The sequence below is a fragment of the Cornus florida genome, unplaced genomic scaffold (genome assembly GCF_030987335.1).
Source record: "Cornus florida cultivar Cherokee Brave unplaced genomic scaffold, ASM3098733v1 CherokeeBrave_3.0.0_Hap2_Chr11, whole genome shotgun sequence".
In the NCBI taxonomy this organism is placed as follows: domain Eukaryota; kingdom Viridiplantae; phylum Streptophyta; class Magnoliopsida; order Cornales; family Cornaceae; genus Cornus; species Cornus florida.
Window position 1 is genome coordinate 131,266,252 of NW_026775581.1, and position 60,948 is coordinate 131,327,199.

General features: G+C 33.8%; 4 protein-coding genes and 1 long non-coding RNA gene across 7 annotated transcripts in view; 3 read left to right on the forward strand and 2 right to left on the reverse strand.

Annotated features, from left to right (window-relative positions):
- Positions 1-336, reverse strand: part of LOC132285193 (protein PTST, chloroplastic) — a 12,376-nt gene extending 12,040 nt beyond the window's left edge. The window contains exon 1 of one of the 3 annotated variants that reach the window (XM_059787362.1): positions 207-336. Coding sequence is in view for 2 of the 3 variants with exons in the window: in XM_059787361.1 (XP_059643344.1) it covers positions 64-138 (75 nt within the window). In the remaining variant the exon portion in view is untranslated. Of the gene's footprint in view, positions 1-63; positions 172-206 lie in introns of those variants that run through there. The other 2 variants (XM_059787363.1, XM_059787361.1) reach the window with 2 other exon arrangements.
- A 12,742-nt stretch (positions 337-13,078) lies between these two features.
- LOC132284228 (protein C2-DOMAIN ABA-RELATED 4-like) lies at positions 13,079-17,625 on the forward strand. The gene is made up of 3 exons (XM_059786310.1): positions 13,079-13,461; positions 16,909-17,004; positions 17,217-17,625. The coding sequence occupies exons 1-3, from the start codon at positions 13,351-13,353 to the stop codon at positions 17,505-17,507; spliced, it is 498 nt and encodes a 165-aa protein (XP_059642293.1). The 5' UTR covers positions 13,079-13,350; the 3' UTR covers positions 17,508-17,625.
- Positions 17,626-24,140: 6,515 nt separating this feature from the next.
- On the forward strand, positions 24,141-28,362 carry LOC132283048 (protein C2-DOMAIN ABA-RELATED 1-like). Its single transcript, XM_059784928.1, has 3 exons — positions 24,141-24,454; positions 27,498-27,593; positions 27,809-28,362. The coding sequence occupies exons 1-3, from the start codon at positions 24,344-24,346 to the stop codon at positions 28,097-28,099; spliced, it is 498 nt and encodes a 165-aa protein (XP_059640911.1). The 5' UTR covers positions 24,141-24,343; the 3' UTR covers positions 28,100-28,362.
- A 2,135-nt stretch (positions 28,363-30,497) lies between these two features.
- Positions 30,498-32,611, reverse strand: LOC132283049 (uncharacterized). The gene is made up of 3 exons (XR_009471929.1): positions 32,469-32,611; positions 31,306-31,346; positions 30,498-30,933 (listed from the first exon to the last, which is right to left on the reverse strand). It is a non-coding gene; the product is annotated as an uncharacterized LOC132283049 (long non-coding RNA).
- Positions 32,612-45,360: 12,749 nt separating this feature from the next.
- LOC132284193 (protein C2-DOMAIN ABA-RELATED 4-like) lies at positions 45,361-48,843 on the forward strand. Its single transcript, XM_059786274.1, has 3 exons — positions 45,361-46,689; positions 48,036-48,131; positions 48,346-48,843. The coding sequence occupies exons 1-3, from the start codon at positions 46,579-46,581 to the stop codon at positions 48,634-48,636; spliced, it is 498 nt and encodes a 165-aa protein (XP_059642257.1). The 5' UTR covers positions 45,361-46,578; the 3' UTR covers positions 48,637-48,843.
- Positions 48,844-60,948: the final 12,105 nt, after the last annotated feature.

Sequence of the window (60,948 nt, forward strand, 5' to 3'; positions counted from 1 at the left end):
ATAGAGGTCACCTGAAATTTGAATAAGAATATAGAGCAAAAAATATGAATGTGACGAAACTACCCCCAAAATCATGTTTTCAGACAGGTTTTCGGAATCTAAGTTTGGGGGGATCATTATCATCGTCATTGTCGTCATCAACAACAACAGCGATGCTTGGAGATAATAGATTAAAGGGATTTAGTGAGAGAACGTAGAGAACTTACTAGGTGTCCCGAACTGCTGCAGAATTCATGTTGCCGTGTGTGTTTTTTTTGTGTGTGGACAGGGAGGGTTCTTCAGTGGAGACAAGCAGCAAGGGGACACGTGTTAGGATGAAATATTCCCACGTGGACCCTCCGGTATGGGAAGTGGAAATCCTGAAGAAGGCATGTGATAAACATTGGATAAAAAAAAAATTGGGGTAAAATCCCCATTTTACCCATCTTCTATTAAATTGGTCCAAGAAACCCCATTAAAATTAAAACACCACTTAAACTATAAAATGTTATCCAGCTCTGTACTGTTAACCGACCCGCCGATTTGATTATGAAATAATAAAATTGACATTACTATTTAATATTAAATTAAAAATTAATACTATTTATTATTATAAAATTACAAAAATACCCGTGATCTTCTCCCCTACACACCCCCCCCCTCTCTCTCTCTTCTCAAATCAGACTCATCACCACCAATAATCAGACCCATCACCACCAATAACTTGGTAGCATCGATTCCACCACCACCCAACACCCAAACCAAATCCAATACCACCAACAACCAGTTACAGTACGGATTTCACCACTACCCAAACTAAAATCAAACCCATCACGGCCCCCAACAACCACGTATTCCACCACCACCCAACACCCAAACCAAACCCAATACCACCAACAACCAGTTACAGGATGGATTTCACCGCTACCCAAACCAAAATCAGACCCATCACAGCCACCAACAACCACGTATTCCACCACCACCCAACACCCAAACCAAACCCAACACCACCAACAACCACTTACAACACGAATTCAACCAATACCCAAACCAAATCAAGACCCATTACCGCCACCAACAACCAAACTAGCTGCAGCACGGCACCGAATCGCTCGTATTACGATCGCTTGCTCAAACGATGAATCGCATTTTTTATCTCCTACTATGGCTTCTGGAATTTTCAATCGTAACAATTCGGGTTCCAAAGGGTTCGAATTTGGCTCTGATGACATTCTCTGCTCATACGAATATTACGCCAATCAGGGGAGTTTTAATGGTAGTCACTCCGATCTTGGGCTTGGAACCAATTCCCCCAAGGTATTTATAGGCTCTTGTTTGATATATATTGCTGAATTCGAGTGTCCTCATGTGGTGGATATATTGGGGTTTTGATGAACTGTAAATATTGTTTGAGGTTTAACAGTTTTTTATTTTTTTCCTTTTTAATTGAATGAGGTCATTATAAGTGATGTTGAGGTGATGCAGTTAATTCGTTATTGACTCCGGTGGGATCAAAATTGAGTTGTTGTGAACACATAGATATACAACTTTAGGTTCTCTCTTTCTAGTGTTGTCCTAAATGGGCCTGGTGAGAGTTTTTTAGAGAGAGAGAGAGAGAGGATGTTGGGGAAGAAGACACAGGGTACTTTTATAATTTCACAATAATAATTAGGGAGTATTAAATTTTAATTTATCATTAAATCAAAAAGACAATTTTGTTATTTCACATGGATGGAGTTAACATTTTATAATTGAGGTGTTTAATTTTAGTGCAATTTCTTGCACCAATTCAATAGTAAAAAGGGATTTTGTGATTTTATCTCAAAAAAAATTAAAAAAAAAAAAAAAATAAATAAATAAATAAATAAATAAACACACCAGTCTCTCTAAGGTATTGTCATCGGGTCAGACAGACAATAACCCCTACAGCCCAGTCCAATAAGTGAAGAACCTTTGTTTATGGTTGAAAGCCCACTATAGATATGGGCTTTTAGTCAGGGCAGTCAATAACCCCTCAAGCCCAGTCCAATAGACTCGAGAAGAACATTTATTTACCATTGACAAACCCACTCTAGATCTGGGCTTTGAGCCTTAGGGCCCATTTGACATGCGTTTTGTTTTTGGCTAAAACAGAAACAATATTTTTGTTATAGAGTGTTTTGGAAAAAATTCGGAAACACGTTTGGGAATTATGATTTGCTGTAGAAATGTCGGAAACAAAAACATGTAAAACATATTTGGTCACACCAATATATATATATATATATATATATATATATATATATATTTGCAATAAACTATTTACATGTTTGGTTGGGAAATAGAAATGCAGAGAACATAAAGATCTGTTTGAATCTGGTGATTATTCTGTATAAGAAGAGAGAGAGAGTGCATGAGTTGAGATGTGTTGCTGGTTTTGGGAATAGTAGCGGTGAGTGAGAATTTTTTATTTTTTATTTTCCTGAACTAAACAACGCCTCCTCTCACCAGATTCAGAAACCTACGTACAAAAAAATCTTGAAAAGCGTATGCGTAGTTGCTTTGTCAAGGAAACAACATCGTGAGGGTGTTATGAGCTTTCAAAATTGGCTGTAAATGGCCATTTTTTATGTTGACGTTGCAAGTCTTTTCGACCCAGTTGCAGAGAGAGAGAGAGAGGGCAAGTTCAGGTCTGAGAACGAGAATAGAGAAGGAGGCATTATTTATAGGTAATAATAGGTTTTGATTCTTGCAGACAGATCGATAAACGGAAATAAATGGGTTTTGAATTTTTGATTCTTGTAGATTTTGTAGTTTGCAGTTGCAGAGACAGAGAAAAGGCAAACTCAGAGTAGAGAATGAGAATAGAGATAGAGGTGATTGGGAAGGCTTGGATCAGTGGTGGTGAAAATCCGCTTCGATAGGTGTTGTATTTGATAAAATCTAGCAAATTGAGGGCCCAACTTGGATCGGTGCCGATGGAATTTTTGTAAATCGCCCTTGAATCACATAAAGAGTATCGGGAGAGAAGAGAGAAAATTTGTCTAAAAATGATCTAAAATGTTTATATACCTAAAACAAATTGGGCCGTCAGTTTCCTCCGCTATGGTGAAAATTTGCCCAAACAGTGCTGAAACAAGGATAAAACACCATTTTGGTGTTTCAAGTTTTGGACTTTTTTATTGAAATGTTTTCCAACTGTGCAAAACAAAACATAACTAACCAAACATGTTTTGGACTTCATTTGGGCTACTGTAGTGGGTCTGAAATAAAAATAACAAAAACAACGAAAATGCCAAACAGCCCCTTAGTCACTTCCTTTTTTTATTTTTATTTTGTCAAAACGACTGTGCATATGTAAGCTATTATAATATGTTTGCGTGATCTTGCCTTCTATTCTTTGGGAACAATTTATGCATTTTAATGGGCAATGGTTTCAGGGTGAGCTGGGTAGGCCAGTGACTCACTTCATCCTTCCCCTCCCCTCCTTGCCATGTAAAAATGAAATAAAGGTTGAAGGTGCTATATATATATATATATTTTGAAAATAAAAAGTAATATTGAAATTTAATAACAAAAGAATATGATGTATAAAAAATAAAAAAATAAAAAATGTCAAACCAAATATATATGTATATTTTTTTCACAAAGCAAACAACAACAAACATAGCACCCAAATCAAGAGAAGTGTTATAGTCTTGTATAAAATTCTCCGTTGGAGTGATTTATAGTAGGATTTGCTGGTTGTATAATAGCACTTATATCTTGGACCTTTTATTTAAAATAAATAAATAGCACTAGATTACAAATACACAATATTTGGCAGTGGCTTGTACCAAGATAGGTAACAGAGAATTTTAAAACTCTACCATCCTATATACTTTTTATTTATTTATTTTTTACCCAACCATTTGAGAACTTACACTGTACTTTTAAAATTCAAATGGCTAAAGGAAGAGATAAAGCATAGAGTAAAATGTGAGGAAAAATATCCAAATGAAAGTGACTGTTGAGAATAGGGAATGAGAAATAAGGTGTCACAAGTAGGGAAATGGGAAAGATTGTTGATTTGACTGAAGAAATTTACTACCGAGAACAAGGATTGAGAATACAATGGCTGAAAGTGAAACTAAGGTTTGGAAAGTGAAATAAAAAAATTGGAGTCGTGATTGCTAGAATTGCACAAGGGTATTCAGTATTGAGAAGTGTGGTTTGGGACTGTTTATAGAACACTTTTTGGGCATTTGCAAGTGGAAGTAGAAGTGGTGGTGGATGACAAGGGACAAGGATTGTACGAATGGAACATGGCACTAGAAGTATTCCATAAGTGATTCACCACTTTTGGTGGTGGAAGAACATAGTGGAGTACTGATAGAAGGGGACATTAAATTTAAAATAGTCACTAATTTGTAATTCTTTTTAAAGTTTGATCACTATTCAGTTTTTTCTCAATTATTTTTCATTTTGATCACCAAAATCGTATTTTCTCAATCTTTAATTCTCAAAACATTTATAGAACACTTTTTGGGCATTTGCAAGTGGAAGTAGAAGTGGTGGTGGATGACAAGGGACAAGGATTGTACGAATGGAACATGGCACTAGAAGTATTCCATAAGTGATTCACCACTTTTGGTGGTGGAAGAACATAGTGGAGTACTGATAGAAGGGGACATTAAATTTAAAGTAGTCACTAATTTGTAATTCTTTTTAAAGTTTGATCACTATTCAGTTTTTTCTCAATTATTTTTCATTTTGATCACCAAAATCGTATTTTCTCAATCTTTAATTCTCAAAACATTTATAGAACACTTTTTGGGCATTTGCAAGTGGAAGTAGAAGTGGTGGTGGATGACAAGGGACAAGGATTGTACGAATGGAACATGGCACTAGAAGTATTCCATAAGTGATTCACCACTTTTGGTGGTGGAAGAACATAGTGGAGTACTGATAGAAGGGGACATTAAATTTAAAATAGTCACTAATTTGTAATTCTTTTTAAAGTTTGATCACTATTCAGTTTTTTCTCAATTATTTTTCATTTTGATCACCAAAATCGTATTTTCTCAATCTTTAATTCTCAAAACATTTCATACTCCAGATTTAATTATCTCTTTTCATATGCTACACAAATTTCTTTCAACTATTCTCTCTTATCAAATGATCAAAATCTCTAAATTCCCTTATTGGAGTGTTCATACACATAGCTATACTCTTCTCAAAATTCTTTCAATTTTTAAAATATTATTCCATATGCTATTATTTACTTTGATTGTTTCGACTCAAATATCACAATTGATATATAGTATATTTTAAAATTATTGTGTGTGGTTTTTTGGGTAAGTATTTATAAATTATTTTGTTGTTTTAGTAATAATATAAAAATGATCATTCAAAATGATTGAAGACCAAAAGTTGCTACAACTTTAGCATCTTTGGTACATATAGCACCGTCCAAGAATGAACAAATTAAAGTACAACAGAAACTGACCAGCTGTCCCAAAAGACTTGGGGAAAATTCCAAACTCCAAACTGAAAAGCATGCACGTGATTTTTGTCTAAGTAAATACCAATCAATTACAGTATTATGTTAGGGTTTCCGTAATAATTGACAAATATAACATATGAAAAATATATACATAAGCAAAAAAATTAAATTTACGTCATTTGAGAAATTGTCTACTAACTTAATTACACGCTATTTTCTCTTTAAATAATCTCAACTCTATCTCTAATGGGATCTCCGAATTTAGGCTATTCGAATTTGCCATATCAGCATTTTTCAATAGCCACTTCAACATTTTAGAGTCTCCAAAATTTAGTTATCGGATGTACTCTAATGGTGTATTTTACTTTCCAAAAATATTAATATTTTAATATTTTTTAAAATTTTAATAAATTTTATTTTTTAACTTTTTCCTAACGGCTATATTATACAAAAAATTTAAACAATACAATATTTATTATTAAAAACAATACGATACGACATAAATTTAAACAATACAATAAAAATAAAAAATAATACAATACGACATGAATTAAAAATATAAAAACTAGGAAAAACAGAACAATTATATGGAATGCTTGAGATAATCCTATGGAAAGCTTGAGTTACCACGTGCGCTTATAGATGCTAATATTTCATTTTGGCGTTCAATTAACCATGCTTTCTCAGCTTGTGTTGGCATCAATTCTGGATTTTTTTGCATGATTAACATCTCTTTGTTTGTTTTCAATCTTTCTTAGTTTGCTTTGAAGCTCAAGTTGTCTGGTGTTTTTCTTTATCTGCTTTGTGTGTCTCTCGTGTTATTTGAGCGGCTTAAAGACTTTTAGATTGCCTTTGATAAAGGGTTGTTTCATGATCGAATTTGCTAATGAAATCATTCTGACTTTTAGATTATCTTTTGTCCTTATTTCTCCTCTACTTCGCTGCTTTTCATCCTTCTGGTCGCTGACATTCTTCAACATCCGTCGAATCATTTTCGCCTATATGCGCCGATCCTTCAATCGAACTTGGTGTCGTTGCTGCATTACTTGATGGAGTAGATAGGTTTGAGTGACCAATAGGCTCACTATCATTAATGTGGATTCCACTCCTCTTATTCGGTTGTTTTTTTTTTTTTTTTTGGATGTCAATTATTTTTGACAATGTAAATGCCACTTATTGTTGCTCTTCAAAATGTTCCAACAACTGTCAAATTTAAATTTGGTGTTATTTTAACGAGCAAACAATTCTTTGGCTGCTATCATCTAAAAAAATAAAAATCAATAATTATTAAAAGACAAAATTTTAAAATATCTACCAATTAAATTTAATATAATAAATAACTTACCTTGTACTCATTGTCTTGCCCATTGGAGTAATTCCTTTTGATTTGGGTCATGCATCCAGAAAATTTGGTAATCATTTGTTGCATGAAGGACTAACGATTGAAGCAGGCAATATGATTTCTTTTAGGTGTACCAGTACCACTAACGCGTTGCTCAAAACTTTCTTAAATTCGGATCTATAACGCTATCTTTTGTTGATCTGAACCGATGACCGCATCATTGCTAATGGCCATCCGCGCATAACATAAAGCCTCGTCTTCAACCATGGACCAATTAGGAGGCCGAATAGCGCCCTTTGCTTTCTGGGAGGTTGGGAGTTATTAGATTGTGGCACTTCAGTAGGAATGTTAGAAACTTGAGAAGGTTGATGAGACAGAAATTGAGATTCTTCTCCAACAAATAAGAAGGGATCAAAATTATCATTTGATTGGTTGAATTGAGAGTTGTAGTTGTAATATGGTGGTGGATGATTCATGAAATTGAATTTGAGTAAAAAATATAACTAAAAGATTGAGAAAATGACTTAATGGTTGTAGTTGTATGTTGAAGAATAGAGAAGATATGTTGGATATAAGGTGAATAATAGTAGGGGTTGATGTATTTATAAAGGAAAAATGAAAGGTTTTTTTTTTTTTTTTTAAATAAATAAATATAATTATTTTTTAAAAAAATAAATTTAAAAATAGGTTTTTCTGCCAATATAGCCGTTAAGGCACTGTTTGGGTCAGCCAAACAGTGCCTAAAACAGCTATATGTCAGAAGGAATATTTTAAAAAGCAAATAAAAAAAAAAAACAGTTTTCTTTATTTTTTAAAAAACTTCTTTTGTAATACCCCTAATTTTAAAAAGATAGTTTTGGTATTTATTTTATAGTTTTATTGAATTTTTAAATTCATTATTTGTTATTTGGCTATTTGTTTAATTGAATTATTTGTTTTCATTTAAATTATATGCTTATGTGAAAATTGAATTAATTATTTTATTTGCATAAATTGATTAATTGATTTTATGTGTTTAGTAGTAATTCATTGTTTAAATTAAATGTTTATTTTATTTTACGGAGTTGGGCTTGGATAGTATGGATTACATGAATAGGAGATTAAACGGATATAGTTATTACCCATGGATGGTTATACATATATATATGGGTATATATGTATATGTGGTTAGTTTAATTATTAATTAATATTAATGATTAAATTAGTATCATTATTCATTATATATGTATTATATAGTTTTAGGATTTTATGTATATTTATGAAATCACGTTGTGGAATAGCCGACTTATATACATAAATTTATTTTATATTAGATTTTCTTTTCCGTCTCTTCATATAATTGGAATTAGGGTTTTTATAAACCTATATATATATATACATAGTGTTGTTTACCTTAGGGTTCATAAAACCCTATTCACGCTACCTTATAGAAGAGAGTGGTAGCAGAGAATTGAGAGATAGAACTGTGAGGAGAGAAGGGAGAGCCAAGGGAAAAAGGAAAGGGGTCCGCTTGTGGGTTAGAACTAGAGCAGTAGGAGGCTTGAAGGTAATCAGAAGTCGCCGAAAAATCTAGGAAGACGACGTTGAGATTTTAATCTGAAATCTCAAAGATAAGTTCTTATTCTTACTTTTTCCCCCAGACTTGTGTTCTGTACATGCCTAGTTAATCTCTAGGATTTAAATTGGATTTTAAAACTGGTCTTGATTGCATTCTAATTCCGAATTAAAACAGTATTATGTGATTTTGTTTGAAATTGTTTAATCTTGAATTGAGTTACATGAATGTGTGTTTTAATTGGTATTAATGATGCATACTGTATTATATACATGATGGGGATGTGTTGGGACCTAGTTCAGACACCTAGGAACCTTAGTAATGGAGGACAAAGGGATTGGAATTCGCCGAAGACGGAAGAGATGGAATTTGGAAGGAGTGGAGGCGGCTCTATCTTCAATGAATGCGGCTCCATTGGAGTGGAGCCGATTCCACATTTAAAGGAGGCGACTCCTTTGGAGTGGAGCCGGCCCCACCTTTAATGGAGTCGGCTCCCCTTTTGTGAATATACCAGTAGGTGTATTTTGATGCGTTTTTTGGTTTTCAGGGGCTGTAATGTGATTATGAACTTTAATGGGGAGTTTTAAATGATGTAAATAAACATGTTAAAATCCCAGGAATTGATTAATCTATGCTACTATGCTAGAATATTGGACATCATGAAATTTATATACTGATTTGCATGTTATCAATGTTTATGGAGGATTTAATTGCTTGTTGTTTGTACTAGCAAGTTAAATGGAATAACATGGATATATTCTTGAATAATTTAATATAATGTGCTCAGTTATTTATCTGATTTGCATTATATCATTCTCTGGATTTTAATTAATGAACATTTTATTCTGTTCTGTCAATTATATGGATTTTGTGGATTGTATGCACCGGTATGGTATGGTGGCATATTAGGGACGGATTAGTTTAAAATACTAAGTCCTACCTATTCTGGAATAAGGAAATGGATTAACTATAAAAGTTACGTCCTACTTATATTCATATCACATCAACGAATAGTTAAATGACATTACTTTGGTTGTGGATGGATTTATATATATGATTATGGTACCACGATATGAGTTTGAATCTCAGGATCGATGGTTAGGGAGCGTATATGCAGTGGGATGCATAGCTAGCTATGATGGTAGAGGTGTACCCTGTTAGGTCTAGGTACTCATGCCCATTTCAGGTGCGTTTTGCATGTTACCTACTAGCCAGGTTGAGACCGCCTTGTAGTCTAGTGAGAGTCTCTTATTGTGGATATATATATTTATGGACTATTTAGTTATTGTTGAGTTATCTAGGATGTATTTGCGTATCGGGTCTCTATTTGGATTGTGTTAGAGTAGAACTTGTTCGTGGGCCTGACCTACTATTATTTTTAGGGTGTTCGACAGTTTTAGGCTTGGAGCTTGTTCGTGCTGAGCAGAGACAGTCACTCACTCTTCCGACAACGTAGGATTATTCTTTATGCTTTAGTTTTGGATTTCCTTTTAGTTCAGTTTTATTTTCTGGATTTGATTAGGGGTCCACTAGATGGATTCCCGAATTGTAATAATATTGGAGGTTTTGGAAATATGAGATTATTTTATTATTACTTTGAGGATTTATTATTTAGATTTCTTTCAGCTTGTTTAATCGTATTTCTTTAAATTCTTCTTATATTCTATGCTTATTTATATACTTAATTGTTTGTTATCCCTCGGTTCTGTGTTCGGACTTGATCACCCGTGGCTCTAAAATCGAAGGGTATCACATTTTTTTACCTAAAAAAGCCTTTAAGGCACTGTTTGTGTCAATCAAACAGTGCCTTAGCAGCTCTTTGGTTCAATTATTTTGAGGAAAAAGAAAAAGAGAGACCAAAACAAGCCAAAAATCTGTTTTTTTCAAGCAAACAGAGCTTTAGGAATAGTGTTCTGGGCTAAAACACTGTTCTGGCCGAGAATAAAAAATTTAAAACAAAACTGATGCGGGTCCGTATGGTAGGCCAGCGGTTCACCAAGAGGGTCGCGATTTTCCGTGACCCAGTGGGTGGGGCCCAATTTTTGGCGAGGCCATTAGAGGAGTCCAATAGCAAAACTGACCTAGAATCGCCTTAAAAGGCCCGCGTTTGAGCTGCTCTAAACCCATATCTATTTATAGTAGGGATGGCAACGGGGGCGGGTTTGGGCGGGTGTACCCCTCCCCTCGCCCCCGCAACAGTTTAAAAACCTCATCCCCATCCCCGCCTAAAACTGCAAAAACGGGGGAATTTTTCACCCCATCTCCATAACCGTTTAACATTTTTATTCTACGGGTACCCGCCCCACCCCGTTTAAAACCATAATTTAATTATTGTTAAAATGGATTTGCTTTTTTTTTTTTTCCCCTCATCTTCAATTCTTCACCATTGCAACTTTCATTTTAATAAAATTCATTTGTTACTTTAATATTGTTATATAGGGTATTTAATATATAGTGGGAAATATATATATTAATGAAAAAAGAGTACTTAAGTAATTTGCTTATCTAAACGGGGTGAGGTGGTGCGGGGCGACCTTCCCCCGCCCCCGCACCAAACCCGCAAGGGTTTTTATTGCATCAAACGATCCCCTCCCAAATAAACAAAACGGTCCCCCAAAATCGCCAAAAACGAGGCTGGGTGGGGTGGGTAACCGCCGGGGCGGGTCAAATTGGCATCCCTAATTTATAGAGTTTTTAAAATCCAATTCTTTGTTGGACAAATATTCCTCAACTTGCTTACAAGGAGTTACCATATTTGTCTTCAACTCTAAAACAGTGAGTACAAATTCTTCCTAAAATTTTCAATTTTTTCCCCAAATCTTTTGCTTTCAAAACTGATTAGGAAACTATTTTTCGCAACTTCCAAAAATCCACTGTCCAAGTTGAACCGGTTCTGCCCCATTTGAACCAGTTCAACTTTGGCAGTAGTCAAAGTCGATGCCACACTTGAACCGGTTTAACTTTAGCAGTAACCAAAATCAAGTCTACAAATCTTCAATCTCCCAAATCATTCATGTAATCAACACGTGATCAGACTATGTCTTCACGTGCTCCTCCATAGCTCCACTTTGAACGAGGATCTATTTATAGTTTCACTTCAATCTCTTCATAACTCCACCTTAAATAGAGCACTATGATGAAATTGAGAAACACTCTAACAATCTCTACCTTTTTTTCAAACTTCATCATTCTCTTTCTTGTCGTTCTTCGCTGCGCCACCATACTTATCTATTTTTAGCAAATTCCAAGTTCAAATAATTAAACTTAGAATCTACATACTTTCACATCACCAAATTGAACTCTTCTTGCTTTTGGGATAAAGGTTGATACTCTTACAATTGTCAAGGCTTCTTCTTTCTCTTGTTGTTCTTGATTATTCATTCTAGTAGATCTCGAAATAGGCTTCTATTCCGTCTTTATAATTGTTCCACCTAATATAGCATTTCATAACAAAATATAGAGATTGTTGACCTTTTTTCTCAAAAACATGACATGTGACCCTCTTCTAATCTTCATCACTCCATTCTTCACTTCACACCAGCAACCTTTGGAATCCAATGCTCCCACAAATATCACATTCCTTCTAACATATATTTGTTAGAATTCTTACCAAATCATTCGTTGTCTTGATTTTAATTATTCCAATTCCCATAACATCGCAAGAAACATTATTTCTCATAAATACCTTACCACCTATAGGTTTGTAAGTAGCATACCATTCTTATGAGGACACACGTCAAAGGAACAAAGCATAATCAAATATCCATTCTTTAGTTTCTCCCTTATTATCAATGATTGATAAAGCGTCATCATTATCACTATATTCTTTGATATCTTTAGACACAACAACAGCAGCGGATGCACTATTCTTTGTTTCTGGACAATAGCACTAAATTTGTCAATTTCTTCCACACTTGCAGTATTTTTTCTCTGACAATGGCACAAGGTTTCTTGAAACTCTAAATTTCTTCTTCTCTTGAGCAATAAGAACTTGAGCCTGAGTATCACGACTCTTTTCATCATTTAACTTGTTCTGCTGAGATAATATCTCTCTCATAAAACAAAGTATTGAATAAATGTTTATGGGTAGAGCGTATTGACGTTAACAAAATAATTATTTTATCTTCATCAGTTAACTTGACATCAATATTAGACATATCACAAATAATTTTGTTGAACTCACCAAGATGTTCTTGTATGCTTACCCGATCTTTTCTCCTAAAAGAATTCAACTCTTGCTTAATACCAATCGGTTGGTGAGATTCTTGCCTATATATAAATTTTCCAGCTTCTTCCAAGTCCGCTCCTAAATATTCTTTTATCACATCATACATAATATTATATACCAACGTCAATCGAATCGCATTGATTGCTTACCCAAAACATCTCCCATCTTTTCTGATTGCTTACCCAAAACATCTCCTAGACCACAATGAATCAGTAAATCTCGCATCCGAACTCGCCAAAGACTGAAGTTTTTTCTTCCATCAAACTTCTCAATCAAACTTCTCAACCATGTAATCCATATGTAATACTTGCTGTCATAGCTCTAATATTAATTGTTAAGGTTTCACACATACAATTGACAAATATAACAAATAAAAAATACACACAAAAGCAAAAAACACAAAATTTATGTGGTTGGAATTGCCCTCACTGAAATTATTAAAAACCCCCCTCTATATAAATTACCCAAAACAACCCCCCAAAGAAGTTTTTTTTTTGAACTCTGCTCTTCATACCTCCACCTCAAACAGAGCAACATGAAATTTAGAGAGACTTTAACATACTACTTCATCTAAATGCTCCACTTACTGTGGCCGCGTGATTTGTTGGTACAAAAAGTAAAAACAACAAAAGAGGTCAGAATCGTCAGACCAAGGAATCAAAACCACTTTCTCTGCTTCAAAAGTCTCCCTCATAATCAAACCAATTCTCTTTCATCCATTCATTTTAAGTCTCTCAGCAAGCAACAAGTTGAACTTGTCCAACACGCCCATCCTAATTCAGATGGAAAATTCGTTGGGTCTTCTCAGAATTCACGTCCACAGAGGCGTAAACCTTGCTGTCAGAGATTCAACAAGCAGCGATCCTTACCTTGTGGTCCGAATGGGCAAACAGGTCAATCTTTTTTACTCTTTGATTCAATTTCAACCCTTTCCATGGGGTGGGTTTGCTGCTTTAATTGGTTGCTTTTGATGCAAAATTTGATATTACAGTAATTGATTAGTTGGTGTTCAAGTTTTTTCAATCCCGCGGTAAGGGGTTATGATTCTTGATAGCCTTACTCTTTACACACTATATATATATATATATATATATATATATATATGCCTATTATTGTTATAAACCTGTAGAGTTATGGTTTGAGTAAAACTATTTGTGATTTTGTTCCAATACTATTTTTATTTATTTATTTCTTTTGATCTTCTCTTCTTTCCTGGGACTTTATGTTCCCAAATTTTTTGGTTGTCTTTACCAGTTGAGAAATGAGTAATATTATAATATATGTTACCTTGTCTTGTATATGTATAAGTTCAATCAGAGGGTGAAGCTTGATTTTCATGATTTGTTATAATTATTTTTTCAACATTATTGTCCTCTAGCCGGGAAAGTCTATAGGTATTCCGCTGGATCATGCATTACGTGGGCCCATATTCATATCCAACGGCGGGGAGACGTAAGGATATGGTTTCGGCGGTATTTTAGAATTTTTTCCTCTTGCTCTGTTTTGAGGAGTTCTCTTGTACTAGGTATTATTTTGGAGTCTCTCTCATGAAAGAGCTTTTTGTTAATGATCTTTATATATTTATAATTAGGGGGCTAAAAGTGCAAATATGACCCTACAACACCCCTAAAGTATCAATGTGTGCAAAATAAGTTCCACCTGACACATTTAAGGTAGACTTTGTCCAAATCAACCTTAGGGAAACAATTTACACATTATTTAAAAAAAATAATCATTTTATGAAATGACGAAAAAGGATAATACCCAGGTAAAACAACTCTAAGGTGGGGGTAATTGAACAACCATATATATATATTTTTTTCAATATAATTTGCACACTCATTTGTTGTTATGCAATGAATTATATATATATATTTGTGAAAAATTTAAGGAGTAGAGGGCAGTGACGCGAGTTTTTTAGTAAAAAATAATCACCTATTTGTTGCTATGTACAAAATTATATATATATATATATATGTAATGAATAAGTATCATTAATTTAATTTTTTAATTATATATTTAATAAAAAATTATAGCTATATTATTTTTTTTTTATAATTATAAAAAGAATTGAGATTTTCATTTCATATGATATACTACACATTAGTCTAACAACTGTGAGAACAAATATATTTTTTTTGAGATGTTTTTTTTATATCTCCATTTGACTAGTAAAAGAAATATATTAAAACATTCTAACTTATTAGTGGTGTTAAGTTGTAGGAAATGTAAAACGTAAATTCAAAAAGTGATAATATAGAAAGATAATAAATTGTTAGGGAAATTATATAGAGAGAAAATTTTATTTTTTGTAAAGGTGAGAGAAAATTCTTAAAAGTGGGTTAAATATAGTTAATGTGCACATAATATCCCTTTGCTATAAGATTATTAGCATATACTCACCTTCCAAAATTTTCGGAAAAGTAAAAGGACAAAACGAATATTATAAAATTACTTTATGTTAATTTTTTGCAAAAAATGATTTGATGGATGTTTCTGCTCAATTTTTAAAGAATAAAAGGGTTAATAATACACTTTTTTTAAAATAAGAGCCAAAGTTGTATGCCAATTATACTCTAGTGCTACGTTTGGTGTGCAGGAATGGAATGGAATGGAATGCAAGTGGGAATGGAATGGAATGAGAATGGGAATGGAATGGAATGGTCATTCTCTTTATATTGTTTGGTTGTAAATATGAAATGTGTAGGAATGGAATGATAATAACCATTCTAGTGTTTGGTTGGATCAATTTAAAATTTAGAATGGAATAATAAATTTTAAATTAAATTCTCCAAATTATCTCTCTTAGTAACAAATAAATTAAATTAACAAAATGACATTTTCTAATAATTTTTTTAAAATAAATGGTGGTAGTGGTGATGGTGGACGGTGGTGGTGGAGGTGGCGGTGTTTAAAGGCGGCGGTGTTGGCAATGGTGGAAGGCGGCGGCAGTGACGGTGGCAGTAGGGTGGTGGCAGCGATGGAAAGAGATAGTGGTGTAGGTAATGGTGGTGGAAGCTAATGTAAGTGACTGTGGCGGTGGTGGTGGAAGGTAGTGGAGGTGACAGTGGTTGGTGGTGGTAGTGGTGGAAGGTGGTGACGATGGTGGTGGTGGAAGGTGGAGGCGGTGGTGGTGGAAGGCTATGGTAGTAGCGGTGGTGGTGGAGGAAAGCGATGGGGGTGGTGGTGGTGGAAGGCGATGGCGATGGCGATGGCGATGGCGACGGCGACAGTGATGATAGAAGGCGGTGGTGGAAGACAATGGTGGTGGTGAAAGGCGTTGGTGAAAGGCAGTGGCGGAAGATGGTAGTGGTGGTGAAAGGCGGTGGCGGTAGTGGTGATGGTGGAAGGTGGTAGTGGAAGGAGGTGGCAGTGGTGGTGGAAGGTGGTGGCAGTGGTGGTGGTGGTGGAAGGCAATGGTGGTGGAAGATGGTGGTGGTGACGGTAGCTGCAATGGAAGGCGGTGACGGTAGCTGCAATGGAAGGCGGTGGCGGTGGCGGTGGCTGTGGAAGGCAATGGTAATGGAAGGCGGCGGTGGTGGAAGGTGGTAATGGTGGTGAAAGGCGGTGGTGGAAGGTAGTGACGGTGGTGAAAGACGGTGGTGGCAGTGGTGGTGATGGAAATGAAAGGCGATGGTGGCGGTGGAAGGCGGTATTGGTGGTGGTGGAAAGGGGTGGCGGTACATGGTGGTGGTGGAAAGAGGTGGGCGATGGTGAAAGTCGGTGTCGGTGGTGGTGGTAGAAGGCGGTGGTAGTGGTGATGGTGGTGGTAAAAGGTGGAGGTGGTTGTGGTAGAAGGCAGTGGTGATTTTTTGGACTTGGAACATGAGAGTTTTTTGAGAAATTTATTTTCTTAAGAAAATTACTTGGGAATGGAATGACCATTCTATATGTTTAGTTGTGGAATGAATTTTCATTCCTGGGAATGGATTTTCATTCTTATAGAATGGCCACTCCCACTTTAAATTGCATACCAAACAATGAAATGGTTAGAATGGGCATTCCATTCCTGCACACCAAACGCAGCATAGGAGTTTTTCATGCACTTTACCCTTGCAATTAGTGTAAGGTTACAAATTTAGAAATTTTAAAATTATTTTCCATTCTGGAATTAGCCAGAAACTAACCTGTCAACGGCTTGTTTTGCCGACAGTATCATTATCTTTTTGTCTCTCGTAATTTGAAGTTGTGAAATGCTTGATTCTACTTCAAATTGTTGTATTATATGCATATCTTTGTAGGTAGTACTCGAGTTGATATTCCACTCATTTTGGATAATAATTAGAGCTTCAACTTTATTTATTTTAACCCATATTATTTTTATTTCAAATTTGATGCAGGAATTGAAGACTCCTGTAGTGAAAAAAGATGTCAATCCTGAGTGGAATGAAGATTTGACTCTCTCTGTTGCAGATCCTAATATTCCAATTACGCTTGTAAGTATTTCAGTTATTTTAAAGAGCTTGTACTGCTACTAGTTCAAAATAGGGTATACCTCACTTGATCTTGGTGCTTAATTCATGGACATGAACAACAATATGGCATTTCTTGAATGACGTTAATTTCGTTGTTGTGATTAGTAAAGATAATTCTTCAATAATTAATTCGAATAATAATTTATACACCATTTTATTCTATGTAATTGCAGTCGATTTATGACAAGGACACATTCACCTTTGATGACAAAATGGGAGATGCAGAGTTGGACATCAGACCATTCCTTGAAGCACTAAAGATGCAGTTGGGAAATGTCGCTAATGGAACCATCGTCACAAGAGTAACACCGAGCCGGGAGAATTGCTTGGCAGAAGAGAGCTGCATTGTCTGGACGGACGGCAAGGTTGTCCAGAATATGTTCGTTAGACTGCAAAATGTCGAAAGTGGCGAGATTGAACTCCAGTTGCAGTGGATAGATGTTCCTGGTTCCAGTTGTTTGTAGATCTAATATCAACTGGTCTTTGTTTATTGGTAAGCATGGTATGGTATGTAGATCTAATATCAACTGGTCTTTGTTTATTGGTAAGCATGGTATGGTATGCAGACAGGTTTGGTGTGTTTCTCTAGTTGTTATTTTGTTCAGTCATGTAGAGTATGCTTAATTCCAAGGATTGCCTCAAGTGGGTGAGTCACTTCACTCTAGTGTCTCTGAAGCGTTAGGTTTATGGTTTGACTCCTCTTTAATACAAATAATTCTTTAAGTAAGGGGTGTGTCTATCGACTAAGAAAAATAGAGTAATTATGAATTGATGTCAATCGTGTTTCAGTGTATTTGCTAATATGCGTAGAGTATTAAAGAAGATTGAATGGTGACATAGTGAATGCATGCTATATGGACTTACAAGACATGCCAAAGAAGCCATGCTTAAAAAGCAAGTGATACTAATGAACACCATTCTCATTCATTTACCATGACCATTATATTTGTTAAATTTAAGAATGAACTAGTTTAGCAGGCACTGACACGCACGGGTTGGTCCATGGAGTTGAGCCGTTAGATTGATGTTGTAGGGAGGAGGTTCCCCCTACTTCGGCACGGAAGGCGGAAAAAAAAAAAAAAAAAAAAAAAAAAAAAAAAAATTCTTGCAATGTTTGGTTGCACCGAAATGGTGATTTGGATTTAGGATTGGAATTAAATAAAATTTTGAACTAAAACTCATTCAATTTCAATTTCAAGGCATGGATTCAATACTCTCAAACGCAACATCAAAGCTCTTATACAGTTGAAGGTTTGATATATTTTTTGGTCAGTTTATGAAAAAAAAAAACTTTTTCTTGGCAGCAAGTAAGATTGAATTTTAATAACAAAATGATATTATATAAAATAAAAAATAAATAAATAAAAACAAACCAAATCAAGAGTAGTGTTATATAGTCTTATTAACAGTCTAGTCTGTTCTGAACGAAACAGAAACTCAATTTCATTTGTCTATAGAACTTACTCCCTCTAAAATTCTCGATTGGAGTGATTTATAGTAGGATTTGTTCTACTTCAAAAGAAAAAAAATTACCAGACTACAATATTTGCTGGTAGCTTGCATCAACATAGATAATAGATAATTTAAAAATTAAGCATGTAGCTGGTAGCTTGTATCAACATAGATAATAGATAATTTAAAAATTAAGCATATAAAATGTAAGGAAAAATCTCCAAAGAAAATGACCCAGTTGTCCCAAAAGACTTCGGAAAATTCCAAACTCCAGACGGAAAAGCATGCACGTGATTTTTGTCAAAGTACTTAAATAAACTATTCAAGTCAATTATAGTAATAGGTCAGGGTTTTATATACACAATTGACAAATATAACGATAAAAAATACACACATAAGTAAAAAAACAAAATTTATATAGTTTGGAAATTGTCAAGTCCATAGCCGAATAATAGCTAACTTTACTTCAAAAACTCGATTACACACTATTTTCTCTCAAACAATCTCAATTCTATCTCTTTACAATTTTCTCTCTAAACCCATATCTATTTATAAAGTTTTCAAAACCCAATTTCTTATTGAACAAATATTCTTCAACTTGTCAAAAAAAAATTACCATATCTGTCTTCAACTCTAAAATAGTGGGTAAAACTTCTTCCCAAATCTTCAGCTTTTTTCCCAAGATTTTTGCCTTCTAAAACTGATTCGGAAACTATTTATCTCAACTTCCAAAAACCCACTGTCCAATTTGAACCAGTTCAACAAGGCTCTGCCTCACTTATTTTCAATGATTGATAATGCTTCATCATTATCACTCTCTTCTTTGGTATCTTCAAACACAACAACAACAGCAGATGCACTCTTCTTTCTTTTTGGACAATACCACTGAATATGTCCATTTCTTCCACATTTGTAGCATTTTTTCTCTTACAATGGCACAAGGTTTCTTGAAACTCCAAATCTCTTATTCTCTTAAGCAATAAGAACTTGAGCCTGAGCATCACGACTTTCTTCATATATAACTTTTTATTAAAGAACAAAGCAATCTTAACTTGTTCCACCGAGATGGTATCTGTCCCATAAAGCAAAGTATTGAATAAATACTTATGGGTAGAGCGTATTGATATTAACAAAATTATTATTTTATCCTCATCAGTTAACTTTGTTGGCCTAAGGATTTTATCTAAAGGTCAATCTTATGTTTTGATGATTACAAACCATTAATAATGTTTAAGCACTAATGTTTTAATTGAGTGATATATAGTTGATCAACATTCAATCCTCAATGATGAGCTAGAAGATCCATTCCAAGCATTCCAAAGCATTCCAAACATTCAAGCAATGGATTCAAGGAAGCATCAAAGTTGCAAGAAATCAAAGAAAAACTTGGACTTCAAAGATCACACAAAGCATTTCAAAGAAAGAAAGCAAGTCTTCATCAAGCCTAAACGATCATGGTCAAAGAATGAAGAAAAGGGTAGATAGGATGGTGAGAGCTTAAGATTCAATGTCAAAGTATATTTGAATATTTTTTGAAGCTCAAAATTATAGGACCATGCATATCATATATCATTCATATGCTCCTATGACCATTAGCAATAGACTAGGAACTTCATTTATATATATTGTCATATGAAATCTTTGCTAAGAAAGAGTTAGTTCAAGTTCGATAAGCTTTGAAAGAACTCATTTTTTAAGCTAGAAATTCTAGGACCATGCACATTAATCATTATATTTATTTTGGTCTTTAAAAAGAAAAGGAAAAGGCATTGAATTAATTTTTCATCTTTAAAGCATTTGTTGCCAAAATTTGGTAAATAACTCTAGGACACAATGCACTTGAAATTTATCATCTTCGTATGTCCCTAGACTCTTAGAAACAGGCATTGAACTTAATTGAATCATTCATCAAAGTCCTAGGTGCTAGAAAGATGGATATCTCAAAAGAAGCTATTTTCAGCCTAGAAAATTTCAGACCAGCTTGCACTAAAACTGCTATAACTATTTGTGTAGTTGGAATTTTTACACAAGGCCAGTGGCATTGGAAAGCTGACTTTGAGCCCTTGAGTTTAGACTCAAATTTCACCTAAATTGGATTAAAAATGACTGAGATATGAGCTTCACAAAATACCTGATTCTGCTCTGCGAAAATTCTGACCAGGTTGCACTTAAATAGCCATAACTTTTTCTATGGTTGGAATTTTTGAGCAAGGCCGGTGGCTTTAGATAGCTGACTTCAAGACAATAAATTTAGACTCAAATTTCACCTCATTTGGAGTTTCATGGACTGAGTTATGTCTATTTGAAGTCATGCACTTTTTTCTGTCCAATTTAGCAGCAGCCTTCATAAAGCAAGAGCAGCCTCTATAAGAAATAGAGCCAGCTCTCTCAAAGACTAGAGAAGGCTCTACAAAATTAGAGACGGCTCAGGAAAGTAGAGAAGGCTTAATGAAAAACTAGAGAGGGCTCTACCAAAAAGTAGAGAAGGCTCTAAAAATCTAGAGAAGGCTCCACTTTTCCATTGAGCCGTCTCCTTTTCAGAAAAAGAGCCTGCTCCACTTTTCTAATGGAACCGCCTCCATTTGAAATTGAGCCGCCTCCACTTTTGCAAAGAGCCGGCTCCTTTGAGGGTTTTGAATTACAACGGCAATTTTTCTGCATTTATTTCCTCTAACCACTTCTAACAGCTATATTGAGCTATGAATTTCTTTATATATATAGAGGGCTTGTCTAAAAAGCATATACGATTTTAAGAGACATCATATCACATTGCAAAGAGAGAGTTTGTTCTGATATCTTCTCCTCATCTCTCTCATTCACTCATATACTACTTGAGAGAGCATTCAAGAACATTCATTCAAGTGCATCAAAGAAAGCTTTTGGCTCTACCATTATACAGAGCTTTTGTTCTGGTTATACTCACTCATAGAGCCTCTATTCAGACATCGATCTTTGTCTCATATACAAGCTTCCATAGTTGAATCAGAGTGAACTTCAGAGAGCATTTAGTGAGCCTTTGCTGAACTTTTGTTCTAGTATTTCATCAGAGCTTTTGTTCTGTAGTTTTCCTCATCATCTCTCATACATTTCATACTTAGAGTTTGAGCTTCACTTGATTTCATATATACTCTATTGTGAGGTTTGATTTGTATCAGTTCTTGAGAGGATTTCTTGTACTACAAATTCTATCTACAAATCTGCTGTAAGCCTAGGAGGAAGAGTTTCTCCTAGCAAAGAAATTGTAAGGGCTGGTGTGGCCTATGTAAAACTAAAAGAGGTGGTCTCTTAGCAAGGATACTGTAAAGGGTTGGTGTGACCCAAAAGGAAGCCTAGGAGAAGGGTGTTCTCCTAGCAAGAAAGAGAAGCAAGGTCTTGCTTCAATTGAATGTTTGCTTTCCACCATTAAGGAGAAGCTCTAAGGAATTTGGGAAGTCTCAAGAGGGATCTTGAGCCGAGGAGTAGGAGTTTCCGAACCTCGCAAAAATCGCCGTGTTATTGTTTGCAATTTCTCTTCCCTTATCTCTTTTACAGTTATGCTAAATTGATTACTTTCATATCTTGTTTATTACATAATTGGTTATACTATTGATTAGAAATTGTACTTCTATAATTTGCAAAAATTGGCCATTGACTCTATTCACCCCCCCTCTAGAGTCAATTCTTGGGTAACAAACTTGACATCAATATTAAACAAATTACAAATAAATTTGTTGAACTCACCAAGATATTCTTGTAGGCTTACCCATTCTTTTCTCCTGAAAGAATACAACTCTTGCTTTAATATTAACCGGTTGGTGAGATTCTTGCCTATATATAGATTTTCTAGCTTTTTTCACAAGTGTGCTGTTAAATCTTCTTTTATCACATCATACACAATATTATATGCTAACTGAATATGCAAGAAAAATGCTCTCTATTTAGAAAGAATAATTTTACACTTCAAAAATCTTTCAACCCCCTTTCCCTCTATTTTCAGTATATTTATAGATTGTTACAGATCTTCTAGAAGTTTTCTAACTAACTCTTTGCATTAGACTGTTCTTCTGGGCTCATCTTGGTTATGAGCTCAATTCATTTTATCTGAAATCAGGCTTCCAACACGATTTCCCGATCCTGGGCCTGACTAGTGAAGACTTGGTTCGAAGCGGTTGCTCTTACTTGACCCGCTCTTAGCAATCTAGATCGTACCCGGCCCAGGTCATTTTTAATATCCTCACTAACGTTAATCGAATCACGCTCATTGCCTTCAAGTTGATTTTCGTTTAATTTGCATCTTCTATCTTTTCTGATTGCTTACCCAAAGAATCTCCTAGGCCATATTGAATCAGTAAATCCTGCATCCGAACTCGCCAAAGACCGAAGCCTTCTTCCATCAAATTTCTCGACCAGTTACTTTCCATATGTAATACTTGTCGTCATAAGTTTGATACTAGTTGTTAGGGTTTTTCACACACAATTGACAAATATAATAGATAAAAAAAACACACATAAGCAAAAAATACAGGATTTACATGGTTTGGAAAATTGCTTAGTTCGTGTGAAGAACAACTAACTTTACTTCAAAAACTTGATTACACAATCTTTTCTATCTCATAATCTTAACTCTTTTTTTCTCCCTACAATTTTCTCTCTCTAAACCCATCTCTATTTATACAATCTTCAAAACTTAATTTTTTGTTGGACAAGTATTCCCCAACTTGCCTACAATAAGTTATCATATCCGTCTTCAACTCTAAAATAATAGGTATAACTTCTTTCTCAAATTTTCACATTTTTTTTTGAGTCTTCTGACTACCAAAATTGATTAGGAAATTCTTTCTCACAACTTTCAAAAACTCATTGTCCAAGTTGAATCGATTCAACTTTGGCAGTAGCAAAAATCAAGTTTGCCAAATCATTCACGTAATCAACACGTGATCAGATTATATCTTCATATGTTTCTCCATAGCTCCACCTTAAATAAAGATTTCTTTATACCTCCACCAAGGGACAGATCTACTGTGAGCTCAGTCCACTGAAAATTTTTATTATTGCATTTTATATCCTTAAATTTGTATTTTTTTTACATTTATACGCATAAAATTTTAAAATTACCTCCACTGAAATTATTTTTTTTAAAAAAAAACCCTCTATATAAATTATTAAATTCCCCTAAACAACCCCAAAAAATAAAATTCTGGACCTTTTTTTTTGTTTTTTTATATTTTTTTTTAACCCTGCTCCAACTAAAGCTCTTTAGAGCATCTCCAATGCAAAATGCTATTTTTCCATATCAAAGCTATATTTTGAGAGGAGATACTGTGTTAAAATGTTATATTTTAACAATTCTGCTCCAATGGTGCATTTCATTCAAAATATTATTTGGAATGTATTATTTTCATCCACCTGTTATATTTTGCGAAACGGCACTGTAAGAAAAAACAAAAAAGAGACCACTCAAAAAATTTTGAGAGCTGCTATATATGTAAATACTTTTGATAATCTCAAAATATGAAAGACGTTTTGAGAACTCGTTGAAGTGTAGTATTTTTATCCGGTTACTATATTTTGACTTTGAGAAGGCATTGAAAATGCTCTTATACCTCCACCTCAAATAGAGAATGAAATTTTGTAAGACTTTAACATACCACTCCACTTAAATGCTCCACTTACTGTCGCTGTGCGATTTGTTGGTATAAAAAGTAAAAACATCAAAAGAGGTCAGAATCGTCAAACCAAGGAATCAAAACCACTCTGTCTGCTACAAAAGTCTCTCTCATAATCAAAACCAATTCTCTTTCATCCATTCATTTCGAGTCTCTCAGCAAGCAACCAGTTGAACTTGTCCAGTACACCCATCTTAATTCAGATGGAAAACTCGTTGGGTCTTCTCAGAATTCACGTCCACAGAGGCGTAAACCTTGCTGTCAGAGATTCCACGAGCAGCGATGCCTACCTTGTTGTCCGAATGGGCAAACAGGTCATTATTATTCTGCAATCTTTTTTACTCTTTGATTCAATTTTGCTGCTTTAATTGGTTGCTTTTGATGCAAATTTTGATATTACAGTAATTGATTAGTTGGTGTTCAAGTTTTTTCAATCCCGCGGTAAGGGGTTAAGATTCTTGATAGCCTTACTCTTTTACACACGGATATATGCCTATTATTGTTATAAACCTATAGAGTTATTTGGTTTGGGTAAAACTATTTGTGATTTTGTCCCAGTACTATTTTTATTTATTTTGATCTTCTCTTCTTTCCTGGGAATTTATGTTCCCAAATTTTTTGTTTGTCTTTATTATTGTCGAGAAATGAGTAATATTATAATATATGTTACATTCCTTGTCTTGACTCTTGTATATGTATAAATTCAATCAAAGGGTGAGGCTTGATTTTCATGATGTGTCATAATTATTTTTTTCTAGCCGAGAAAGTCTATTGGATCATGCATTTAAGTGGCCCCATCATCATATCGCGGAAGACCTAAGGGTATGGTTTCCGCGATATTTTAGAATTTTTTCCTGTGTCCCTTGACCACTCGATTTTCCTTGGAGTTCTCTTAAGTTCGTTTGGTTAAATAGAACTAGTAAGAAAGGAAAAAAATTGAAAAATATTTAAATTTTTTGTGCGTTTGTTTAGGATGAAACAAAAAGTTTTCAGAAAATTGGGATTCCCGAAAGTAGTTAATTAAAAATTTTGTTTCTTAGGAAAGTTGTGAAGTTATATTTTAAATTTTTATTATACCCCTAATTATTAATTGGGTTTTCTTTATCTTTTTCTCCTCTTTTGAAAGACATTTTTTTTTTTTTTTTTTTTTCCCAAAGGTAAATGAGCTCATGAAATTGGGGAGATCTTATTTTAGCATTTTTTTTAATTATTATTATTATTTTTTTTCAAATAGGTATATACATACAACATTTTATGGTGGGTATTTTTTTAGGTGCATTATATTAATTTACAATATGTATATATACATATCAACTAGATTTTAGAATTTAGATACTAAAGTTATTATAAGTTTTAGGAAATATATACGTTTATTAAAAAGAAAAATACAAAATATTCTATAGTTATATAATCTTAGTTGAATTCAAAAAGAAAACCCTGATCGTTGTTATATGTAAAATTCTATTGGTATTGGTTTTTCTAATATAAACAAATATATAGTGAAACAATTCTAATCTTATTCGATTTCATCAAAGTTCTTACAATTATTATATAAATTGTAATGTCTAAATCACATATATATATATATGTATATATATTTGACTAAAGTAATTCAGGTGACTTGGTGTCTCATACAAGTTCAGAATATTATTATCAAGAACAAAATTTGATGCATGAATTAATTTTATTCAAATTTATTTATGTTTTTAGTATTTAAAATTATAAGGGCAATTTTATCAAGTACAATCATTTTCTTTTCTCTTTCATTCTATCCAAACTAACAACATAATATTTTCTCACAACTTTCTTAAAAAAATTTCACGCTAACCAAATGCACCATAGAAACTTAATTTTCTTTTCCTTCACTTCACTTTCTTTCACTTTCACTTTCCACCATCTATTTCTATCTAACCAAACGAACCCTTATACTCCGTATTAATTTATTTTCTGGAGTTTTTTTGTTAATGATCTTTATGTATTTATAATTAGGGGGTAAAAGTGAAAAAAACACCCCATAATATAAACAGTCTTAAAGTATCAATGTGTACAAATAAGTTTCATCCCATACATTTAAGATAGACTTTGTCCAAATTATTCTTTCTTGTGGAGACAATTTACACATTTTTTTTTTATTTATTTATAAAAAAAGTCATTTTGTGAAATGACGAAAAAGGACAACACCCAGGGTAAAATGCAGTAAACTGGGGGTGATTGAACAACCATTTGTATTTTTTTTTCCCTTTTTCTTTTTCAATAAAAATTGAACACTCATGTGTTGCTATGTAATGAATCATATATATATATCTGTGAAAATTTAAGGAGTAGAGGGCAGTGATGCGGGGATTTTTCAATAAAAATTGAACACCCATTTGTTGCTATGTACAAAATTATATATATATATATAATGAATAAGTATCTTTAATTTAATTTTTTTAATTATATATTTAATGAAAAATGATAGCTATATTAATTATTTTTTATAATTATAGAAAGAATTGATATTTTCATTCCATTTGAATATATGATATATTGTACATTAATCTACAACTATGAGAACAATTTTTTTTTTTTTATTTCTCCATTTGACTAATAAAAGAAATTTTTATATCATAACATTCTAACTTATGAGTGGCCCTAAGTTCTAGGAAATGTAAGACCGTCAATTCAAAGAGTGATAGTACAAAAAGATAATCAATTGTTAGGGGAAATATATAGAGAAATTTTTATTTTTTGTAAAGGCGAGAGAAAATTCTTAAAAGTGGGCTAAATATAGTTAATTTGCACACATAACATCCCTGTGTTATGAGATTATTTGCATAAACACTCCTTTGAAAATTTTCGGAAGAGTAAAAGGTCAAAACGGGTATTACAAAGGATGTTTTTGCTCAATTTTTAAAGAATAAAAAGATTAATAGCAAACTTTTTAAAATAGGAGACGAAAGTGGTATGCAGAGTATACTTTTAGGAGTGTTTTATACACTTTACCCTTGCAATTAGTGTAAGGTTACAAATTTAGAAATTTCAAAATTATTTTCTATTCTGGAATTAGCCGGAACAAAGCTGGACTAAATTTTAAGGTTTGTCCACGTTTCTTTTATGGGGTGATTTTGGTTGTTCCTGTTTTTTAGCCACAAGCTAACCTGTCAACTGCTAGTTTTCAGTTGCAGACAATATCCATTATCTTTTTGTCTCGTGTAATTTGAAGCTTGTGAAATGCTTGATTCTACTTCAAATCGTTGTATTATATGCAAATCTTTGTAGGTGGTAGAGTTGATATTCCATTCATTTTGGATAATAATTAGACCTTCAGCTTTATTTATTTTAACGGATATTATTTTTATTTCAAATTTGATGCAGGAATTGAAGACTCCTGTAGTGAAAAATGACGTCAATCCTGAGTGGAATGAAGATTTGACACTCTCTATTGCAGATCCTAATATTCCAATTAAGCTTGTAAGTATTTCAGTTATTTTAAAGAGCTTGTAATGCTACTAGTTTCAAAATGGGGTATACCTCACTTGATATTGGTGGTTAATTCATGGACATGAAAAATAATATGGCATTTCTTGAATGACTTTAATTTCGTTGTTCTGATTAGTAAAGATAATTCTCCAATCATTAATTCTAACAATCATATTTATACACCATTTTATTCTTTGTAATTGCAGTCTATTTATGACAAGGACACATTCACCATTGATGACAAAATGGGAGATGCAGAGTTGGACATCGGACCATTTGTTGAAGCACTAAAGATGCAGTTGGGAAATGTCGCTAATGGAACCATCGTCACAAGAGTAATACCGAGCCGGGAGAACTGCTTGGCAGAAGAGAGCTGCATTGTCTGGACGGACGGCAAGGTTGTCCAGAACATGTTCCTTCGACTGCAAAATGTCGAGAGTGGCGAGATTGAACTCCAGTTGCAGTGGATAGATGTTCCTGGTTCCAGTGGTTTGTAGATCTAATATGAACTATCTTTGTTTATTGCTAAGCATGGTATGGTATGCAGACAGGTTTGGTGTGTTTCTCTAGTTGTTATTTTGTTAAGTCATGTAATATAGAGTATGCTTAATTCCAAGGGTTGGCTCATGGGTGAGTCACGTGACTCTGGTGTCTCGGAAAGCATCATGTCTATGGTTCGACTCTTCTTTGATGCAAACAATTTCTCTAAGTAGGGTGTGTGTCTATCAAATAAGAAAAATAGAGTAAAGTTTTGTATTAATCCAGCCTATGAATTGATGTCAATCGTCTTTCAGTGTATTTGCTAATTTTTGTAGTATTAAAGAAGATGAATGGTGACACAGTGAATGCATGCTATATGGACTTACAAGACTGGCCAAAGAAGCAATGTTTAAAAAGCAAGTGATACTTTCTAATGAACACCATTCTCATTCATTTACCATGAACATTATATTTGTTAAATTTAAGATTGAACAAGTTTAGCATGGACTGACACGCATGAGTTGGTCCATGGAGTTGCGGCGTGAGATAGATGCTATAGAGGAGGAGGCTCGAGGTTCCCCTAGTTCGACACTCGGAAGGCACATTAAAGATAACACTCTTTCTAAATTGTTCGATGCTTACCGGGGCTGGTGCATCTCATAATCAATCAAACCAAGCCTGATCTTCATCCATTCATTTAAACTCTTCAGAAACCAGTTCAACTTATTCTTACACACCATCTTCAAATGGAAAACGTTTGAAAGCCCACTATGAATCCGGGCTTAGTTATTGCCTTTTGCCAAGAGACAACCCCTAAAGCCCAGTCCAATGAGCTCGTGAAGAACCTTTATCTACCATTGAAAGCCCACTCTATATATGGGCTTAGTCATTGTCCTGAATATGTATTAAGCTATTATATGTTTGTGGTCTTGCCTTCTTCTTTGGGGCACAATTTATTCATTTTAATGGGGCAATGGTTTCAAAATAAAACTAAACTTCCGTGGACAAACTGTTTTTGGTTAAGCAAACTAAAAAATATAAAACCTTAACCTTGAAAATACAAAATAATAATAATAATAATAAATAATAGCACCAAAACTGTGGTTTGGATTTAGGATCAGAATTCATTAAAATTTTGAACTAAAACTCATTTAATTTCAAATTCAAGGTGCCAATTTAATTTTCTCAAACACAACATCAGAGCTTTAATAGGGTTGAAGGTTTGGTATATTTTTTTTGGTCAAATTAAGAAAAAAAAAAAACTTTTCTTGGCAGCAAGATTGAATTTTAATAACAAAAGGATATTATATAAAATAAAAAATAGAAACAAACCAATTCAAGAGTAGTGTTGTCACTGTTATATAGTCTTATTAACAGTCTAGTCTGTTTTGAATGAAGCATACACTCAATTTCATTTGTCTTTAAAACTTATTCCCTCTAAAATTCTCGGTTGGAGTGATCTATAGTAGGATTTGTTCTACTTCAAAAGAAAAAAAAAAATTTACCAGACTACCATATTTGCTGGGTGGCTTGTATCAACATAGATAATAGATAATTTAAAAATTAAGAATATAAAATGTAAGAAAAAATCTCCAAATAATATATATATATATATTTTTTTTCAGGTTCTAATCCAACAATAGAATACTATATATTAATCAGGCACGCACTTAGGGAGTAGAAGAATGGTTGAGAAGATGTTGATGGTGATAATGACAACAGAAGTTTGTACTTGTTTAACTTAGAAGACCATATTTTATGGATTAGAGCTTGAATTGAAAGTAATTGGCATAATTTTAAAATAAAACCTCAATTTTTAATTAACTGAATTATTGTGGGCACCGACGTGTCGATTTACATAACCTTCAAATTTCTTTTTTTTTTTTTCAATTTTAATTTCACATATATAGAATTTTAAAATTTCAAGTATTCAATGATTAATTTCACATAGATAGAATTTTTAATTTAAAAAAAAAAAAAATTGAAAATAATTCAAGTATTCAATACAAAGAAAAGTAAGCAAAAATGGATTCAATGATAATAAAATTACTTCTCCTCATTTCCCACAAATGAACTATATAAACAAAGATTTAAGATCACAGCATATCAGAACCACATGAATGATCATATTTAAATTGGTATGTTATGTTTAACTAGAGTCTTCCAAATCCATAACTAGTTCTGATATATTATTAACCGAATAGTTCATTGTAACAATTGAAAATTGAATGATTTTGTAACACGGGTGATTAAAATGGTGATACCAGCCCCATAAGGGCTTTAATAACATGTCAGCCATTTTCTCGAAATTTGTTTTCATTAATGAGGGAAAGTTCTAAATATATATGTTGGGATATTTGAATGTATTACATGCATATACTAGGCTGTAAACTATTTGTATACTGGACATCAAGATATCTGAACATCAATGTAATAATGTTTTTAATAAAGTAGAAAAAAGAAATTAGATGGTGAAAGAAATAACATACTCTCTTCTCAGCATAGTATATAGAGGTATTTAATGGCAGGTGAAGAATGAGCTTACCACGTCATTTTTCAAAGGTCGTTCTAGAAGCTCCTCAGAGAGAGCCTCAGCGGTATACTCATCATCAATCGAGTAATATTCTACTGGCGATGATAATTCCTCCTCCAGACTTGAAGGTGAGGAAAATGTTCTCCAAGACACACAACGCACCGATTTCTTTCCAACAGAAGCTTGATTTGGGTAACTTAACCTTGAGATCTCGTCCTCGAACTCCACGCTGCCATATTACATGGAAGTCTGTGGATATTCTCCAAATTAAACTTTTTTGAATGCCTTGGAAACCAACCATGGCTGTCAAGAGAACAGCTGTCAAAGTTGCAGTGGAACGGAAGTGAGCACAATACAAAATTTGAAGAGTTGAAGTGAAAATTAAATAACAATATCAGGTAAAAATTATACATAAGTCGGAAATGCTGATATGGTAGGATATTATGATGAAACAAGTAGTAATCAACACAACTTTTATCTCTACAGTTATCGAAAGTATATCATTGACCAAAAAACTTCTTAATAGTATAGATATATATATATATATATGACAAAACAATCAAATTTGTTGTCACACATCTGCAATGAAAAAGAAAAAAATAAATGAACAGACAAACTGACTGGCATAAGTTGACAAAGTTACACCCTAAAGTAAAGAAAAAAAAAAAAACACAATAAAAACAACTTTACCTTGCAGCGCCTATCATAGGACAATCCATGGTAAAGACTTCCTACCGCCAAAACAAAAATGTAGAGATCAGGAACAACATTTTTCACACCAATAGCATCTAATCTAATTTAATTGTGACAAGGACACAAAGCCACTAAATTACACAGCCCACACATGAGTAAGCCACTGAAAAATCAAAACTGCACTTTAGTGAATAGTGCAAATAGTAAAACCAAAAAACCTTATTGTTACTTTTCACAAGGAGTAATCATTAATAAAATAAACCAACAATCTGTGTCAAATATAAATTATACACTTATCTAGTGTTTAATAAGGGAGGAGGAATGTAGTTAATATGAGGCTCTTGTTAAGGAGGGTAATGCAAAGTCCATATTACAAATTTGAAGAATACTAATTACTAAGCATGCATAAATGTTTAAAGACAATATGAGTCAAAACAGGGTCTGAAATGCATATATAAGATGATAGGCAGTCTCCATCCTTTCAGAAACACAGCCCACTGTGAATAGTCTTACCCCTCACTATAATTATACCTTTAAATGGTATGAAGTAGAATTCCCCCAATACAATTGTGGGGTTTTTTTTTTAATCTCTGAAAGTAGAACATCGTTTAATCGGAAAATTTTAAATCTTAAATTCACTTCATGTGGAACAATCTCAACTGCATGGGGCAGTGCATCAATTAAGTATGGTTGAAAAAAAAAATTGAGTAAAAAAAATGAGTGAGCCCACAGAGGTGGGTAACAGGGACAATGTATCCAAGTAGCCAGTAGGGCAATAGAAATTAGGGATAACAAGTAAATTCAAGAAACTAAAACCTAGAAAGTGAAGTAAAATCATGGCCACTAATTCCAATCTTCAATCAAATGCGCCCATTAACAACGAACTAGAAATGGGTATGTTTTAAAAGTAAAATAGAATTGCAATATAACTCATTTCAATGAATTATTGTTCTTCAATGTTGTCAGAATGAGTTGGCCTAATACCAAAAATTGCAAATTGGTATTTATTCAAACACATAGAGGTCACTTGAAATTTGAATAAGAATATAGAGCAAAAAATATGAAGATCATTATCATCGTCATTGTCGTCATCAACAACAACAGCGATGCTTGGAGAGAATAGATTAAAGGGATTTTGTGAGAGAACGTAGAGAACTTACTAGGTGTCCCGAACTGCTGCAGAATTCATGTTGCCGTGTGTGTTTTTTTAGAGTGTGGGGGTAGGGAGAGTTCTTCAGTGGAGACAAGCAGCAAGGGGACACGTGTTAGGATGAAATATTCCCACGTGGACCCTCTAATACGAAAAGTGGAAATCCTGAAGAAGGCATGTGATAAACATTTTGATTAAAAAAAAAAAAAAAAAACAAAACACACACACACAGAGTCTCTAGATCTGGGCTTTTTAGTCATTGCCTGTTGAAATAAGACAATAACCCCTCAAGCCCAGTCCAATAGACTTGTGAAGAACATTTATTTACCATTTAAAGCCCACTCTAGATATGGGCTTATAGCCTTAGTCACTTCCTTTTTTTTTTCCTTTGTTTTTTTTTGCCAAAACGACTGTGTATATATGGAAGCTATTATAATATGTTTGTGATCTTGCCTTCTATTCTTTGGGAACACTGTGTGCATTTTTATGGGCAATGGTTTCGGGGTGAGCTGGGTAGGCCAGGTGACTCACCTCATCCTTCCCCTCCTCTCCTCTACTTGCCATGTAAAAATAAAATAAAGGTTGAAAGTGCTTTATATATATATATATATAATGAAAATAAAAAGTAACATTGAAATTTAATAACAAAAGAATATGATAAAAATAAATAAATAAAAACACGAACCAAATCAAGAGTAGTGTTATAGTCTTGTATAAAATTCTCGGTTGGAGTGATTTATAGCACTACTCTTGATTTAGTGAGAGAATGTAGAGAACTTAAATCTTGGATCTTTTATTTAAAATAAATAAATACCACTAAATTACAATATTTGGCAGTGGCTTGTACCAAATGACAAAAATATTAAATTAGTGGTTAAAGGGAAGAGAAAGAAGAAGTGCAAAACTCTGGCTCCCGCAACCCAACCATTTGAGAACTTACACTATACTTTTAAAAATCAAATAGCTAAAGGAAGAGATAAAGCATATAGTAAAATGTGAGGAAAAATATCCAAATGAGTGACTAGTAAGAATAGGGAATGAGAAATAAGGCGTCACAAATGGGAAATGGGAAAGATTGTTGATTTGGCTGAAGAAATATACTACTGAGAACAAGGATTGAGAATAGAAAGGCTGAAAGTGAAATTAAGGTTTGGAAAGTGAAATAAAAACAATTGGAGTAATTATTGCTAGAATTGCACAAGGATATTCAGTATTGAGAAATGTGGTTTGGGATTACAATAATTGTTTTTAAAAGAAAACATCGAAGACTTTTTGGACATTTGAACAGTGTTTTGCTATAAGATGGAATCGTTTATGGGACACTTTTTGAGCATTTGCAAGTGGAAGTGGAAGTGGTGGTGGATGACAAGGGACAAGGATTGTGCGCATGTAACATGGCACTAGAAATATTCGATTAGTTATTCACCACTTTTGTTAGGCAGTGGAAGAGCATAGTCGAGTTGTGGTAGATGGGCATTTAGGAAATTAAACTTAAAATAGTCACTAATTTGTAATTTTTTTAAAGTTTGATCTATTCATTTTTTCTCAATTATTTTTCATTTTGGTCACCAAAATCATATTTTCTCAATCTTTAATTCTCAACTAACATAACATTTCATATTCTAGATTTAACTCTCTCTCTTTCAACCATTCTCTCCTATCAAATGATAGGAGTGACAAAGTTCGACACAACCTATCAACGTGACATGCATATGACACGAGTTAAATGAGTAATGGATTTATTATAAACGGGTTCATGTCGAAAAAGGGTTGACACGATTAACCTATTTAGTTAATCATGTCGTATTCGAGTTTTGAAGTTCAACCCATGTAAACTGTTTATAACCGTTTAATTAAACGTGTCACTTGTGAACCTGTTTAACCCGTTACCTGTTTTGACCCGATTAGTAAGGGATATTATAGTCAATTCATATTTGCATAAGTAACCCAAATTCTTAAAGCTTGGTCCAATACAATTAACACTCCCAAGTCCATTACGCCTCTTATTCTCTTAAGTCTCTCCTCTTGTTATCTTATTCTCTCTCACCATGTCCATGAGTCCCTAACCAGACAAATACTCCCTATCTCAGTGTGACTCTCTCTCTCTCTCTCTCTTTTGGAATGGTGGAAGTAATTTTTCTAATTTTTTTCTCTCTTTCCTCTTTTAAATCTAATTGAAACAACAAGAGAGATTGAGATTTTTTTTTTTTTTTTTTCTTCTGTAGTATCACTTTTGTAAGCTCATTTTTTTGCAGATCATGACTTTTGGGGCTCTGTTTTGCCCATGCTGATTGGGATATATATATATGTAAATAATGTGATTAAGATTATGATTGATGATGAGGAGGATTTTTGGGGATTAATGATTCTTGTTCAATGATTCATCAATTTGTGTTATGTTAATAGTATAAAATAGTATTATCATAAATCTTTCTTGCAGTGTTAACTGATTCTAATTATGACCACAATCATTTATGGGATTGAATGCCCTGAAAAGAAAAAAATAAAATCAAACTACGGAATGCCCTATCGATTACTCCGTATAAGCATGTTACACAGATCTTTAAGCTAAGCATGTTAAATAGGTTAAACATGTCTTTAAACAGGTCTTTGGTGTGTGTTACACGACTTGTTTATTAAACGGGTTACACGCGTCGTATTAGGGTTTAATAAACAGGTCGTATTAGGGTTTAATAAACAGGTCGTATTAGGGTTGAGGATATTTGACACGATTATTAATTGTGTTCGGGTTGAATTGCCACCCCTATCGAATGATCACAACCTCTAAATTCTCTTATCCGACTGTTCAAAGACATCACTAAATTCTTCTCAAAACTCTTTCAATTTTTAAAATATTATTGCATATGCTATTATTTACTTTGATTATTTTGAAATGACTCAAATATCACAATTGGTTTTTTGGGTAAGTATTTATAAATTATTGTGTTTTTTTAGTAATTATAGAAAAATGAAAAATTCCATGCACTGTGTTTTAAAGTTGTGTTTATTGACTTTTGCTGGATTTCTTAAGGAATACAAATGTAACTTCACTTTATTTTGTATGAAACAATTGTTTTTGACTCAAATCTCATATGATTACCTTACACGGTATGGTTTCTGGCTTGGGCAATAATATATATATGAAACCTCTCTTAACCCAAAACTTATACCTAATTCTCCAATAGAGCCTCATGTTTGGTTTTGAGAAATCCCACCGCACACCCATTTTGTAGCATCTTGGAACTTATTTACATGTTCGCCCCGCCAATATTCAGGGGTAGAGGAAAAAATTTTAAAAGGGTAAATCGTTAAAGAGATTATAAATATTTAAATGATAAGATAAAAGTTCTGATTTGAATCTAAAAATTCAACAGACTTGAATCTTGTCCTCATCATCATCATGCCTATATAAGCAGTGGATGTCACAAGACTCACAACTAAGTCCCAACAAATCCAAAAAAAATCTATAATAGATATCGTTACATCTAATTTTTTTTTTTTTATATATCCACTCTCAACAGTGGGAAACGCTTTGCACTATTGACATTATCTTTACAAGTGTATTACCAAATGCTGAACAAGTTCCACGTCACCTTTGAAGGAATTTGCACAATAATATTTAGAAAAAAATTTCTTTTAATGGTACTGGTTAGGGGTGATTTGTGATTTTCTGTAGTTATTGTGTACTAAACAATTTCCATGACTGACAAAAACAATTACTTTATTTTCTTTTGATAATAAACTTAATTTTCACTTAAATTTTCCTACAATAATGATCATTCAAAATGATTGAAGACCAAAAGTTGCTACAACTTTAGCATCTTTGGTACATATAGCACCGTCCAAGAATGAACAAATTAAGGTACAACATATGTCCCAAAAGAAATGGGGAATATTCCAAACTCCAAACTGAAAAGCATGCACGTGATTTTTGTCAAAGTAAATAAACTATTCCAATCAATTACAGTATTATGTTATGGTTTTACGCACACACAAATATAACAGATAAAAAATACATACATAAGCATAAAAACAAAATTTATGTAATTTGGCAAATTGTGTAGTCCATAGGCGAAGAATAACTTTATTTAAAAATTTTGATTATACATTATCCTCTCTCAAACAATCTCAACTCTATTTTTCTCTCTATAATTTTCTCTCTTTAAATTCATATCTATTTATAGAGTTTTTAAAACCCAATTCATTGTTGGACAAATATTCCTCAACTTGCTTATAAGGAGTTACTATATTTGTCTTCAACTTTAAAAAAGTGGGTATAATTTCTTCCGAAAATTTTAAGCTTTTTCCCCAAGCCTTCTGGTCTTCCAAAACTGAATGAAAAACCCACTACCCCATCTGAACCGGTTCAACTTTGGCAATAGTCAAAGTCGACGCCACACTTGAACCAGTTCAAATGGGGCTGAACCGATTCAACTTTAGCAGTAGCCAAAATCAAGTCTGTAAATCTTCAATCTCCCGAATAATTTACGTAATCAACACGTGATCAGACTATGTCTTCACGTGCTCCTCCATAGCTCCACCTTGAATAAGGATCTATTTATAGCTCCACTTCAAGCTCTTCATAGCTCCACCTTAAATAGAGAACTATAATGAAATTGAGAAACACTCAAACAATCTCAACCTTTTTCTTAAACTTTATCATTCTCTTTCTTCTCGTTCTTCGCCGCACCACCATACTTATCTATTCTTAGCAAATTTCAAGTTCAAATAATTAAACTTGTAATCTACGTTCTTTCGCATCACCAAATTGAGCTCTTCTTACTTTTGGGATAAAGGTTAATACTCTTACAATTGTTAAGGCTTCTTCTTTCTTTTGTCATTCTTGATTCTTCATTCTAGTAGATCTCAAAACAGGCTTATATTCCGTTTTTACAATTGTTCCACCTAGCATAGCATTTTCAAACAAAATATAGAGATTGTTGACCTTCTTTATCAAAAACATGACATGTGACCCTCTTCTAATCTTATCTTCACACTAGCAACCTTTAGAATCCAATGCTCCCACAAATATCACATTCTTTTTAACATACATTCGTTAGAGTTCTTACCAAATCATTCGCTGTCTTGATTTTAATTGTTCCAATTCCCATAACATCGCAAAAAACATTATTTCCCATAAATACCTTACCACCTACAGGTTTGTGAATAGCATACCATCCTTATGAGGACACATGTCAAAGAAACAAGCATAATCCAATATCCATTCTTTAGTTTCTTATTATCAATGATTGATAATGCTTCATCATTATTACTCTCTTCTTTGGTATATTTAGACACAACAACAGTAACAGATGCACTCTTCTTTCTTTTTGGACAATACCACTAAATATGTCCATTTTTTTTTCACACTTGTAACATTTTTTTCTCTGACAATAGCACAAGGTTTCTTGAAACTCTAAATCTCTTATTCTCTTGAACAATAAGAACTTGAGCCTAAGTATCACGATTCTTTTCATCATTTAACTTGTTCCACCGAGATGGTATCTCTCTCATAAAGTATAGTATTGAATAAATGCTTATGGTTAGAGTGTATTGACATTGGCAAAATAATTATTGGGTTAATTATAATGACACCTTCTGTGGTTTGCCTTATTGACAACCATATGAAAATTGGTCCATTTTTTAACAATGACACCACCTGTAAGAAATTGAATCCAAACAACCCCTAAAAATGTGTAAAAAGTCAAGATTGCCCTTTCATTATTTTATTTAATTTTAATAATACATATCATAATATTAAAATGACCAAAATACCCATTGCTCTCTCTTTCTCTCTCATAATGTGTGTGTGTGTGTGTGTGTGTATATGCCTATGATCATCCAACTTGTTTGGGAAAGAAATTAAATTCACAATTTGATTTGTTCATTGTCATCATCTCCATGAAAAAGAAATGATATAAAAGTGGGTTTTGCTTGGTGTTTTGATGACAAAGTCATCAATCTATTATGATGCGAAGGGAAAATGTGAAGTTCGAAGAGAAAGAGAGTAAAAAGTGAAGAATGGTTTGGTGATGCACATGGCTACCAATCTAACCATCACCACGAAACAAATGCTTGAAACCCTTTTCAAACAAACGCTTGGTGATGCATTGTGATGGTGGTAGTGGTGGTTATGGTTGTAATGACTCTGTCATTTTCCTTCCTTTTCTTTTTTTCAAATTTTACGGATATTTTTTTCCGTTGATTTTTCTTTTCCGAGTTCGGTTTCTCGACACTCGGTGTCGTCTCGAGTGCTCGGTAATGCCAAGACTCTTTCATTTGGATTGACAACTTCCTTAAAAGACTGCGTCACTTCCACATTTTCATTTTTTTGGACACTATTCACTTTTCGTCTTTTTCCCTGTTTGTCACTTTTTGGCACAACCTCACTTTTCGTGCTCGGAGTTGATTTTTGACTTTACGAGTTTTCATTCCAGTTAATTTCCTCGAAACGCGTAACTTTACTTTTGGAGAAAAGCTCGCCAGTTATTCTTTTTTTTTTTTTTTTTTTTTCCCGTAGAGACGTGGATAAAAGGATTCTTCAGAAACATTTATGTTTCTTGAGGTATTTTTCATAAATATCTTTTGAAGATATTTTATTTCGGGGGTTTTTAAGAAAAAATATTTTCATTTTAGACAGTTTTATAGTTATCTTTTCTTGGAGGTGCCATTGTGCAATTAACGAAAATTATTACAAAATGCCCCATTTTGAGCCTGGATCCTCGTACGGGATTCATTTTCGCATTTTATCGAGTCGTGTACTCTTAGAATTTCCTTCTAGTCGTTTTTCCCAGTTTTAGGGTTTTCGGCCACGGTTGCCGCCGAACTTGTTTGGGGAATATCTCTTTGCGCGGGACTCGGTTTTTGACGTCATTTCTTCTGTTGTTCATTTTTTTTCATTTTGGTTCTTTTTCATTTATGGTGTTTTGTCGTTTGAGCTCGTCTGCACAAATTCCACTTTTTCGGACCCGTTTAGGGTACTTTTTGGGATTTTCTATAAATAGGTGGTTTAAAAAATTAAATCATTTCATTTTCCTCTTATTCTACACTGCTGCAAATCTGATTCTTCAGCTCTTCCATGACTGCTATCCTTCTTTTCCCAAAACCTTCTTCCCTTAGGTATTTTGCCGAGATGCCTTAGGGTTTATCGTAGGCTTTGGCGAGACTGTCCTTTCCCCTCTATTAGAAGTCGGTTCCGACCATTTTTGAGTTCGGGTTTGGATTTTGGTAGTACCTCAAGGGTGATAGTTGCTTCCCTCGTTGTCCTTGACATAACCCCGAAGTATCGTCAAATTTGGAGCGGTTTCCTTTAGGTGACTTTTGAGATTTCCATCTTAAATTGAGGTAGGGGATATCTTAGGTTTATATATTTGTTATATTGAATGTATTTCATGTTTATACAACTTGTATGCATGCCTTTGTATTAATTCTAGAATTTAATTTAATTATTTTCTAAGTATAAGATTTAATGCACAAGGTTGTATATTACTTGAAATTAAATTGTGGCATGTTATAGGCCTTGATATATTCATTAACATATATTAAATTGAGAGTATTTGAATAAGTATTGAAACTTTTATTTAATTATTTTCTTGTATGAAAATTTAATTAAAATGGTTGTATCTAGCATGGAAACAACTTGTTATATGATATTAAATTAGGCTTTGGTATGTTCTTTAACATATGTGAATTTGAGAATATTTGGAATTGTTTTAAAATTTAGAGAAAATTAATTTATTTTATTTTAAGTGTTCTATTCACTTAATTAGATTTTTAACTTGATATTGTTGATGAGCTTGGCATGTTCTATCACATACATTAAATTGAGAATATTTGAATAAGTTTTTAGACTTTTATTTAATTATTTTCTCTGTATTGAATTTAATTCACATGGTTGTAACTAGCATAGAATGAACTTGTAATATGATATTAAATTAGTCCTTAATATGTTCATTAACATATATGAAATTGAGAATATTTGAATGAGTTTTGAAAATTTTATTTAATTATTTTCTTGTATGAAGTTTAATTTACCTAATTGTAATTAAGGTAGAATTAGCTTGTAACTTGATATTAAATTAGGTCTTGGAATGACCTTTGACTTATATTATTTTTAGAATATTTGGAGTTGCTTTGTGATCTTGAGAATTTAATTATTTAATTTAATTAAATTCCATTTATATGCTTTCATTGGGGTAATTAAGCATTGATGTTATATTCTTGCTTAATTTATAATTTGGAACTTGTTATATGATTACATGATAGTATTTCACGAGTTGAAGTTATGATTTAACTTGTTAGTATACCTATTTTACTTATATGACATTTAATATGTCATTGTAGCTTGAATGTTTAGAGCATCTCTTGTGTAAATTCCATGACTTGGTTGTGCATGGTAATTGATAATGTGCATTGTGTATATGTAATATACTTGTTACACAACTTAATGATTTTAGAAAAGCTTGTATGGATATTGTAATATGTTACGGCTAAGGCATGGCTCTAGTACGGGGAATGAGAGTTTCCTCTATATCTTATAGTGTGCACTTGGTGGTACCCTGAGGGCTAGTAACCTAAAAACACTAACATCACAGTTTTATTCCTGATTTAGTGCACACTAGGTAGTACCTTGCGGGTTAGTAACTCGAGATCACTTGCTTGGTCATTGAGATCGTATGTCCTTTGTCTTTCCGCCATTTGTTGATTTCGCATTCAATTCGAAGTTGTTAATCGTTGATTACTTCTAGCTTGTGGTTTCGTGCGTGATATTTCATTATTGCTTAGTATACTTAAGGTTGTATACTTGTACTCCATATACGTTTATATTGCTTAGTATACTTAGGAATGTATAGTTGAATGTATGTCGCGTTTCTTTTTCAATATTGTTTAGCGTACTTGGCGTGTACACTTGTATATTGATGATTTAGTAAGGTAGATAACCTAGTATACCTATGTCTCGTATACTTGTTTTACGTGCATTTCAATATTAAATTGTGTACTTTTGTATGTATACTTGTATTTTGAATATCTTGTTGTGTTATACCGCATGTTCTTATGTTGTTTAAATTGCATGCATGATGTAATTTATGCTAGAAATACTTTAAAGTAGCTTAGGAGATCCCTGAGTCTCACTTTTGACATAGACGTTAGGTGGTATGAACCTTATGAATTGTTTCACATTAATGTGATAATCATGTAAAATGTTAGGTCTATGCATACTCATTCCCTACGAGTAATACAGGTTACTCACTCCTCGCTGAATGCGACCTATTTCAGGCAAGGAAACGTGGTTTCGGGATACACAATATCCCTTAGATGTTTTGTAAACTTGAAGTATTTAATTCATGCAAATGTTAGCATGAAATGTTAATTTTTATTTAAAATGTCAAAACTTGTATATTTGGTTCTAAATATGTAATGAGCACTTAAGTGCGCCATTTGGAATGTATTTAACATGTATGTGATGGGGCCATGGGCCAAGGACTTTTATGTTGAATTCTATGTACTCTTACTTTCATGCTCTTTTATTGAAAAATAGAAAAATGGCATACTTTTACTTCACTACATTTGCATGGGTGGTGGGAAGTGTGCTTTAACACCTTCATAGGGTCTCTTGATTTATGTATAAAGTGTGGCTAAGGGCCAAACGGTCTTTTGAAACCATTTTATAATTTTAAGTTTCAAATTTCTTTTAAAAGTCCATTTTAGGCATTTTTGAGCTTTGATAGGTCAAATTTTGCATCGGGCATTAATGGGCCTATGGGTCATTCCCGCGAACTTAAAATCACTATTTATGTTTGCGCCCATAATAGTTTTAGCACACAACACCATTTAAGGTCAAATGAACACTTAGAGCAAAGTTATTTTTTCATTATTTTTGACCTAAATTGATCTAGGGGCATTTTGGGTATTTCATATTACATTTTAAAATTTTCTTTCAACATGATCGGATAGAAAACTTGATTTTAAGGTGAGTTTCTTCTTTGTATTTTTACAAAACGATTCGTTTAAGGGTCCAAAACGGTTCTCAGTTCTGAAAAATCTGTCAAAAACCCTTGCTGTCAGCTGAGTGCCATGGTTAGGTGCTGGTAAATGTGCTGGTTGGGGCGCTGGTAGGCGAGCGCGCGCACGGGTGCATGGCCTGACACTTGTTGGGCCATCGCGACTCCGATTTTGGTTTTGACCTTTCTCCCTCGTCCGAATTTCAAATCAAGTGATTTTTTTTTTTTTTTTTTAACTTCGTTAATTTTTTGTTGTCTATCCAATGGTGTGCTCAAGGGCACCCAAATATTTTTTTTAAAATTATCAGTTTACCCCTAGGGCTAAACTTGTCTGTTTTTATTTAAACTTCGCTTCCGCTTTGTTTTCTTTTTGTTTCCGTGGCTTCATGGGAAGTCATGCTTGTGTCTTAGGGATGAAGTATATCTCTCTAGACTTTGATTCCATGTGAAAAGACCATTTTGCTCTTAGGGGCCTATGGTCTACTTTTGATCATTTTCCTCCGCGTTTGTTCTCGTTGAGTTCTGTGGCCTCATGAAAGGTCACTTTTGTGTCTTAGAGATGCTCTCTAGAAACTTCGTTTCTTTTTTCGTTTCTGCATTCAAATCAGTTATCGGATCAAACTTCAGTTCATCATAGAACGCACTAGTTTAAAAAACCAGGGCCGTCACAATGGTGGTAGAGGTAGAGCAAGAGATGAAGAGTAAGAGGTGGGTTGGTGTGGAGAAAGAGTAGGGGTAGGGAAGATGAGGGCTTTTTTATCCAATAAAATAACTTTTAAAGGTTAAAGGACAATAATGTCAATTCACCATGATAATTGACCATTGGGGTTTCTTTGTTAACTTTAACATACTTGAGGGAGTGTCATTGTTCAAAAATAGACTAACTTTCATCTGGTTGTCGATAAAGCAAATCTCAGGGGGTGTGAGTGTAATTAACCCATAATTATTTTATCCTCATCAGTTAACTTGACATCAATATTAGACATATCACAAATAATTTGTTGAACTCACCAAGATGTTCTTGTAGGCTTACCCATTATTTTCTCCTGAAAGAATACAACTCTTGCTTTAAAACTAATTGGTTGGTAAGATTCATGCCTATATATAGATTTTCCAGCTTCTTCCACGTATCTACTGCTAAATCTTCTTTTATCACATCATACACAATATTATATGCCAACATCAATCGAATCGCACTCATTACCTTCAAGTTGATCTTCATTCAATTGCATCTTCCATCTTTTTTGATTGCTTACCCAAAGCATCTCCTTAACCATACTGAATTAGTAAATCCCGCATCTGAACTCGCCAAAGACTGAAATTCCTTCTTCCATCAAACTTCTCGACCATGTACTTACCATATGTAATACTTGTCATCATAGCTCTGATACTAGTTGTTAGGGTTTCACACACACAATTGGCAAATATAACAGATAAAAAACACATAGACAAGCAAAAAACACAAGATTTACGTGGTTTTAAAAATTGCCTAATCCCCAGCAAATAAGGACTAACTTTATTTCAAAAACTTGATTACACACTCTTTTCTCTCTCACAATTTTAACTCTTTTTTTCTTTTTACAATTTTCTCTCTCTAAACACATCTCTATTTATATAGTCTTCAAAACTTAATTTATTGTTGGACAAGTATTCCCCAACTTGTCTACAAGGAGTTACCATATCCGTCTTCAACTCTAAAATAATAGGTTCAACTTCTTCCCCAAATCTTTAGCTTTTTCCCCAAATCTTCTGGTTTCCAAGACTGATTAGGAAACTGTTTCTCGCAACTTTCAAAAACTTATTGTTCAAGTTGAATTGGTTCAACTTTGGCAGTAGCCTAAGTTAACGCCACAGTTGAACCGGTTTAAAGCCCACTGAACCGATTCAACTTTGGCAGTAACCAAAATGAAATTTGCAACTTTTCAACCTCCCAAATTATTCACCTAATCAACACGGGATTAGATTATATATTCATGTGTTTCTTCATAACTTCAACTTAAATAAAGATCTCTTTATAGATCAGGATAGATCTACTGTGGGCTCAATCCACTGAAATTTTATTTTATTTTTTTTGTAACCCTGCTCCAAACTCAAGCTCTTTTTACCTCCACCTCAAATAGAGCAAGGAAGAAATTTAGAAAGACTTTAAAATACTACTCCACTTACTTTGGCTGTGTGAGTTGTGGGAAAAATCGTCTCCAGACACCCTCTCACTGGAGGGTGTCCATTGCTGATGTGGCATGGGTGACATGGCAGGTATGTGCACAAAGTATTTACCTAGTATGTATCTAATAGTCTCCTCGTATGTATCTCTTATTGCCTTCTCTCTTGTCGTCGCCTCCACTCTCTCTACCTCTGGCCTCTTTCCAAGCCACCTTCTTCTTCCTCCTCTTCCTCCTCCGCCTACTTGTCGTCGGCGTGACCGTGTCTACCTCCTCCTCCGCGTCCGGCGCCTCTTCGTCGTCGGCGTGGCCGTGTCCACCTCCTCCGCCGCGTTTGGCGGTTCCAGCGAAGCCCGCCACCGCCAAAACTCGCTAGGGAAAGGATGAGGTTCATCTCTCGCTTTCCCTGCTCTCGATTCGTTACTACGACAAAACGAAGCAAATGACTTGAACTAAGCTTGAATTTGTCTGGATTCTAGTTTTAATTTTGGTTTTTCGTTTAATTCGTATCATTACATGTCTTTGTATAATCAAATCTGTATCCTAACTATGTGCTACTTTCTTGATTTATGAGATCCTTTGTAAATTTAGATATGATTGATCTATTGTGTTATACCTTTTCGATTACTTCTTTTCTTATTTTCTGACAATTCTTCAGATTCGAAGATGCTCAAAATTTCTTTCTTTATATATATATATATATATATATATATATAAAATCCTATATATTTATATGTATAATTACTTAAACCAATCTTCATTAATGGCGAATTTGAGCTTTTTCTTAGCTACATTTCAGATTCGAAGATGCTCAAAACCTCTCTCTCTCTTTCTATAAAAAAATCACATGTGTCTATATATATATATATATATGAGTATATATTTATATGTCTAATTTCTCAAATTAAGCTTTGTTAATGGCGGATTTGAGCTTCTGCTTTTCCTCTGTTTCTATCTATAAACACATGTTACTAAATTTATCTTCTGAGTTTGTTAGTGGCCACGCTTTCTGGCAATTTGCGCACAAAGATTTTGGAAGCTAGATTGGTGAGGGTTTGGTATGGATCTAGAGATGGAGATGGGTTTGTGTGGAAATGGGAGAGAGGGATGGTAATGGTGGGGGACGTTGATGAAGAGAGGAGAAAGAGTAGAGAGAGAAAGCAGAGGAAAGAAGAAGGGGAATCTGTTATCTACCGTTCTCGATCTCTTTCTAAATTCTTTCGTCTCTCCAAAGATTGTTCCAATTTCTTGAAACGAAAATGGCGGTGATGATGAGCGAATGGGTATTTCTGGCACTTATCGTCTCCGTCGTCTTCTCTCTGAGAAACCCCAAAGCTGAATCAGAAGGTGTCAATCCTTCACCAACACCTTCTTCAATTGATGTGAGAGAAGGCAATAAGAGAACTTTTTGAAAGAGAGAAGAAAAAAAAGGGGAAAATAGAAAGAACACTCTCTTTCTGAAAGAGAAAATGATCTTGAAGCTAAAACAAATCTGAACAGTGGTGTTGCCGGCGGTTGCGGTGGTGGCGGAGGAGGAACGGTTGTAAGGATGGTTTTGGAATATTGTATTCGTATATGGTAAGTATGTATATGGTCTCTAATATTCGTATATGGTAAAAAAAGTAAAGTTTAAAAATTACTGCTGACTTGGCGCTTCGTCATCGCTGTCAAGACAATAACATAATAAAATAAGCTGAAGTGGCTTCATCCCAGCCATTGGATCTGCCATGTACACCGTCCAGTGAGAGGTGCCATGGAGACTACTCGCCCCCGTGATTTGTTGGTATAAAAAGTAAAAACATAAAAAGAGGTCAAATCGTCAGACCAAGGAATCAAAACCACTTTCTCTGCTTCAAAAGTCTCCCTCATAATCAAACCAAGTCTCTTTCATCTATTCATTTTAAGTCTCTCAGCAAGCAACTAGTTGAACTTGTCCAACACAACAATCTTAATTCAGATGGACAACTCGTTGGGTCTTCTCAGAATTCACGTCCACAGAGGCGTAAACCTTGCTGTCAGAGATTCAAGAACCAGCGATCCTTACCTTGTGGTCCGAATGGGCAAACAGGTCATTCTTTTTTACTCTTTGATTCAATTTCAACCCTTTCCATGGGGTGGGTTTGCTGCTTTAATTGGTTGCTTTTGATGCAAATTTTTTTCAATCCCGCGGTAAGGGGTTATGATTAGCGAAAGAGCTTTTTTGTTAATGATCTTTATATATTTATAATTGTGGGGGGTGTGTGTGTGTGTGTCTGTTGAGAAGAAGCGCCGGGGGGAGGGGATAATATAAATATAAAAACCTGTACAAATAAGTTATACTTCGGGCCGGGGCCGGCGGGAGGGGGGGTGGGGTGGTAATAGTGCAAAAAAAACACCCAATAATATAAAAACCTGTACAAATAAGTTATACATCACACATTTAAGATAGACTTTGTCAAATTACTCTTATGGACACAATTTACACATTATTTCTTTTTTTTTTTTAAAAAAGTCATTTTGTGAAATGACAAAAAAGGATAACACCCAGGTTGGGTAAAATACCAAAAAGTAAAAACAACCCTAAAGTGGGGTGACTGAACAACCATTTGTACACTCATTTGTTGCTACGAGGACAAATATTTTTTGAGATATTTTTTTATATCTCCATTTGACTAGTAAAAGAAATATATATATTAGAACACTAACTTATGAGTGACATTAAGTTCTAGTAAATGTAAAACCGTCACAAAGACAATAAATTGTTAGGGGAAATATATAGAGAAAAAATTTTATTTTTTATTTTGTAAAGGTGAGAGAAAATTCTTAAAAGTGGGCTAAATATAGTTAATGTGCATATAACATCCTGTAATATGAGATTATTGGCATATATATCCCCCATTGGAAATTTCAGAAGAGTTAAAAGAGCAAAATAGGTATTACAATATTACTTTATGTTACCTTTTTGCAAAAAGTGATTTGAACGGTGTTTCCGCTCAATTTTTAAAAAATAATAAGGTTAATATCACACTTTTTAAAATATGAGCCTAAAGTAGTATGCGTGGAGAATACTTTAGGGGTTTTTTTTTATGCACTTTACCCTTGCAATTAGTGTAAGGTTACAAATTTAGAAATTTCAAAATTATTTTCCATTCTGGAATTAGCCAGAACAAAGCTGGACTAAATTTTAAGTTTTGTCCACGTTTCTTTTATGGGGTGATCTTGGTTGTTCCTTTTTTTTTAGCCACAAACTAACATGTCAACTGCTTGTTTTTAGTTGCAGACAATGTCATTATCTTTTTATCTCTTGTAATTTGAAGCTTGTGAAATGCTTGATTCTACTTCAACATTTTGGATAAGCAATTGATTTGCCATAGTATTAGACCTTCAGCTTTATTTATTCTAACCGATATTATTTTAATTTCAAAATTGATGCAGGAATTGAAGACTTCTGTAGTGAAAAAAGATGTCAATCCTGTGTGGAATGAAGATTTGACTCTTTCTGTTGCAGATCCTAATCTTCCAATTAAGCTTGTAAGTATTTCAGTTATTTTAAAGAGCTTGTACTGCTTACTAGTTTCAAAATGGGGTGTACCTCACTTGACCTTGGTGCTTAATTCATGGACATGAAAAACAGTATGGCATTTCTTGAATGACGTTAATTTCGCTATTCTGATTAGTAAAGATAATTCTCCAATCATTAATTCTAATAATCATTTATACACCCTTTTATTCTATGTAATTGCAGTCGATTTATGACAAGGACACATTCACCCATGATGACAAAATGGGAGATGCAGAGTTGGACATCAGACCATTCCTTGAAACACTAAAGATGCAGTTGGGAAATGTTGCTAATGGAACCATCCTCACAAGAGTAATACCGAGCCTGGAGAACTGTTTGGCAGAAGAGAGCTGCATTGTTTGGACGGACGGCAAGGTTGTCCAGAACATGTTCGTTAGACTGCAAAATGTCGAGTGTGGCGAGATTGAACTTCAGTTGCAGTGGATAAATGTTTCTGGTTCCAGTGGTTTGTAAATCTAATATGAACTGCCTTTGTTTATTGCTAAGCATGGTATGGTATGGGTTTGGTGTGTTTATTTGGTTGTTATTTTGTTCAATCATGTAATAGAGAGTGTGCTTAATTCCAAAGGTTGGCTCAAGTGGGTGAGTCACTTTACTCTGGTGTCTCGAAAAACATCAGGTCTATGGTTTGACTCTTCTTTGATGCAATTAATTCCTTAAGTAGGGTGTGTGTCTATCAACTAGGAAAAATAAAGTAATGTTTTGTATTAATCCAGCCTATAAATTAATGTCAATCATATATATGGCAAGCAAACAACTTGGATCAGTTTGGGCTTTTTATTCATCAATATAGATAGAGTGAGAGAGCAATTTGGATTCTCATCTTTCCGTGTATTTGCCAATTTGTGTAGAGTATTAAAGAAGATGAATGGTGACATTGTGAATGCATGCTACATGGACTTAAAAAGCAAGTTATACTAACTAATGAACACCATTCTCATTCATTTACCATGACCATTATATTAGTTAAATTTAAGATTAAACAAGTTTAGCTGGGACTGACACGCACGGGTTGGTCCATAGTTGAGGAGTGAGATAAATACTATAGAGGAGGAGGTTCCACCCTAGTTCGACACTCGGAAGGCACATTAAAGATAGCACACTTTCTGAATTGTTCCATAATTACCGGGGGCTGGTGCATCTAATAATCAATCAAACCAAGCCTGATCTTCAACCATTCATTTCTAGTCTTCAGCAACCAGTTCAACTTGTTCTAAGACACCATCTTCAAATGGAAAACGTTTGAAAGCCCACTATAAATCTGGGCTTAGTGATTGCATTTTGCCAAAAGACAACCCCTAAAGCCTTGTCCAATGGACTCGAGAAGAACCTTTATCTACCATTGAAAGCCCACTCTAGATCTGAGCTTAGTCATTGTCCTGTATATGTATTGTGATCTTGCATTTATTCATTTTAATGGGCAATGGTTTCAAAATAAAACGAAAATTCTTCCATGGGCAAACTGTTATTGGATAAGTAAACAAAAAAATACAAAAAAAATATTCTTGCAATTGCAATGTTTGATAGCACCGAAACGGTAATTTGAATTTAGGGTCGGAATTAAATAAAATTTTGAACTAAAACTCATTCAATTTCAAATTCATGGTGCGAATTCAATACCCTCAAACGCAACATCAAAACTTTTATAAAGTTGAAGGTTTGATATATTTTTTGGTCAAATTAGGGAAAAAAAAAACTTTTCTTGGCAGCAAGTAAGATTGAATTTTAATAACAAAATGATATTATATAAAATAATAAATAAATAAAAACCAAATCAAGAGTAGTGTTATATAGTCTTATTAATAGTTTAGTCTATTTTGAACGAAATAGAAACTCAATTTCATTTGTTTCTAAAACCTACTCCTCTAAAATTCTCGGTTGGAGTACCTTATAGTAGGATTTGTTCTACTTCAAAAGAAAAAAATTACCAGACTACAATATTTGCTGGTGTCTTGTATCAACATACATAATAGATAATTTAAAATTATGCATATAAAATGTAAGGAAAAATCTCCAAATAAAATGACCCAGTTGTCCCAAGAGACTTGGGAAAATTCCAAACTCCAAACTGAAAAGCATGCACGTGATTTTTGTCGAAGACGAAAATAAACTATTGCAATCAATTATAGTATTGACAAATATAACAGATAAAAAATAGACACGTAAACAAAAAAATAAACGAAATTTACATAGTTTGGCGAATTGCTTAGTCCACATGCAAATAATAACTAACTCTACTTCAAAAATTTGATTACACATTATTTTCTCTCAAACAATCTCAACTCTATTTTTCTCTCTACAATTTTCTCTCTAAACCTATATCTATTTATAGAATTTTCAAAACTCAATTCCTTGTTGAACAAATATTCCCCAACGTACTTGCCTACAAAGAGTTACCATATCTGTCTTCAACTCTAAAATAGTAGATACAACTTCTTCCTAAAATCTTTAGCTTTTTCCCCAAGACTTCTGCCTTCCAAAACTGATTCTAAAATATTTCTCCCAACTTCCAAAAACTTACTATCCAAGTTGAACCGGTTCAACCCTATTTGAACCGGTTCAACAAGGTTCTGCCTCATTTATTATCAACGATTGATAATGCTTCATCATTATCACTCTCTTCTTTGGTATCTTTAGACACAACAACAACAGTGGATGCACTCCCCTTTCTTTCTGGACAATACCACTGAATATGCCCCTTTTCTTCCATACTTGTAACTTTTTTTTTTTTTTTTTTCCTGACAATGGCACAAGGTTTCTTAAAACTCTAAATCTCTTCTTCTCTTGAGCAATAAGAATTTGAGCCTGAGCATCATGACTTTCTTCATCATTCAACTTTTCATTAGAGAACAAAGCATTTTTAACTTTTTCCACCGAGATGGTATCTCTCCCATAAAGCAAAGTATTTAATAAATACTTATGGGTAGAGCTTACTGATATTAACAAAATAATGGTTTTATTCTCATCAGTTAACTTGACATCAATATTAAACAAATCACAAATAAATTTGTTGAACTCACCAAGATGTTCTTGTAAGCTCATCCTTTCTTTTCTTCTGAAAGAATACAACTCTTACTTTAATATTTACCGGTTGGTGAGATTCTTGCCTATATATAGATTTTCTAGCTTTTTTCACATGTCTGCTGTTAAATCTTCTTTTATCACATCATACATAATATTATATGCCAACGTTAATCGAATCGCACTCATTTCCTTCAAGTTGATCTTTGTTCAATCTGCATCTTTCATCTTTTCTGATTGCTTACCCAAAGCATCTCCTAGACCATACTGAATCAATAAATCCCGTATCCGAACTTGCAAAAGACTAAAGTTCCTTTTTCCAACAAATTTTTCGACCACATACTTTCCATATATAATACTTGCCGGCATAAGTCTGGTACTAGTTGTTAGGGTTTCACACACACAATTGGCAAATATAACAAATAAAAAACACACACAAGCAAAAAAAACACAAAATTTACATGGTTTGGAAAATTGCCTTGTCCGGGTGAAGAACGACTAACTTTACTTCAAAAACTTGATTACACACTCTTTTCTCTCTCACAATCTTAACTCTTTTTTTCTCTTTACAATTTTCTCTTTCTAAACCCATCTCTATTTATACAATCTTCAAAACTCAATTTCTTGTTAGACAAATATTCTCCAACTTGCCTACAAGGAATTACCATATCTGTCTTAAACTTTAAAATAATAGGTACAACTTCTTTCCCAAATTTTTAGGCATTTTTCCCGAGTCTTCTATCTTCCAAAACTGATTAGGAAACTGCTTCTCGCAACTTCCAAAAACTCATTGTCCAAGTTGAAAAGGTTCAACTTTGGCAGTAGCCAAAGTCGACGCAACACTTGAACCGGTTTAAAGCCCACTAAACTGGTTCAACTTTGGCAATAGCCAAAATCAAGTCTGCAACTCTTCAACCTCCCAAATCATTCACGTAATCAACACGTGATCAGACTATATCTTCATGTGTTCCTCCATAGCTCTATCTTAAATAAAGATTTCTTTATAACTCTGCCAAGGGACGGATCTACCGTGGCTCAATCCACTGAAATTTTTTATTATTGCATTTTATTTCCTTAAATTTGTATATATATATATTTTTTGCATTTATACCCATAAAAATTTGAAATTATCCCCATTGAAATTATTATTTTTTTTAAAGAAACCTCTATATAAATTCCCCCAAACAACCCCCAAAAATAAAATTCTAGAATTTTTTTTTTTTAGTTGTAACCTTGCTCCAACTAAAGCTCTTCAGAGCATCTTCAATGCAAAATGCTATTTTTCCCTGCCAAAGCTATATTTTAAAAGGAGCTATAGTGTCAAAATGATATATTTTAGCAATTCTGTTCCAATGGTGCATTTCATCCAAAATATTATTTAGAGTGTATTATTTTCATCCACCTGCTATATTTTGATAAACAACATTGTATGATAAAAAAGCGACCTCTCAAAAAAATTTCTCAAATTCAAAATATGGCAAGTGAATGAAAATAAGGCACTTTAATAGGCTCTCAAAAGACCTCTCATATTTTGAGATTGTCAAAAGTATTGCCAAATATAGTGGCTCTCAAATGGTCTATCAAACTGAAAATATAACAAATGGATAAAAATAAGGCACTCGAATGGGCTCTCAAAAGACCTTTCATATTTTGAGATTGGCAAAAGTTGCTAAAATAAAAATAAGGCACTCCAACGAGCTCTGAAAACATGAAATGGTTGCTATGATAAAAAATAGCATTTTGAATGAAATACACCATTAGAGCAGAATTTCTAAAAGATAGTATTTTAACACTGTACTTTCTATCAAAATATAGCTTTGATATGAAAATATAACATTTTGTATTGGAGATACTCTGAGAGCCTATTGAAGTGTATTATTTTCAACCACCTACCATATTTTTAACTTTGAAAAGCTCATTGAGAGCGGTGAAAATCACCTCCAGTGAAATGGTATGCCATTTCCTCCATTTTAAAATGAGTGGCCTAGAAATTGCCACGTCAGTTATGTTTGGGATGCACAATAGAAAAATGTTAGGATGTACCGTAGAAAAATATTGGAATGCACCTTACGAAAATATTGGAATGCACTTTCACTCACAAAAATGAAAGAAATGGACAACTGTGCAAATAGAGAGGATCCTTGTCCCTTTGAGAGGGCATTGGAGATGTTCCACCTCAAATAGAGAATGAAATTTTGAAAGACTTTAACATACTACTCCACTTAATTGCTTAACTTACTGTCGCCGTGTGATTTGTTGGTATAAAAAGTAAAAACATCAAAAGAGGTCAGAATCGTCAGACCAAGGAATCAAAACCCCTTTCTCTGCTTCAAAAGTCTCAAGCAATCAGTTGAACTTGTCCAATACACCCATCTTAATTCAGATGGAAAGCTCGTTGGGTCTTCTCAGAATTCACGTCGACAGAGGCGTAAACCTTGCTGTTAGAGATTCCACAAACAGCGATGCTTACTTTGTTGTCCGAATGGGCAAACAAGTCATTATTATTCTGCAATCTTTTTTACTTTTTTATTCATTTTCACCCCTTTCCATGGTGTAGGTGCAAAAATCCGTCAACTTTGAAAAGTCAATGCATAAAAGCAACAAACTCAAGTAAAATGACAGATTCAATAAAAAGAATAATAATTCAATGAAAAAGAATAATAATGGTGTAATACCTCTAGTTTTCAAAAGGATATAAAAGGGATTTAAGTATTTATTTTATGGTATTTTATGTGTTTACGTGGTTATGTGCTTATGTGGCTACATGATTATATGCTTATTTGTCTTAATTGCTTATGTGATTTATTTGATTTAATTGGGTGTTTTGCTTGCTTAAATGATGTGTGATTTAATTGTAATTAATTGTTAGGATTAACTGCTATAATTGTTTATGTTTTATTTTAATTTTAAAGGATGGATTTGGATAGTAGTAATGGACCAACCAATTGGGTCACATAGACTACTTGGGTAAGAGGTTTGATGGATATGGATAATTACCCATAGATTGTTGTATATATGTATATGGGTATATATATATATATACATGTATATATATATATATATATATACGGTTATTAGATTATATATTTGTGTGTATCATATATTTTCCTTTTTATTTTATTTTATTCTTAAGTTGGTAGACTAAGGGTTAAATTAGGATTAGGGTTTTGTAAGTAGCCTTTATATATGTAAGTATTAGGTCTGTAGGAGGCTGATTATATTACGTGAAATATATTACATATAGAGGTAAAGAGAATGTTCGGCTAAGAAGGGCTAGACCAATGAGGAGGAAAAATGAGAGTATGTTCGTGGCTAGGGCTCGAGCAGTAGAGGTCTATGACAGCAACCAAGGTCGCTAGAAAGTTTAAGAAGAAGGAGTTTGAGTGTTTCAATCCGAAATCCTTGAAGACAAGTATTGCTCTCACTCTTTTCTTTAGATTTGTGTTTCTATACAAGCCTAAGTTAATTCCAGGAATTAATTTGACTTTAATTGATCATGTGTGCATGCCTAAATTAATTTAAAACTGTTTTTATGTGCTATTTGGTGTTCTTGATTAATCTTGAATTAAATTATACAATAACTTATTTTAATCTGTGTTTAAGATGCATATCTATTTTATATAATTATCTGGAATTATTCGGGACATAGTTTAGGCCCTTAGGACCATTAACAATGGAGAACAGAGGGATTGAAGGTCGCCAGAGACGGGGAAGGAAGGTTACAGTAGGCCCCTTCTGCAAGAAATCATGGCTCTCAGAGGAGAGAGCCAACTCTATGGAGAAAAGAGCCAGCTCCCTTAGGCCGAGAGCCTGCTCTTTTTGAAAAGAGTAGGCTCCTTTGCTGGAAACTCATCTGTGTGTGGGTTTTTGCTTCTATGGTTGGAATTTAAGGTTTTAAGGTCACTTTGGAAGGTCAAGGGGGTTTTAATTAATTTTAAATGAGTAGATTAAAATCCCAGAATGCATAATTTGTGTTCTTATGCTAATAATTGGAACAATATGAAATTTCAACTAAATTGGCATATTGTTAATGGATAATTTCATTGCTTAAAATAATTTTAGCAATTTAATTGGATAATATGTGATTTTTATCATGTGGTAGCAGTATAATATAATCATGGATTGTTTCTGATATTGTTATACTAAAGATTAATCGGTATGAAATTTTAATTAAATTTGCATATTGATAATGGAGGATTTAATTGCTTTGAACTATTTCAGCAAGTTAAATGGAGATTATATGATTTTAGTCTTGTGTTTGTTGCATAATATAATTTTTTATATATGATTATTATCATGCAAATTCCCGGATTTATTGATGTATTGTTTTATTTCTTTCATCAATAATTGGATTATGTGGTTTGAATGCACCGGTATGGGATGGTGGCATTCTAGGGACGGATTAACCAAAGAAGTTAAGTCCTACCTATTTTATAAGGGAATGGATTAACTAAAAATGTTAAATCCTACTTATATTCATATCAAGTCAACTGAATCAGTTGGATGACATACCGAATGTTTATTTTATGTTCTGCATTAAGATGGATTTTATATATATATAGTTATGAGCCATGATATGAGTTTAAGTCTCAGGATCATGGTTAGGAAGCGTATATGTAGTGGGATGCATAGCTGGCTATGATGGTTAGTGGTGTACCCTGTAAAGTCTAAGTACCCATGACCATTTCAGATGCATTTTGCATATTGCCTACTATTCAGGTTGAGACCGCCATGTAGTCTAGTGAGAGTCCCTTAGTATGTATATATATGTGTATGGACTACTAGATATTGTTGGATTGACTAGGATATATACGTATATTGGATCTCTGCTTGGACTGTAGTGGAGTAGAACTTGTTTGTGGGCTTAACCCACCCTTATTTTTCAGGTATACGTCATGAGTAAGGATTGTTCGTGCTGAGCAGGGATCATCTACTTCACTTTTCCGGTTTATCTACATAGGAGTTCCTTTATGTTTCAGTTTCCTGATGTAGACAATTATAGCTGTCATTTGTTTAGTTGGGTTTTTCTAGGGGTCCACATAGTTTGGATTCCCGAGTTGTATTATTATTGGAGGATTAATTGTATCAAAATAATTTATTATTTAATGGAATTTATTCTGAGGTTTCAATTAATGGATTATCATTTTAGTTTTCTTTCAGAAATTTATTTATATTTATCTATTTTGTACTTTGTGTTCAATTATTACCAATTTGTTTTTGATATCCTTGGGCGTTCGGGCGTGGGCCTGGCTAACCCACATCCGGAAATCCGGGGGTATCACAAATGGTGCAAATGTTGCGTATCTATTTTATTGTAGGCTCATGCCCCTATTTATGCAAGATTAAATGATACAATTATGGTAAGACTCGCTTTACTTATCCATCACGATTTTATTCATCTTTATCTTTACATTTTGTTCCATATGAAGCTTTTTCCTATACAGAGTTCTTTCTTCATATAGCTCCTTCCATGCGAGGCTTTTCTTCTATGCAGGGTTCTTTCTTCATATAAATTCTTCCATATAAGGTTCTTCTAATGTCGTGATTGATCTGATCTGAAGTATGGATAATATTTGTATAAGCTGTATGTTTGACTGGGAGTGGATTAATCTGATCTTATGATGGGCTAATGATAACTCTTTCGGTCTCGAACTATGTTGGGCCAGAGAGATAACTTTGATCGGTCTTATAATGGGCTAAGGTACCAACGAACGTTCTTCTGAGCTGGGCCTCATTTCTGGGCCTTGGAAGGACCCTAATTTACTTAATCCAAAGCTGTTGTATTGGGCAGGACCCTTGCTGGCTGCTTGACTTGTCTTAATTGGAAGGGGAGATTTTTGCCCCCACATTTTTTCCCCAATTCCCTTTAGTTTGATGTGGCAGTCATAACTAAAGGGAATTAATTGTAGCTAATGAATTGTAATGGTAATTGTAGTTAACCAAAACTTATGTCAAGCGAAAATTGGGATAGTATGCCTTGTCGGTGGTGATCTATATTTGTCTTCTGGAAAGTACGAAGACCTAAAATCAAGGCCTCTGAGGAGATTGTAGTTGAGGTGCTCCCATGTTCAAAGGTGATGCCTTATGTTTAGCCTTTTTCTCTTCAAGCTGTTAGTGTTTTTATTTTCTCAGGTTAATAGCGATCAATCTCGGTAATCAGCTTAGATGACCAGCCTTGGTGATCATCTTTAGTGATCAACCTAGCAATTTTCTTTATTTTGCCTTCAGTTCTAGTGAGTCCGGGGTGATTTCTTGTGATGGCCCTGGTTTTTCAAGCCAGTGCGTCCTGTGATGAACCGAAGATTGACCCGATAACGGATCCAGATGCGGAAGCAAAAAATAAAACAACGGTCTCCCAAGGCATAACACATCTTTAAGACACTTTGATGACCTTCCATGAGGTCGTAAAACTCAATGAGAACTGACACGGAAGCAAAAGATCGAAAATATGACAAATAAGCCCCCAGGGGCAAAATAGTCATTTTGCAAAAAATGGATCAGGTGCTACTGAGCACACCTCTAGAAAGACAATGAAAAACTAATCATGATGGACTCAAGAATTACATGATTCGGAGTCCGGACGAAGGAGAAACTGCAAAACAAAGAAAAACGGACATATAAAGCAAAAAGGGTAAATTGGTAATTATTCAGAAATATCCAGGCATAACCGAGCACACCGTTGAATAGAAGACGAAAAATTAGTCAAGTTCAAAAAATTTTTTACTCGATTTGGAGTCCGGACGTGGGAGAAAGGTCAAAAACAAAAACAATGTCGCGGCGGCCCGACGAGGGTCACGACTGCTACAGTGCTGCCGACCCACTGCTGCTGCAACTGAGAGTAAAAACGGGCATCTAAACGGACTTTTTTGAAAAAATTCAAAGAAGAAACCCTCCCTAAAATCAAGTTTTCTACTCGGAAAAGTGAACGGAAACAAAAAAAAAATGCATTGTAAAATTCCCAGAATGCCCCCAAGAAAATCAGGTCAAGAGGGTAAAAATCAGTCCTAGCTACTGCCCAAGAAAAGGAAATGGGGCTTCGGGAAGTTTTTAAATTACCTAAATTGAAAATTCAAACTTAAAATACACCCACAAGACCCACGAAAGTTTTAGATCGGTCGTCACGCTTTTCAAGAAAAAGTCGATGAATAGTACCAAGTACACTTGTATTAAAATTCAACAAAAACGTGGCAGCAAGGATTTTACCGGAAAAAAAAAAAAATGGGTTTTTGAGGGCCAAGATGACGTTTTCTGGAAAAATACAAGGAAGAAACCCCTCCAAAATCGAGTTTTCTACCCGACCACATGAGCAAAAATGAAAAAAAAAAAAACACATTGCGAAATACCCGAAATGCCCTTGGAACAGAATAGGGTAAAAACTAAAAAAAAATGCAACCTTAAGTTTTTGTTTCATCAAGAAGGGTATTGTGTGCCAAAGTGAACATGCAAGCATATGTAATATAATAAAGTAGACGTACTACATGGCGTACGACCTCATGGCATATTGTATATAAAATATGACATTTCAATGCATGAAATCTTCTAACTTCCATAAGCAACAATGAAGTTAAAAATTTGCATACATATCACATAAAGTGTCTTTGGCCCTTGGTCTCATTACATATAAGTCAAATACATTGCATAGAGTGTACTTATGTACACATTACATAAATGAAATCAAATATACACATTTGACCTAAAAGTCTACAAGTGGCATTTTAAGCCAACCTTTACAAGAATTAAAACGTTCAAGTCTATAATCATCCAAGCAATGATGAACATCACGAACCAAGTCTTCGTACCTGAACAAATCCCCCAGTAACTTCAGGGTGAGTAAACAAGTTTACTCATAGAGAATGAGCATGCATAGACTCGATTTCTTATAAATTTTTTAGACTAACATGAAACAGTTCAAAAGGATCATGCCACCTAACGTCTATGTCAAGGTGAGACACAGAGATCATCCTAAGTTACTCATGCAATTGAAATGAACTACGGCATGCAAGTATACATGCTCAAGTACACTAAACCGTATTAAAACATGATACACGATATTTAAGTACACATGCTCACAAGTACACTAAATCACATTAAACGGGATAAACAATATCTAGCATATATACACAAGTATAAGATATATATATATATATATATATATATATATATATATAGTACTCATAAATCGAGTATACAAACATAAGTATACTAAGCTAAACAAGTATGCACAAGACAAGTATACATGGCACAAGTATACTGAATGCAATCTAAACTCACGGAGCAAGTATACAAGTTTAAGTATACTAAATAGGATTCAAATACCCAAAGTAAACATCAATTCTTAAGCTACAAGTAATCTATGATTAACAACTTGAAATTAAATGCGAAAATAAATAGTGGAAAGACTAGGACATGTGGTCGCTAGACCAAGCAAGTATTTTTGGGTAATTACGACCTACAAGGTACTACCTAGTGCACACTTATGACTTAGAAGACTCTTGTCTCCGTACTAGATCCAAACCCTAGCCATCACATAATTTATGTCCTCACAAGCTTTCCAAAATCCATAAGTTCAAAACTTATACAAAATCGAATGCAAGTTACCATATTCCATGCACAAGTAAGGTTGAATTCACACAATTCATGTCCTAGAATTCAAGTCTAAATAGCATATGATAAGTCATATCCTCAATATGCAATTTATACATAAAGTAAGAATATTTTACAACAATTGAGCCACATTACCATCCTAAGTCACAAGCACTAAATAAGCTTCAATTTAGTAACTAGCTTCCAAGGTAAATAATTGTAATATTCTAACAAGTTATATACCTACATAAGATACATTTAAACAAGCTTTGCAAATCAATGATATTCTATATCATGTTAAGTCCAATTACCATTTTAAGAGGCCACAAGTACTAATTATATATCAAGTTAGTAGCATGCTCACAAGGTAATTAGAATACTATATTTTAAGAGATTTTGAACCTAATCATGGAAAGTCTCTAGATTTCAAATCTATCCCAAATAATCTCAAATTAATATATGTTAAACAACATAGCATGCTCATTGCATATATCAAATCAAAAGAGCAAAATGAGCAAGACATCATCATGTAGATTTTAATTAATTTAAATTAATTAAATTTCTAATTTATCAAAGTTGATCAATTGATCCCAAATAAATATATGACAAGAAAGAAGTCATGGCCATGCCATATATCAAGTCAAAAATGGAAAACAAATAAGGTACAATGAAATAGAATTTAAATCAAATTAAATTCATTTAAATCTCTAGATTTAAAAACTCATTCAAATGGCTCCAATTAATTATATAACAAGGATCAAGTGAGGCCATGCCACATACCAAGTCAAAAGTGAATTATATGCAAGTTACAACAATCATTAATTTCTCAAATTAACATTAAAACATGCATATCACTTGTATTCCATTACAAAAGCAATCAAAATGACTTGGAAAATAAACTATAACACCCCTTACCTCACAAGAGGATTGTTCCCCTTGAATCCAATGCAAATCAACACAAAATGACAAACCCTTCAAGGGTTATGTAAAGGAGGATGAGAGGAACAAAAAGTGTTCCAAACTTTATGGTCAAAGGTGAGTGGAAGGGCCTCAAAAATCAAGGTCAAAGCTTAAACATCAAGCTCCTTTAATGGTGGCTAGGGTTTTTGGTGAGGGAGGAAATGAAACAATGAGATGAAGTGTGAGTGGAGGAATTAGAAA

What these genes read in the sequence shown, in the direction of transcription:
- LOC132284228 (XM_059786310.1), top strand. Translation starts at nt 13,351, where the DNA reads ATGGAAAATTCGTTGGGTCTTCTCAGAATTCACGTCCACAGAGGCGTA. An exon ending in TGGTCCGAATGGGCAAACAG is followed by an intron (nt 13,462 to 16,908) that starts GTCAATCTTTTT and finishes AATTTGATGCAG; the next exon opens with GAATTGAAGACTCCTGTAGT. An exon ending in CTAATATTCCAATTACGCTT is followed by an intron (nt 17,005 to 17,216) that starts GTAAGTATTTCA and finishes ATGTAATTGCAG; the next exon opens with TCGATTTATGACAAGGACAC.
- LOC132283048 (XM_059784928.1), top strand. Translation starts at nt 24,344, where the DNA reads ATGGAAAACTCGTTGGGTCTTCTCAGAATTCACGTCCACAGAGGCGTA. An exon ending in TTGTCCGAATGGGCAAACAG is followed by an intron (nt 24,455 to 27,497) that starts GTCATTATTATT and finishes AATTTGATGCAG; the next exon opens with GAATTGAAGACTCCTGTAGT. An exon ending in CTAATATTCCAATTAAGCTT is followed by an intron (nt 27,594 to 27,808) that starts GTAAGTATTTCA and finishes TTGTAATTGCAG; the next exon opens with TCTATTTATGACAAGGACAC.
- LOC132284193 (XM_059786274.1), top strand. Translation starts at nt 46,579, where the DNA reads ATGGACAACTCGTTGGGTCTTCTCAGAATTCACGTCCACAGAGGCGTA. An exon ending in TGGTCCGAATGGGCAAACAG is followed by an intron (nt 46,690 to 48,035) that starts GTCATTCTTTTT and finishes AAATTGATGCAG; the next exon opens with GAATTGAAGACTTCTGTAGT. An exon ending in CTAATCTTCCAATTAAGCTT is followed by an intron (nt 48,132 to 48,345) that starts GTAAGTATTTCA and finishes ATGTAATTGCAG; the next exon opens with TCGATTTATGACAAGGACAC.